At 34.5% G+C, this 68,027-nt stretch overlaps 11 protein-coding genes across 18 annotated transcripts in view; 4 read left to right on the forward strand and 7 right to left on the reverse strand.

Annotated features, from left to right (window-relative positions):
* Positions 1-8,403: 8,403 nt before the first annotated feature.
* On the forward strand, positions 8,404-12,687 carry LOC121247746 (sulfite exporter TauE/SafE family protein 3-like). Its single transcript, XM_041146174.1, has 12 exons — positions 8,404-8,984; positions 9,397-9,556; positions 10,109-10,309; positions 10,384-10,448; positions 10,537-10,564; positions 10,638-10,729; positions 10,796-10,882; positions 11,003-11,053; positions 11,264-11,485; positions 11,842-11,935; positions 12,054-12,194; positions 12,351-12,687. Exons 1-12 carry the CDS (start codon positions 8,766-8,768, stop codon positions 12,434-12,436), a joined length of 1,446 nt encoding a protein of 481 aa, XP_041002108.1. The 5' UTR covers positions 8,404-8,765; the 3' UTR covers positions 12,437-12,687.
* A 922-nt stretch (positions 12,688-13,609) lies between these two features.
* Positions 13,610-18,001, reverse strand: LOC121247747 (sulfite exporter TauE/SafE family protein 3-like). Of its 4 annotated transcripts, XM_041146175.1 has the most exons (13): positions 17,855-18,001; positions 17,236-17,740; positions 16,717-16,876; positions 16,045-16,245; positions 15,875-15,939; positions 15,756-15,783; positions 15,555-15,649; positions 15,400-15,486; positions 15,238-15,288; positions 14,805-15,026; positions 14,325-14,418; positions 14,077-14,217; positions 13,610-13,952 (listed from the first exon to the last, which is right to left on the reverse strand). In XM_041146175.1, the coding sequence occupies exons 2-13, from the start codon at positions 17,440-17,442 to the stop codon at positions 13,873-13,875; spliced, it is 1,431 nt and encodes a 476-aa protein (XP_041002109.1). In that variant the 5' UTR covers positions 17,443-17,740; positions 17,855-18,001; the 3' UTR covers positions 13,610-13,872. The 4 variants fall into 4 exon arrangements, 3 of the variants coding, with proteins under 3 accessions (XP_041002109.1, XP_041002110.1, XP_041002111.1); XM_041146176.1 differs by having other exon boundaries at positions 17,236-17,987; XR_005937278.1 differs by lacking the exon at positions 14,325-14,418 and having other exon boundaries at positions 17,236-17,988.
* A 4,077-nt stretch (positions 18,002-22,078) lies between these two features.
* Positions 22,079-23,138, reverse strand: LOC121247749. Its single transcript, XM_041146179.1, has one exon. The coding sequence runs from the start codon at positions 22,775-22,777 to the stop codon at positions 22,382-22,384; it is 396 nt and encodes a 131-aa protein (XP_041002113.1). The 5' UTR covers positions 22,778-23,138; the 3' UTR covers positions 22,079-22,381.
* Positions 23,139-23,333: 195 nt separating this feature from the next.
* LOC121247748 (ras-related protein Rab7) lies at positions 23,334-27,125 on the reverse strand. Its single transcript, XM_041146178.1, has 7 exons — positions 26,865-27,125; positions 26,538-26,564; positions 26,319-26,418; positions 25,092-25,238; positions 24,924-25,004; positions 24,616-24,761; positions 23,334-23,687 (listed from the first exon to the last, which is right to left on the reverse strand). Exons 1-7 carry the CDS (start codon positions 26,915-26,917, stop codon positions 23,618-23,620), a joined length of 624 nt encoding a protein of 207 aa, XP_041002112.1. The 5' UTR covers positions 26,918-27,125; the 3' UTR covers positions 23,334-23,617.
* Positions 27,126-27,905: 780 nt separating this feature from the next.
* Positions 27,906-31,823, reverse strand: LOC121247459 (proline-rich receptor-like protein kinase PERK1). The gene is made up of 7 exons (XM_041145804.1): positions 31,505-31,823; positions 29,727-29,816; positions 29,555-29,625; positions 29,091-29,167; positions 28,644-28,929; positions 28,391-28,555; positions 27,906-28,327 (listed from the first exon to the last, which is right to left on the reverse strand). Exons 1-7 carry the CDS (start codon positions 31,782-31,784, stop codon positions 28,205-28,207), a joined length of 1,092 nt encoding a protein of 363 aa, XP_041001738.1. The 5' UTR covers positions 31,785-31,823; the 3' UTR covers positions 27,906-28,204.
* Positions 31,824-31,868: 45 nt separating this feature from the next.
* LOC121247751 (proline-rich receptor-like protein kinase PERK2) lies at positions 31,869-35,237 on the reverse strand. Its single transcript, XM_041146180.1, has 3 exons — positions 34,704-35,237; positions 34,458-34,664; positions 31,869-31,956 (listed from the first exon to the last, which is right to left on the reverse strand). The coding sequence occupies exons 1-3, from the start codon at positions 34,744-34,746 to the stop codon at positions 31,886-31,888; spliced, it is 321 nt and encodes a 106-aa protein (XP_041002114.1). The 5' UTR covers positions 34,747-35,237; the 3' UTR covers positions 31,869-31,885.
* Positions 35,238-38,819: 3,582 nt separating this feature from the next.
* Positions 38,820-46,203, forward strand: LOC121247752. Of its 3 annotated transcripts, XR_005937279.1 has the most exons (17): positions 38,820-39,303; positions 39,921-40,314; positions 40,422-40,599; positions 40,751-40,890; positions 40,975-41,975; positions 42,071-42,188; positions 42,338-42,482; positions 43,040-43,108; positions 43,226-43,271; positions 43,377-43,529; positions 43,602-43,726; positions 43,864-43,943; positions 44,046-44,181; positions 44,372-44,555; positions 44,685-44,767; positions 45,668-45,853; positions 45,900-46,203. XR_005937279.1 is itself a non-coding variant. In XM_041146181.1 (16 exons), exons 1-16 carry the CDS (start codon positions 39,195-39,197, stop codon positions 45,800-45,802), a joined length of 3,096 nt encoding a protein of 1,031 aa, XP_041002115.1. In that variant the 5' UTR covers positions 38,820-39,194; the 3' UTR covers positions 45,803-46,203. The 3 variants fall into 3 exon arrangements, 2 of the variants coding, with proteins under 2 accessions (XP_041002115.1, XP_041002116.1); XM_041146181.1 differs by having other exon boundaries at positions 45,668-46,203; XM_041146182.1 differs by having other exon boundaries at positions 38,821-39,303; positions 40,975-41,980; positions 42,088-42,188; positions 45,668-46,203.
* A 1,266-nt stretch (positions 46,204-47,469) lies between these two features.
* On the reverse strand, positions 47,470-48,694 carry LOC121247754 (60S ribosomal protein L37-3). The gene is made up of 4 exons (XM_041146185.1): positions 48,521-48,694; positions 48,290-48,425; positions 47,777-47,878; positions 47,470-47,675 (listed from the first exon to the last, which is right to left on the reverse strand). The coding sequence occupies exons 1-4, from the start codon at positions 48,521-48,523 to the stop codon at positions 47,629-47,631; spliced, it is 288 nt and encodes a 95-aa protein (XP_041002119.1). The 5' UTR covers positions 48,524-48,694; the 3' UTR covers positions 47,470-47,628.
* A 1,121-nt stretch (positions 48,695-49,815) lies between these two features.
* LOC121247753 lies at positions 49,816-50,985 on the forward strand. Its single transcript, XM_041146184.1, has one exon. It carries the CDS (start codon positions 50,200-50,202, stop codon positions 50,818-50,820), a length of 621 nt encoding a protein of 206 aa, XP_041002118.1. The 5' UTR covers positions 49,816-50,199; the 3' UTR covers positions 50,821-50,985.
* Positions 50,986-51,408: 423 nt separating this feature from the next.
* On the reverse strand, positions 51,409-58,037 carry LOC121247755 (kinesin-like protein KIN-13B). Of its 3 annotated transcripts, none has more exons than XM_041146186.1 (12): positions 57,432-58,034; positions 57,077-57,295; positions 56,244-56,438; positions 55,480-55,581; positions 55,118-55,195; positions 54,899-54,980; positions 54,210-54,369; positions 53,828-54,130; positions 52,823-53,041; positions 52,348-52,699; positions 52,199-52,264; positions 51,409-51,890 (listed from the first exon to the last, which is right to left on the reverse strand). In XM_041146186.1, exons 1-12 carry the CDS (start codon positions 57,594-57,596, stop codon positions 51,711-51,713), a joined length of 2,121 nt encoding a protein of 706 aa, XP_041002120.1. In that variant the 5' UTR covers positions 57,597-58,034; the 3' UTR covers positions 51,409-51,710. The 3 variants fall into 3 exon arrangements, with proteins under 3 accessions (XP_041002120.1, XP_041002121.1, XP_041002122.1); XM_041146187.1 differs by having other exon boundaries at positions 57,077-57,292; positions 57,432-58,033; XM_041146188.1 differs by lacking the exon at positions 51,409-51,890 and adding an exon at positions 51,914-52,038 and having other exon boundaries at positions 52,102-52,264; positions 57,432-58,037.
* A 9,528-nt stretch (positions 58,038-67,565) lies between these two features.
* Positions 67,566-68,027, forward strand: part of LOC121247756 (pyridoxal 5'-phosphate synthase-like subunit PDX1.2) — a 1,181-nt gene continuing 719 nt past the window's right edge. The window contains exon 1 of the mRNA XM_041146189.1: positions 67,566-68,027. This exon is cut by the window's right edge and continues 719 nt beyond it. Within this exon, the coding sequence (XP_041002123.1) occupies positions 67,786-68,027 (242 nt within the window). The 5' untranslated portion in view covers positions 67,566-67,785.

The following is a 68,027-nucleotide window of genomic DNA, read 5'->3' on the forward strand; positions in this document are numbered from 1 at the left end:
ACAACTGGTTTGTATGATTCCTTTGTTATGGAAAAAATCTCTCATCTGAAATTCACCCCGTTATCACTTCTTAGAAATTTTATTTTAAAGTCAAATTGAGTTTCAATCATATTAGAAAAGGATTCTATGCTTTTTCTGGTTTCTGATTTAGTTTGAAAGAGGTATAGCCATGTGCTTTGAGTGAAGTCATCAACTATAGTGAGGAAATATTTGGAACCATCATAGTTGGGGACTGAGTAAGGTCCCCAGAGGTCACAGTGCACTATTTCAAAAGGACTTGAAGTTTTATGGTTACTATGAGAAAAATGAAGTCGATGAAGTTTAGCCAACGGACAAATGCAACAAGGCTTGCTATTAGTAGAAGAAATATTGTTCTTTACAATAAGATCTCTAATTAAATTTAAAATTGGAAATGATAGATGACCTAGGCGACAATTCCAAAGGTCAGTGACGCCAACAATATGTAAAATAGAAGCTGAGGCTGAATGCTTGGCATTTGAAATTGTGAAAGGGTGGTGACTAGAGTTGAAGGAGAGACAACAGTTCTGAGCAAGTAGTAGAGGTCATTCCTCACATCACCATTCACAATCGTTGTCAAAAAGAAAAGGTCCTGAATGAAACAAAGATCAGAAAAGAAAACTAGGCTACAGTTGAGATTGGTAGCCAATTTCTTGACTGAAATCATATTAAAATTAAATGAAAGGACACATAAAACCTCTTTGAGGCAAATTGAAGATATGAGATGGACAGTGCCAGTGTGTGTGACAGGAACATTAGTCCCATTTGACAATTTAATAGAATGAGATGCATGTGTAGTAATGGTAGTGAGCAAGGAGGTGCAGCAGACCATATGGTCTATTGCACCTGAATCTATGATCCAAGGGATATCTTTGGATGGAAGAGTGTTGTGTATGAAGGTGGATAAACAACAAGAGATACCACAGAGATGGGAACTCGAAGTAAGGGGAAGATTGGACTGAATTCGATTTGCAAAAGGCTGAACAACAGTGGACGACTCTCTTGGCTAAAGTAAAGCCATCAATTGCTGGTATTGAAACTTAGTTAAACCCACTCGACCATCATTGAGCTCCTCAAGGTCAGAAGCATGAGGCAAAGTGGATTGAGTAGCAAAGACTGCAGAACCTTGAGATTTATTGAAGAGTTTGTGTCCTAGTGGATAGCCATTCAACTTGTAACATTTCTCCATTGTGTGACCAGTCAAATGGCAATGTGAGCATACAGGGGCCTCATCATTATCAACCTTAAAACAAGTTTCAAAAGAATGTCATGTTATTTTGCAATGGATGCAGTAGGCTCTTTCTTTTTTGGGGTTGGTTCTGGATTGAGATGGGTATTTGGCAGTGGGTGGAAATGGTCTTTTAATGGCCAATGCCATGGAGTTAGGGGATAGGGTATTAGAGAGGAGTTGATGGTGGCGTTCTTATTGTTGGATAAGGGAAAAAAATTTGGTAATAGAAGGTAATGGATCTAAAAGCATGAATTGTTGGAGTGAGTTGAGGAAGAATCATCGTCCAGTACTGGTTCCTCCATGAATTGTTGCTCTCAGGCTCTCGATACCATGTAAGATTATAGAAAAGAAGAAAGGAGGGAAGAGAGCATGATGCACAACGGACTGGAGAATGTACTGTGTATTCCTCATGTAATGGAAGCACGACACAGAGACCCCTATGTATACACACTGTCTAACAAACTAATTGAAATGCTATACTAAAAATAGAAGCCAGCTAATAAATGAAAATATATCTACCAAAGAAGGAAAAAATAATAATTAAAATATAAGGAAATAGAAATCATCCTTTTTCAACTAAACGACTTGCAGCTGCTTTAGGAGGGAGACGACTTGCAGCTTGATTATTCTCAGTGTGTAATGGGCCATGCATGCATTCTCTGTTTTATTTTTAACTCTTTCCAATATCGTAGCCTTTTAAAAAATGAAGTGCAACTAATGGAGGAATTTTAAATAAGTCACGTCCGATCATATTGATTGATAATAACGTATTTTAAAAATTAAAATATTTTTTTTATATATCGGTTTAAATTAGAAAGCAGTACTTGAACTATATATATATATATATATAACACGATGAGATCGATCGATGGATCGATGTGACTGAATATGAATTAAGTATTGAGTACAATTAATATTATCTCAATAAAAAGGGTTTTGGGTCTCTCTTTTCTCGACGAAGGACAAAGCTAGATTAAATTCGAATTTAAAGTAGTCTCAATCATGCACATGAGTTGTATTAATCTTATAATCGAATTAATTGTAAGTTTCTTATACAAAATATAGTCGTTTTCGTCGTAAATATTTAATTACGAAGGAAGGGTACCTTTTCTTCTAATAAGTTTTTCGTTCACATGACGGGAATCAGCTCCCTCACTTACTTTTGTTTCAATCAGATCAGATCGAGATTCCAAGTATGCAGTATTTTGCACGTGTTGTTATTATTATTAAAGACTAAAGTAGGCTACTCTTGGCTTGTATGCATGCACGATCCAGTAATATTTATTAGGATATACCACCATGAGCAGATCCCCATCAATCCTTTCAATTCAATTGTTCTTATATATAAAGTACTTGAGAATTATCCATTAATAATTAATTTATAACCTCGCAAACCCAGAATGAATTAATTAAACAGAATATATATTTTCTTTGAATCTGAATCATGTCTCATGTGAATCAGAATATTTCATTTTCCTTCAAATTTCAGGAAAAAAAAAAAAAAAAAACATGCAGTCTGAGGCTTTCCAAATTATACTTGATCATCTGATGATCTGGCCTCCCAAGAAAACCTTTATTTAATTATTAGTCACCTTTCACTAACATAGAAAACCCAAAAAAAGAAAACATGCACGAACATTTCACAAATTTTATGCTCTTTTAAGTGGTCCCATGCAGCCACTTCCAAACCATAAAAAACACATCGTCCCAACCATATTTATTTCACGAACACAAATGCAAAACATTCCTAGAAAATAAAATAATTCCCCAGATTCTCAAGATGTTGTTGATGATATGTGTGTATATATATATATATATAAATGCTCTCCATACTTCTCATGATTTATAGTCCGATCATCATGTAATCACTTGGCTGACTTCCAAAGGGTTGACCAGTTTGGAAGTTTCTGATCTATATACTCCGCTATTCTGGGCTTTTGCTTGAAGCCAGAGGGGCTGATGATCTAGAAGCTAGGGCAAAACATTATGAAAGCAAACTGCAAGAACACATGACCTAGGAATAACTGAATATATAATTTATAATCACGAGTCACGAAGAAACCGAATCTGGTATTTCTTTATTTTCTTGATCTCTTGCATGCGGCCTGCCTTAAAATGTATGTTTAAGGAATCCTATGTGCATGGTTCTAATTTGAATATCATTACAAAATAAAAAATTACATTTTATATAGAATTGTAGTCTGTATTTCTTTGAGAATTAAATGTTTTTTTTTTTTTTTAAAAAGACAAGATCGATAGAGTCATATACATGATCATATTAACAATTATATATTTGGATGAAAAAAAAAATAATAGAAGTTTCAACGATAATTTTTACTTGTAAATCTGCATGAAAGGCATATTCTTCGTACAGTGGATATAATAATTTAATAAAAGTTATTTTTTTAAAATATTACTTAATACTGTTCCAGCAGCTTAGAGGTCATATGTCACGTCGACGTGCCTTGCAACCTATTCAACCTTTCAATTCATCAAGTAGGTATGGTGGGTGGGCACCGATCAAGGAGATCTCAAATAGGAGCATTCTCCTCGAAGTCAAAACACTCTACGTGTTTGTTATCCAGCAATAGAGCTAGGCTACGTAGCTCCACCCACCCTCACCAAATTTTATTTTCTTATAATACGAGATAAACGTTCAAAAATATTTTAAATATAAAATGATTACATAAATATATATACTTTGATATAATATATAAAATTATAAAATAAATAACAAATCTAATATCGTAAAAAATAATTGTGACAACAATTCAAATTGCTACAACCAAAACTAATTTATACCAATTGGTCACGACATTATATGAAAAATAATTATTTATAATGAATTATTCGTGACAAAAATAATAATTTATTATTATAAAAATATTCTTATTTTAATAAAAAAATCATTTTTATCCCAATTAACTGAATATATATAAGATTTTTTTTATATATAATACGAAGAAGATGCATTAATTGACTCCGTTGAAAACTGAGAACTTCGACACGTGACAAATCCATAATATATAACTATATACATGTTGGCTTGGATCCCGATGCACGAAGCCAGTGGTGTACTGTCACTATTAAAATTGCAAGTGATAGGAAGCGATCAAGTGTACTGTGAAATTCTTGATGGTAGGTCAAACAAAATATAAGCTTTATCATTATTTATTTTTATATAGTTTTATTTAATATAATATGTGATACCAATCCCGAGAATGCAGGATAAGGATAAATTATGTAATATAATAAAGAGAAAATCTCAGAAACATCCGTCAGGTATATTTTTCTTATAATGAAGCATACCTTATTGCGGAAAATCTTGAGACTTTCCCCTCTCTCGTTTTCTCCCTCCTCTTACGATTCTCTCTTTTGACTTCTCTGAATTTTCTGTGTAGATGTTAAAGTGAGTTGAGTTGAATTGTAATAATAAAATATTATTAAAATATTATTTTTTAATATTATTATTATTTTAAAATTTAAAAAAGTTGAATTATTTATTATATTTTATATTGAAATTTGAAAAAATTATAATGATAAATTAAGATAAGTTGAGATAAATTTAATAACCAAACGCACCCTATTCTCCCACCCGATTCTTCCCCTCTTCTGCTATTCCTCTCCCTGATTTCAACTCTCTTTTTTCGTTCTACTCTTCCGTTCCTACCAATCTCATATTGTGGCTAGCTGGAATGCATTTATGCTCTTGGGAGACTTTCTGATAATAAATTTCTGACGGTACGGAGTGATCTTTGTTTTCCTCCTCCCTTAGTTCATTGCTTCTTTCACTTCTTTTATGCTTCTTTTTAATTTCTTTAAGGTGTGTTACATTAACCTGGTATTGGTATGAATTTTTCGTGTTTGGTCTCTCTCAGTGGTAAAAGGGTTTCTTTGGAAACAGAAATTAGAATTTTTTTGTCTTTCTTTGCACGGAGGTTTCGAAATCAGAATCTTTCTTTGCAATGGGTGGTTTCGAAATCAAAAATTTCTCATTTACCAAATAAAATTTATCTAACGAGAGAGAGAGAGCTACAAACTAACCTCAAATTCTTTGGAAGCTACAAATCTCAAAGGCCAACTAGGGGGTTTCGAAGGGACGGTGGGAGATAGGAGAGGAGGTCGACAGGACAATTTTTTCCAGAAAGAGGCAAGGGAGGACGCCGGCGGGGGTAGGGGGATGAGTATAGAGAAGATAAAACTGGAGAAGAGAGGAGTTGTGGTCTCGCGCACATTTTGAAAAGTTTTGATCTGCTATATGCTGCTTTATTCACGATATTACTGAAATTCATGCGTGGCATGTTGTTATTCGCTGGTGTAAAAAACCACTTGACACCCGACCAGCTCCAAGTGCTTCTCTATAATAAATCATGTCCATTTCAATGTTTTTGGTTTTTATCACAACTTGCTGTACCCTACATATTTTCCGAGTGATTTGTGCTGAATGTAATTTATAAGCGATAGTGAGTATACTTCTATGAACTTCTCAATTATTTTAATATTAAATATTATGGATGATAATATATGACATGATCTGTTCATCCAATACGAACGAACACGACAAGATAAAAGTAGCTTAAAATTTAGACTTAACAAATTCAGGTCAAAACGGATTGACCCGTTAAGACACGATTGCTTAACGAGTTAATCCGTTTTGACCCGTTAAGAAAATCAAAATTACAATTATACCCTTATACCTACAAATAAAATTGTTGAGATTTTAATTTTGATATTTTTATTGTTTGGATTGTAATTTTAGACTTATAGTTAGTTATATTTTTTTTATATAGATATTGTGATTTTAACATTTATATAAAATTATACTAAACTTAAATAGGTTAAACGAGTTAATTTCATATATGTTTAACTCATTTACATAAACGAGTCAAAATGGGTTGACACGACACGACCCTTTATGTTAATGGGTCGTGTTAGAGTTTGAGATTGTAACACGATAAACTTAACGAGTTGGATTAGAGTTGACTCATATAATATAATATGCATGTCTTGACACGACACGAATACCATCCGTTAACACAATTTGACACCTATAATATTAATTGAGTTGATTTTATATAGTTACATAAGATATAATGTGAGTGAATTAAGGACTAATTATTAATGCGTTCAGAGAATATGATAGGGACACAATCATAAATGGGTTAATACTTCCTCAGGAATGCAAAGTCACGATATGGGTATAATCCTACGGTAAAAAAGTGATAGATTTGTTCTAAAACTTTATTTTCAACAAAAATAAAAAAATCTAATATATTATATCAAAACATTGAAGTTTATAATTTTTTTTATGAGATTTTTTTTATAAATTCGAACTCAATATTTTTTTTTATTAAATGTTGAGTTCCGATGCATCATCTTTATCTTTTTCCGATTGACTCATTTCTCTCTTATCATCTTTTTTTTTTTTTAAAAAAAAAAAGAGATTTGTCTTGTTTTACAATTTTTTTCTTTGGATGTGGGGTGGAAAGTTGAAACTCAAATTTGTTGATGTCCACCAAACCCAGCGTTGACATCAACATGCATGACCCTCCCATGCTCGATCGGCCACCTACATGCATGACACCAAAACCACGAGCCACATGCATGGTGTTTAGCATGTTCCCGGATCTCAGATTTATCCCATCAGTTGCGGTCCTCGCACAAAAAAATAAAAAATAAATAAATATTAATCCTCCAGGTCTTATGATTTTGTCACGAGCTACTTCCTCTCGGTGCTAATTCTTATACCAAGATCATGGGAGTGAAGAGCAGAGCTCTTTCAAGAATTTTAACTCACATTTTCATTATGCGTTCTAAATATTCATGTGATCTTATCAGATATTTTGTGATACTTTTATTAAATTGAAAAATACTTTAATCATAAAGAAATTTTGTAGAAGTAAATTCATATGATTTGATATGCATGATATATTAATTTATAAAGTTATTTTTATTGTACAGTACATTTAATGTATCATATGAAGTCAATTTATTGATTTATTTTTATTGAATCTTTTAGTGACAAAGAACTATATATATATGATATTATTTATTAAAAAAATAAGTAATGCTAAGTTTAGAGAGGTTTTATAAAATAAATTATAATTATGGTGACCATACATATATACGTGCAACCTATTGAAGAATCTTTACGGGGGCCTTTGAAACGTTATGGGAGTCTATATATCAAGTACGAGCTATAGAGGGTAGGTTTGGATGATAAACTCATTTCAACTTATTATTACAATTTTTTCAAATTTTAATACAAAATATAATAAATAATTTAATTTTTTCAAATTTTAAAATAATAATAATATTAAAAATAATATTCTAACAATATTTTATCATTTCAAATCAATTCAATTTAACTCAATTCAATATTTAAATGCAGACTAAAGCTATCTCAAGACGACTAGACTTGCTTACATCTCTTGTTTCAAGTCCCCGGTGAATCCTTTTCCATTCTCGCGTTTCAATATTTTTTTTCTTGGTGTGTTTTTAACTTTTTTTACACCGTATTTTCACAATATAAGCTATGATTGTAGGCCCCATCTCACCATTTGAAGGAAAAAATTTTATTACAGCCTATTATGTACTGCAGCCGCGCACATCATGTGTTGAGTTTTAAAATAAAAAAAAAAAAAAAAAAAAAATCTCACATGAAGTATGCAGAAAGAGTATAACTGATGAACAGAATATCTCTCATTTGAATCATGAACTGGATTTCCAATTTATTTTTATTCATAGATGTTCATGGAAAAAATTAAAAAAACAAAGGTATTCATGGATCGAGAGAGAGAGAGAGAGACAGCAAAGACGAAACAGCGTTTATGTATCTGGATTCTGAACTCAGGAAAATTATTTTAAAAAAAAAAAAGCGAGACAGTAAGCGATAGCGTGTAGGTCGCCACGAGGGTTCCTTCCAACTCTCACAGGCTCACACCTCAGTTACAGTGAAGTCTGGATCATCAATTTATCTCAACTTATTATTATAATTTTTTTAAATTTTAATATAAAATATAATAAATAATTTAATTTTTTTCAAATTTTAAAATAATAATAATATTAAAAAATAATATTCTAATAATATTTTATCAACTCAACTCAATTCAACTCAACTCACTCACTTCAACGTAAAAAAAAAAAAAAAAAAACTCATCTCGTGATGGACTCGTGCACCCATGTGCAGCAGTAGCACTTTGGTTCTCACTAAACGGCACAGCGAGCAGAGCAATACTATATAAGAAGCGGCACCCACATTCGGGCTCAACATCTCATCTTCCCCTTCGCACCTCGCCGGGGCCTTCAAACCACACCATTGGAGAAGGAAAAACAAAACCATTACCACCCCCCGAGAAACAGTTCTCAAAGTGAAGTAGAACTTCATACAGGAACTGGGTTGCGTTTAAATTAGAGTTCTGACTGACATTTTCTAGATATTTTTTGTTTTGAGTTCCGGCATTGTTTTTTAAAGTTGATACTCTGAAGGAGAGAGAGCCAGGAATTGTGATCTCTGATGGCCGAGATCGGATTAGAATGGTGGGGTTCGAGGTTGATTAAAGTAGTTTTGATTAGTTTTCTCCTTATGGCTTCGTTGTTTGTTTCGGCAAAAGGAAGCTTGGAGCAAGAAGCTTCAAGTTACGGTGAGAAAGAAAAGGTCGAGTCTGATTACATTACGAAAGTATTGAGCTTTTTATGGCAACCGAGCCGATTGGGTTATACGCATGTTTGGCCGGTGAGTCCAACTTAATTCTATTGTCTTACAATGTCTATACTGTTGTGTAGGATTACATGTGCTTCTTTATTGACGACAGGTTTTTTCATGATTCTTGAATAGCATGTGTTTCTCGATTGAATGATTGTACAAGTCGAGTTGACTTCGTTTCCTCTACCCTCTTTCTCATTTTTGGAAAACCAAACTGACTATAGATTTCAAAAGTTAAATCTTTCTTTCAGTATGTTTTCTCCCAACATGGTGAACAACGAATATTGTTTTTGTAAGTTCTGTTTGGGTGTAACACAATGCTGTACTACTAATTACCCTTTTCTTCTCTAAAAATGTTTTTTCCCCTTGCAATTTGTTGATAGTATGCCAATTAAACGGTGAAAACATTGGAAGTATTAATTACGAGAGATTGGGTTCTCAGGAACTGGAATTTGGCTGGAAAATTGTTGTTGGTACCATAATAGGATTCTTTGGGGCAGCTTTTGGAACCGTGGGAGGAGTTGGTGGGGGTGGCATTTTTGTTCCTATGCTCACCCTTATTATTGGGTTTGATCAGAAATCATCCACAGCAATATCAAAATGTAAGTACTATCCCTCGTAGGTGTTTCTTCTCCTTTTCGATTATTGCTGTCACTGAAAAGCTGTTAAGAAGCCTTACGTTACGCCAATGCAAAGTTGGGAGATAGTTGGATATTGAACTAAAACTGTCTAGAAATTGAACTTGTATCAATTATCCCTGCAGCCATCTATCAGAGTTTTTACAAAATTCTATCTTGGAATGTTTAAGTCGCATCAATTTCCAAGTTGTCTACTGCTTGAATATCAACGCACTGGAATTTTTTGGGCCCGTTTTGACTAATTCTCCACATAAGCTTTCTGATCCAAGGAATCAGTTTGTTCTTTATACTTTCTAATTTTGTTTCTCCCAGTTTGTTTTTGAATAATACTGATTCTTTGAATTTTGAAATGGGGCATTGGACTGTCAGAGCCATGTGCGTTTGATATAGTTTTTCCTCTCCTTCATTTGTGTATTCGGCACTTCTTATTTGGATAAGTAAATCTGGACAGCTTTTTGTCTAATTTACTTTTCACCACCTGAGGGCAATTTTCTATGTATTGGTTTGTTTGGTCAGGTATGATCATGGGTGGAGCTGCCGCAACTGTTTTCTACAATTTAAAGCAAAGACACCCTACGCTTGATCTTCCTGTCATTGACTATGACCTTGCACTTCTGTTTCAACCAATGTTGGTGTTAGGGATCAGTATTGGAGTTGCTTTCAATGTGATTTTTGCTGACTGGATGATCACAGTCTTGCTAATTCTAACCTTCCTAGGTATCTATTTTCTGAATTACTCTCTGAATGTTTTTCTTGGATAACTTCCCTTATCCGTTCATGATTATCTGCAGTCACTTCAATTAAGGCATACCTAAGGGGTATTGAAACGTGGAAAAAGGAAACCATACTCAAAAAGGTAGCTCAAGCTCTGCTCATAATATAGGTTGAATTGAACTTCTTTATGCTTCAACAGTCAACTTATTACTTGTTCCTCGTTTTTCCAGGAGGCTGCTAGATTCTCGCAATCAAATGGTGAGTTGATCTCGCATTTTCTCTTTGGCATGAAAAAGGTATATCTTGGGTTTCTCAAAGAATTCTTGATCAGGTAACGGTGTTGAAGAGGGTGAATACAAACCTCTACCTGAAGGCCCAGGCAATGGAACTCATTCAGAGGCTAAAGAATCTGAAAAGTCAAAGGTAAGAATAAATGGTTAACGCTTCCTTGACTCATAGTTTCATGACTGATCTCTGTAACCTTCCCAGGTCTCCATTATTGAGAACATTTACTGGAAGGAAGTTGGAATTCTTTCAGCTGTATGGATTATTATCCTTGTACTGGAAATTGCTAAGGTTTTTCTTTTTTCCCAGCTATATCCGTACTTTCTTTTCCGAGCCTATACTTGGTTAGTTTTTCTTTGGTTTGAGCATCAAAGAGCTAGATTGATGTGTTTTTTCATGTGTTGGAAACAGAACTACACGACAACTTGCTCAGTGTCATACTGGGTGCTAAACCTATTGCAGGTACCTTCCACCACTTAATAAGGATATAATCAAATGTATAGATCCTTTTCTCTTTTTTGTTTATACTATTTTCAGCATTGGGAATGAATATAGCCTCGTGGTTGGGAGTTGGAACCAAGCATTCATAATAGAGCTATGAGCTTGATGCTAAGATTCTTGAAATCTGTCACCTGAAGCATCTTAGTGGTTTTGTCATTTCTTGTCATTCAGATTCCAGTGGCCGTTGGAGCATCTTCATATGAAGCTGTTAAGCTATACAAAGGGCAGAGAGTGATTGCATCAAACGGAGAAGCAGGCACAAATTGGAAGGTGCACCAGCTGGTTCTTTGTTGTGCAGGTGGCCTTCTAGCTGGTATAGTTGGTGGGTTGCTTGGTCTTGGTGGAGGATTCATTTTGGGTCCACTTTTTCTGGAGCTGGGAATCCCTCCTCAGGTGCACATGGTGCTTTCATTCAAGTATAAAAAATATTTATATTTTTTTTAAAATCTATAACATTTATGTTAGGCAGTACTTTGTATTTCTTTGTACAGTTAAATTTTAATAGCCTCAAGAAAACGGGTAATGAAGGAAGCACTGCATCTTATTTCAGAAGAAACTTCATAGGAGTTATTCAGTGATTTGATGATAACATTTAATCCAGCAGCCACCTTTCTGGTTCCACATTTGAGAAAGGGCATTCAAAATAACTGAAATTTATTTTCTAAGCCATTGATAAAATATTCTCACTTAAATTCGATTTCCCCTTGATGATTTCACAGCTTGAGTTTACTGAACTTAATATCTTTCAGGTGTCAAGTGCCACAGCTACCTTTGCCATGACATTTTCCTCGTCCATGTCTGTCGTAGAATATTACCTTCTGAAACGTTTCCCTGTTCCTTACGGTAAGTAAAGTTGAGTACAACAACACAAAAAATATAATTAGATCACCAAAGGAGGTTAATTCCTTTTTTCTTATTATTTTCAGACACAAGTGATCATTTTGTCTGATATTTCTTGCAGCTCTGTACTTTATTGCTGTTTCAACAATTGCTGCTGTTATAGGGCAGTATGTGGTAAGAAGGGTGATCACTATACTCGGGAGAGCATCTTTGATCATCTTCATTCTGGCTACCACAATTTTTGTCAGTGCTATATCACTGGGTATGTGTCATTTTGGAACATATGTGCATATACTTATTGCAGCTTTCTTAAAATAGTGAAATCATGAATAATATTGATCTAAGTATGGTTCAGCCGGCATATGGGTTTGAACTTCTTCTTCACAAGTAGTGAGCACTTTTGTTTCTTTCTAAACAGGTGGGGTGGGCATAGCAAACGTGATTGAAGATATTAAGGACAAAGCGTATATGGGATTTGAAAACATCTGCACATATGATGCATAATCTTGGAAGTTTTTCCCCTGACTTTCCGAGTCTCCGAGTTTTAGGCAACACTTGATTCTCTCTGAGCTTCGAAATTCTTCGTGGTTAGGAACAGATATGAGTAATAAATGGAGCTAAAGTGAAGCTCCATTTTTCTGCATTGTTTTTTATGACTGTTTCAGGATTGTTGGACAGATGGTGCTTACCATTTTTGCACCTGCTGATCAGGTTTTAAAATTAGTCCAAAGATACATTAATATTTTCCATATAAAGGTTCATTCTTCTCTCGACACAATTACTATAATCTTATTCTCATAGTTAGAATTGCTCTGGATCTGACCTAGTAGTGAATGCCATCTTTTGAGAGGAAGACTTGACTGCTAACATTTCTCTTACAGCATTCATGATTCAATTCTGTTTGATTCAATTGCATGCAGAACTGCTTCTACATGTACACGATTTGTGCAAATCTCATTCTTGTGTTTGACATGTTCCGGTGCTTAGCCTGTTTATCTTAAGTTCCAACGTATAGTAGGTGGGTGTTGCAAGCATAAAGTAGGCTGATTTTTAAACTGAGGTCCTCTCCAATTCTCTTTCTGAATTAGATGGTTCAATTTACAGAGAAATAGACATATCATGTTAATAGTACAAAATCTAATATAACCCATGTGCATTCCCAAAAGAGTGCGTCTTTGTAAGGCAAGATATTGTGTTTCTATCTTCAAGTTGGATTATCCAATCTTGCAATGAATCGGAGAATAATGCAGTCCAGGTGTGTGCTCGTATGCCAAATGAACCAATAGAAATAAGAATACAAAAATGACGATGTGATTGAAAATCCATCTCTCTTAGAAAACAAAACCCAAGCAAAATGCTTTATACAATCATTACGTATTTAATGCATCATCTTTTTTAATAAGTTCTCTGCTTTCGAGAAGTTATGTGTAGTAGCCTAAAGTACTGGTCAGTGTGTAACCAAGTGGTCAAAGGATTAGCTTAGAATGAGTTGTAAACACAAACATTTCTAGATTTGATACCGCACTAGAAGTTTCCCTACAGCATACGACAACACTCATCCAGCATATTCTCGAGAGATTATACTATAGATGATCATGCCACTTTCCTTATTTAATCAAAGAAATCAAAGATTCAGGACACTGAAAGCACTTTTTGAGGTTTTCAGACAACTTATCATGAGGGGGGCTGGTGCCTAAACACTTGAAAAAAGTTCAATTGTCTGTCTTACAGAACAATTTCAGCACCAGTTTAGTGGGTGCAGAAAGGGGCACCATTTAGCACAAGAATGAAGCCTATATTTTGTTATGTTCTGATGATCTATTTGTCACCTCAGGGACCAAAGAATTTGGTTTCTAAGTATGAGAAGTTAGAAGCTAAGTAGCTATCTCCAGAAAGATCGAGATTGAAAAGGCCAATGGAAAAACTTTGAAGACTTAAGTTTAATATATACATAGGCTTTCAAATCCCAAGTACTCCTTGTGTTCAATCTTTTCAACCATGCGTGCAATGCCAACCCCACCTGTTTGGAAGGTACAGATGCGCTCATTAATGATATTTACAAGAAAAATAATGAAATAAAGCGATCTTATTGAAATCGATAAACAGAAGTGCAAGCAGGACATGCATATTTGCCCCTGGCATACCTAGTGATATTGCACTCACAAAAATTGTAGCAGCCAGAATGAAGATGATTAACGACGCTCTACCTAATACGGCAATCACCTTTGTTACCACGTGTTGTCCAACAAGAGCAGCAATGATCGCCACGACACAAAAGTAGATAGCTGCAAGGTATAAATACAAAAGTTAAAAGTCAAATTATGTTGATCTTTGAAAATATTTCTTTTAAGCTAAGATCTATATTGTACTCAAGGTGCTCAACATGGCTTACCATAAGGAACTGGGAAGCGTTTTAGAAGGTAGTATTCAACGACAGACAGGGATGAGGAAAATGCCATGGCGAATGTGGCTGTGGCACTTGACACCTTGATAAAAAGTCTAAACAAGTCAGTCCATGATTCATGAATGACAAACTATCTCCACTTAAAGTTTTGCTACTTACAAGCATGTGTGTAAACACACACCACTTGCCACCATAGTTATAAAGAAAATCAAAACACTAATATATATATATATATTTTTTATATTAGAGGATGTGAAAGGGTCCACATCAATGATATGTTGGCTGCATCAATAAATATAATTCCCTATAGATTTTTTCAGTTGTAAAATAGTATGGGGCTACATAGAAAAGTTATCTAAATGTCTTGTTAAGAGTGGTGAAACAGGCCAACCCATGTTATTAGGACAAGTAAACAAACTTATGGCATCACCTATGTCACTATAGGTTTAGGAGAAGCACAAAATGCACCTGAGGAGGGATTCCCATCTCCAGAAAAAGTGGACCCAAAACGAATCCTCCACCAAGACCTAGCAACCCACCAACTATACCAGCTACAATGCCACCTGCACAATAAAAAACCAGCTGGTGCACCCTCCAATTTGTGCTTGCTTCTCCCTTGGATGCAATCACTCTTCGCCCTCTGTACAGGCTAACAGACTCATATAAAGACACTCCAGCAGCCACAGGGATCTTAAAGACAAGCAGGGAAAATAATCAGCCTGTTGCTTAAGAACCAGATTTCAAGAATTTTAGGGTCAAGCCCATGGTTAATCTGTCATTGCTTTGCCTCGAATCTAAACTAGGGTCTAGGAGGCTGGGATTTTATACCCAAGATAGCAACCTAAAGAGGGAAAATGATGTAACAAGACATTTGTTCTCTTATCCAAGTCACAGAAGGTACCTGCAACAGGTTTAATACCCAATATGCTGCTGAACAAGTTTCTGTGTAATTCTGTCTCCAACGAATAGGTATCCATTAGTCGGATGGTAAAGGCTTAAAGCAGAAGAAAACTCCAACATATAGCCTTTTTATGATGAAAAGTAACACATAGCAGCTGAAAACCTTGGCAATCTGCAATGCAAGGATTATGGCCCAGACTGCAACAAGAATTCCTAGTTCCCTCCAGTAAACATTCTCAAGGACAGAGACCTAGGAAGGTTACAGAAGTGAGTCCCGAAAAATCACAAGTCTTGGAAGTAATTGCTTCGTATTCTTACCCTTGATCTTTTAGAGTCCTTCGTTTCTTCTGCACGAGAGCCATCAGTTGGCCTTTCGGGTAGTGGTCTGGGTTCGACCTCTTCATTAGCAATACCTGATCAAAGGGGATATCAGCCGGGCAATAGATTTTTATGATGGCCAAGATAGATTTCAAGCACCAAAGAGGAAAAGGAAAAAAAAAAAAATTCAGATCAACTCACCATTTGATTGCAAGCGTTGAGCGGCCTCCTGTAAAACAAAAAACTATTAATAATTGAGGACGAACTAAATAAATATAGAAAAACTACATAATCTTAAGTATGCACAAAATTTAGACCACCTTTTTAGCTACTGTTTCCTTTTTCCACGTTTCAACACCTTTGAGGAATGCCTTAGTTGACATAACTGCAGGTCACCAGGATCAAATCAGCGAAGTTGTCCATGAAGAGAGAGAGAGAGAGAGAGGAAAAAAAAAGTGGAGAAAAGACTGCTATTCAAAACAACTGTTACCTAGGAAGATAATAATTAACAAGACCGTGATCATCCACTCAGCAAAAATCACATTGAAAGTAACTCCAATACTGATTCCCAGTACCAGCATTGGTTGAAATAGAAGTGCCAGGTCATAGTCAATGACTGGCAGCTCAAGGGTAGGATGCCTTTGCCTTAAATTGTAGAAAACAGTTGCACATGCTCCACCCATGATCATACCTGACCAAATAAACAAGAGCGCAAGGAAATTGTTGCAGGTTCTTCAATAGAACAGGGAATGGTAAGTTAGAGAAACAACCTTTTGTTCATGAACTACCCAGTGATTAAGAAAGAATATAACATTTACCAAATGGAAGCAACTCTCAGATTAGCAGCCCCTACTTTAAGAATGAAATGGATATGATACAAAACTTAAGCGGGGATAAACAAATCCAAAAAGTATAAGCTGCTGCATTATGTCAGAAACGCTTATGTAGACCATTACTGTCTTGAATGAACTCGTGTAGCTTTGGCCTTGAGGGGATTCCTAACTCAGATATCATTTCTTACTTCTAACATTCGTTCTTGTGTTCCAAATGCTAACTATAAATTAGAACTCAATAAAAGGAGTAGAGCTTCTTATTTCTAAATAGCTTTTCAGGACCGCAATAAATGCACAAGGCATGAAAAACTAGCGATGAGAACACTTACATTTTGACATAGCCGTCGATGATTTCTGATCAAACCCAATAATCAGGGTCAACATTGGAACAAAAATTCCACCCCCACCAACTCCTCCCACGCTCCCAAAAGCTGCCCCTAAGAACCCAATTATTGTACCCACCGCAATTTTCCAGCCAAATTTCATTTCCTGTCCCAATTTCTAAAGCTGTAAGCACAATTTTCCAACATGTTCAAGAAACAATGTCCATGTTTAATATCGCCAGAAAAGAGCATTTTAGCAAACAACGGTCTATAGAGTTAAATTTTCGTAGGAGATTTTGATGCAAAATGTGAAAAAAGAAGAAGAAAAGAGACCTTATAATCTTTGATTCTGGTGGATATTTTTTTCAACTTCGTAAATTAGTTTGCAGACGAGATAACAATAATTATCAGAAAAAAATACGTTCAGCTTCCCTTGCAAATAAGCAGAGCAGGGTAAAAACTAAAAGCATCAAATACCCTATAATCCAGTGCACAAATACTAAATTATGAAATAGATAGACTAACCGGCCAAACATGCTCATGACCAAATCGACCAGTCTGCGCTTGGGAGTTTGATATTCTCGTTAAATAACGAGATTCAACCACTTCATTCACTTTCTGATCTAATATTTCTTTTCCCCAAAAATGAACCGAGACCATGACAAGAAAAGCAATCGCAACCACTCCAATCAGTCTTGATCCCCATCTTTCTGAGTCAGTCCCAGCCATCATATATATCAGTTCCTTCTTACTCTCCCTCAAAACATTAAACTTTTTATATACAGCTTTTCTCCACTTGCAGCACAGTTAAAGCACAAGACCGAGAAAGTGAAAGCACGCCAAGTAGCTAGTCTGTCTGACTCAACTAGTTAAAACAGAGTGACCATATTCACCATGAATTTCCATTGAAAACTGAAGAGTTTACACTGCTGATACAATTAGTAACGCAGCAAGTTCCTTGAAACAGTAGGAGCGAATTTCCTCATTCAGTCGCTTATCTCTCCTGTATCCATCATGTACTTCAACGTCGCTGGAAGTTTTCTAGGCTCAGTAGTCGAAGAAAAGCCCTTCAAGAATCAAGATTGAGGAAAGCAGCTACTGCTACTTTCGCAGTTTTTCTAAAAGCAGGCTCACATGACTTTACCTGTTTGGCCGTTTACATGGATTTCCGGAGACGACACGCGAACCTGGTGTAGTAAGTCAAACGACACAAACCCCTCCGTGAGAGAATGAAGGGTCTCTGTTTTATTGTTGCAGCCATTTTCTTTACGATTATGGATTTGCTTTTAGAGGTGACGGTGATTTTGATTCGACGTGTTTGCCTCAGAAATGATAGAGCAAACGTGAAAAAGTAAATAAATAAGAGATTTATATAAAATAAATTATTTTTTTAATAATAAATTTTATTTTTTTAATAAAAAAAGTGCATAATATTTATTTGGAGAGTCGGAAGAGTTTGTAACATTCGTGCCTTTTCTTAAAAAAATAAAAAAAATTAGGCAAATTTAATATCTACGTAGACAAAATCACATTTTAATAATAAATTTTATTATTTTTCAAATAAAACGTGCCAGTTGAAATATCATAATATCCAAAAGGAGCATGCTAAAATAATATTTATATTTATTTTTTAAATACTTTTAAATCTCTTCGAATATTTAATAAAAAAATTATAAATTTATTAAAAAAATATTTTCTTAAACATTAAGTAAAAAAAAATACAATGGATAACCTTTCTTGATGGGTTTTTTTAGGTAAGAGTAGCATTTTCCTATCTAAAATAGTACTGTATATACGAATATTTTTACCTTGTTATTATTACATTCTGACATGTAATACTGATAATGAAAGTACTGATATAACCCTACTGTATGAGTAAGAAAAACTGAACACGTAAAATGCAATGTAATATTATTCAACATCTATCATTATTCTTTGAAAAATGCTATTCCCACGTAAAGTTTCGTTTCTACCGAATTGCATTTTATTTATTTTTTAACTTAATGATTAAAAAATACTTTTAAATAAATTTGTGATTTTTTTTATAAATAATTCTACATACAACTGTGAGATATATAAACGTCGAGTAATTGTTTTGAGAAAAAGTGAAAGTTATTATTAAAAAATTAATTCTTTTCATATAAGTCTCATATTTTATTATTTTTTTAAAACGATTACAATTGTAAATATATTTTTTTATTTTTAAAAAATATTTAAATACTTTATAAAAATGTTTGAAAAAAAGTATTAAAAAAATAAATAAAAATCCTGATCGATGAGATCCGCTGCGGACATAGCGTCCTTATTCTTTTTACTTATCATGCACTATTCAAGTGTTTTTATTTTGTGCAATTTTTTCGTGTACGTAGCACGGTTCAAGCCATGAATATGGAACAATTTCAATCTAGTTTTTTTTTTTAAATATAAAAAATAAAAATAAAAAACTCTTCTTAGTAGTCGGTCGGTATGCAAAACACACATTTATTTAATTAACATGATAATACTTGATTTAATCTAAAAATTTAAAATTAAAATCTCTTATAAATCAAATCTTATTATATTAATAAAATCGAATATGTACTTTTACGTTAACTTATAAATAGAAGAACTCAAAGATCTAGGAGAGATATCAGTCTCCATCCTAAAGATTTTATTTAATGCGTACCAAATTAGACCTCTTTCTAATTCCAATGATTCCACGAACAAGTATCGAGTAATTTAACTGCGAACAAACTTAAAATTAATGTACGTTTGTCGGAATTACAAAAAGCGATCTAATCAAATTTGAGATCAGCTAGCTGGCTTTCTTTGTTCATTTTTGGAACCCTATCTAGTTGAAGTTCTACTCGATCCACATGAACCACAGAGTATACTGTGTTGGGTGGTTTGTGACGTTAATACTATCTATCTTTATGATTGATAGAGAGCATCGGAAAACGAAGTTTCTGGACTCCAATCACATATTCATCCACCAAGCATTCATTGATTACTGTCGCACTTTGTGTTGGCGACCAAAAGAGAGATGGGGTCGAAATTCATCATGCATTTTGGATCACATCTCTTTTTAATATCTTGATGATCCCTTAAAGTTTTGGAAAAAGTCACGCAGGAGCTCACGTCATGGTGTAAACATGAGTAATGCTATATACAATTGTAAAGTGCATAAGCATCATGCAATCGTTTTGAAAAAAAGTAAGATTTATTATTAAAAAATTAATTTTTTTTATATAGATCTCATATTTATTTACTTTTTTTTCAAAGTGATTATGCGACACATACACACTAAGCAACTATCATTTTTCTTATTTCTCTTACGCCTTACAATATTCCAGACTCTTAACCTTTACCATGTGTTGATATATATGGGGTTCATTTCTTTTCTCGGAAGTACTGGCATTTAAAATGTGGGCATTCCGAACTACAACATTTGTGTGCATTATAATCTCCTCGGAATATTCGAATCCAGTTGCACAAAAGTCATACAAGGAGATAAAATGTTTTGAAAATTTCTATATATAAGCTGGCCAGGATAACACGTGTTGAAATATTTACATAATATAATTTGATTTTAAAAAAAATTAATCTTACTTATCAAATCTTACCATTTCAATAATACACGTGTGCTCTACATTCTAGTTTAAGAATATAATAACTCTTTAAGAATATAATAACTCTTAAATTTTTAATGCATGCTTGTCATTTTGCTGAACTTTTGATCGCTTTTTGTGAGTTGATCATTATTAGTAGACTCAACAAAATAGGCTAGAAAATTCACTTTTATAAATTTAGCTAGCTACTTTTCAACAACACCAAATAACAGTCTCTCTAAATCTATTATTATTTTATTAAAATATTAATTTTGACATTTTCATTTATTCTAATTCTATTTGTAATTTGAATTCTAATTGTAATTTGAATATTGATTTTGACATTTTCATTTATTTTGACACATTTTTTCGTCTGAAGCTGTTGTTCCTTCATTTCTCTTCTTGCGCAAGAGTAAGATGAATTTTTCATTATCTTTTCTTCTTGCACTGGAGGAACAGCAGATAACGGGAAGATAATTATTTATGGTGAAGATGAAATTTAGCAAGCTTAAGGGGCTGGCCAGATTTGGCCAGTGAATGAATTTTGAGCTAAAATTATTATTCATTTATTGAGACCATTATAGTAAATTTTTGTATAACTTAGCTAAATTTGGCTAAGTTGATTCCACTACTAGTGCTCTTAGGAGATGGAAAACTCAACAAGGTGGCATGTGAGTGGTTGGTATCTGCATAGTAGTAGATCCGATGATTTTGTTTTTTTGGTATAAAATAGGAGGAAAAAAGAGGGGAAAGGAGACAAGGATGAAAGATTGTGGGCGAGTAATTGAGAGGATGGAAAATAGGGTATGTAGAAGCTTGGAGAGAGACAAACATGTAAACCTGTATCATTAAAGACTATTTTTGGACAGTGGGTGTTTGTGGGTTAAACTTCATTTTCCAGATACTGAAATGCATAGTCTGAGGTTAAGTCCAATTGATGGAGTATAGAATGGCTGGTTTGACCACAACTGGAGTGATTGTTTTATCCTAGATCACTTGGTAATTGTTTGGGTGTAGTTGAACGTTTAACCCATCCCAATTAATCGAATTCCAAAAACTCCTGTCATTGAAATTGACCATCACCATTGAATGTGACAGACAATGGGGATTCGAACTACAGACAAACAAACCTATAGGGCCACCCATCAACTAAGCAAGAAATAGCGATGTACTGCACTGGTTTCTCCTTTACACTGGCATCATTCCTACTTGCTTTGTAAATAGAATAGGCCGATTGACAGTAACAAGGGCTTTGTCTTGTTTTGTGGTAAACCAATAAAGAGCAGTGTTCCCTGCAGACAGAATGCATCTAAGTTTCACTTCGATCAAATCCTCTTTTCTTATTTTATGACTTTTGGGCCTACTCAAAAGCCCAAAACTTAATGAGTCAACTCATCTAGTCCACTGGAAAAGCTTCCTATAAGTCATAAGTCTCATGTGACCTGAGTTGGGATTCGGCCAATGAACAAATATAAAAACCCAAAAGATGTTCATTCCTGGGTTATATATTGTATGTGATAGACACAAACCCACACATTCTCGTGAAAGAATGGTTCTGGAGTTTGGAATCTTGGATGTAAATGGAAATCCAAGTAAAAGCAAGAGCAACTCGAGCTCTCCATAAAATCAACAGCTTTCATTCCAAAAAATAATAATAACTCCGAAGGTTTAGACCCACAAAATTCTCAACTTCGCTCGAACCAAATAACATTAGCCACAAAACATCAAAATAATCTCCATCAAAATAATCTCCACAAAATAAAAAAATAGATGATTATGAGTTGAGCCCTTACCATGTTTATTCCCATTGCTTTTAAAAGCAACTAAACTTACAGATTCAACATATACACAACAATCAACAACAACCGGACATTCCACAGGGGAATCAATTTTGGCTCCGAGATTCCAAAACACAGTACTTGCTAATCTATTTCAAGCAAAACCCTCAGTTAAAGTTGGCTTTTTTTCATCTCCTCTCTCATCATCACCCTCACCATTCTTCGCCTTGTCTCCAATCTCCAAACCCTCCAATCCTTCCACACACGCTTTTCCTTCCCTACCCGCAATTTCCTCCACCCCGACCACTACCTTATCCCCCTCTCCTCCACCTCCGACTCGCCACCCACAACCACATCATCATCACCTCCAACTCCGGGCACTCCACTTCCCTTCTCAGTGGCGCATGGCCCCGGAGCTTCGTGCTCCGGCGATGCTGCGACCACCGTGTCCTGCGTTCCTTTTGCAGCGCTGGGCCATGGGTCCTTGACGCAGTCTCCTTCGGAGAAGGAGGTCACCGTTTCTTCGTCATCGGATGTCGTGAATATCGACGCGGCGCGTGACTTCACGGCCGTGGCGGCTTTCAGGAAAGCTTCTTTGATGGAATCCGGCGGGAGGGCACAGTCTTCTAGCCCTGCATCTTCGATTCGCGGAGGGAGGATCTGGTGAAGTAGTCCGGCTTCTCGTTCCTTCGCGGCTTCCATGAATGATGATGCTTCACATTCGAAGCCCTAAATTTTCGTATAAAATGGATCCGAGGACTTGAAGGCGAAAAATGCTTCGATTGGTGTTATTTCCCATTTTAGCCCTGATATCACATTAATGTTTCGATTGAAATTCAACTTGGGCTGGTTTACCAGGGACAGGACTGTCGAAACGGTTAAGGAGTCCTGGCAACGTGTCCCTCACTCGACACGTATTATGTGGATTCTATAGGCACGTGTCAGTATCCCAAAAGGCTGGGAAATCCGTAGGTGAATCATACTCGCAAAACAAAATGATCCAACACTGTAGCATAGTGCTAAATGGGAGGAGAGTTTTCCTGAAACCAATTGCGACCACCGTTAAAAGATACAGTTTAGGTAGTGAGTTAGAGTTACGATGAAAGTTAAATAAAATATTATTTTTTTAATATTATTATTATTTTAAAATTTTAAAAAATTTAAAAATTTATTATATTTTATATAAAAATTTAAAAAAATTATAATGATAAGATGAGATAAAATATCTTCACTATCCAAGTGGGCAAAAGCTTAGCTTAAAAATTATCCATTATAAATGCTCGCAAACTTGGCAGTCAGGTACAATTTACATTTCCAGTTGAACAGAGATAAAAGGTGGACAGACGTGTAACATGAAAAGAAACAATACAAAGACGATCAATATGCCTTTTCTGACCCACTTATGACACAACACAACAAATTTACAACCTTCTTCCCAAGATTAATGATTGTTAAAATGAGTCACTTAAAAAATCATCAAGTATCAGTGACAGCTCTTATCTTGCAATCAGAGGAACCAACAGGGCTGCTCCAACAATTCTTTTAACACTCACAACCTGTTGATCTTTGCTGCCGCCCTCCACCCGCAACATCAATGGTGTCAGGCAGGTATCTTTCATTATCACCAAACAAAAAAACCAAAGGAATCAATTAGTACAGTGATAAAAAAACTTGGGTATCTAACATGACTTGATACTTGTAAGAAGAGAGAAACAAAATTACGAGGAGACAGATTCACGTGCATTCAACATCAAATCCATGATTATCATAATTCACTCGACATTTACCAAATGAGATGGGAGTTCTACAACTGAGCTGCTATCAAATGCTATGCCATCCTCTCATGGCGCTCATGCAGGCCATAAAGTTATTTATTTTTAATTTAAGGTATACTGGCTACTAAACTCTATGAATACTTGGATCAAACCCTGCTGTTTCAAACTTTCAAGTCAAGCATGTCCCATGATCTACCGATTGTTTTATTAAGGATAGAGGACGTGACGCTAGGAATTCACTTTCAAATTGCCTAATTATAAGCTCCACAAACTGAATGAATCCAAAAATTTACAGAAATTTAGATATGACGAAACAGATGTACAAGCAGCAGTTTTGGAAGGAAGAAATGAAAGCACAAATCAGATTTCTGTTTCAATTTACTCGTTATACATATTTCAGGGTCAGTTTTTCTACTGAAAACAAGAAAATCAAAATACAACAAACTGCAAAACACGTTTAAACCACATTTCCAACCGCAAAACTCCAGTCAATCAAGCAGATGCTGCACAACTCCACCAAAAAAGGCCAAGGCATTTAGCACCAGTTTCTTTTCAAATTTATTTCTTTGCTCCTAGTTCATTTTCACTTGTGAGATTTATCTGGTATCCTGAACCCCCAAAAACCCCATTCTGATTTCTAGAATTAAGATGGCTGAGAGAAAACTTAAATTCCCAGTACCTCTTAATTAACAGGAGATATAAGTCTCTATAAATTAGCCTCAGAAACCAGAGTATGTTATCAAACTGGTTGAGTAAAAGACTCACATTTCTTCTTCAGGCTCATTCTTCAGTGCATTTTTGGCAATACACTCGAAAGCAGCTTCGACATTGAATCCTTCTTTTGCAGAAGTCTCAAAGTAAGGTATGTTTCCTTTGGAAGCACACCATGCTTTGGCTTTCTTCTCAGAAACCTGCAACCAAAGAAAAATATGCATGTGCTTTTGGTAAGAACAGCAGCAAATAAATATCCCAAAGCATCCAAAGAGAACCCACTGTTCAAGATTGATAAATTTTGAGAATGTTAGAATCACCGAAGTCAAGAAAAAAGCATGTCAACAGTGAAAACAACTCACCACCCGACTATTCCCACCATCAACATCTATCTTGTTCCCCAGCACAACAAATGGGAAATTTTCAGGGTCAGAGGGACTGGCCTGACATCAAATAAACCAACCATAACTTTCAGTCACTCTTCCTTTAAATGCAGGAGTTATTATGAGTGGCCAATAGGTTAGTGCTACCTGAATCAGAAACTCTTCCCGCCAGTTGTTAAGATTATCAAATGATTTCATTACATTCACATCATACACAAGAACACAGCAATCTGCACCACGGTAGAAAGCCACACCAAGACTTTGAAACCTTTCTTGCCCAGCAGTGTCCCAAATCTATATACATGAATAAGAGGTGTCAAGCTAAAAAATAATAATTGAGACAATTTCCACATCTTCTTGCCAAGTGGAGAATAAAAGCTCCACATGACATCTACACAAGATAAATCTTTTGGTTGACGCACCACCCTTGTGGATATAAGGTACAATTTTACAGTAATTACTGCCTACAATATACACATTAAAAACAACACAGGCGACAACTCAATATCATGCATATTATGACATGCATTAAAAACACAATACGTTCAAGCACATAAGAAATATTCTAGGTCAAAAAAACTCTTCATTATAAACTCAACCACAGAAAGTCATATCGCAACTACCAAAATTTGGTTTCAAGTAAACTCAAAACAAGCTTTAAAAAAAGGCTTTCACAGATCATTTTTCACTTATCCTTCCAATTCTACAGATTTGTGGGCTTTGAATTGACAAAATTTCAGTGCTAACTCTACAAGAAAACCTTCCAATCCCCAACCTTGGTATAAGAAGTAGCATAAAAGATATGAAACCAAATATGACATTGGCAAAACTTTATGCTTCTGTTGTACGATAATATCAACACATATCTATTCACCTAAAAAATCCCTATTTTACTCTTAATAACTCAAAGGCGTCCAAACTTGCAAATTCAAAGGATATTTTACCATTCTTCCCTGACATTTACGCCCTTCAAACCCCCCTCCCCCCCCCCCCCCCCCCCCCCCCCCAAAAAAAAAAAAAAAAAAAAATACATATTGAAGCCTTGAGACCAAATGAGTGGAACCTCAATCTAACTGTAACCACTTTCATGAGCATTTTAAAAAATATATATATAAGTATTATCTTCTGTATGGAAAATCAAAGGGTATTCGAACCATCTTCATTTTACTAATCCCGAATTCACTGAAGCATGGTACTTGAACCATCTTCATGTTACTATTCCTGAATTCCATGAAGCACGGAAATAAATTTTAACTGATGACTATTTTCTTCGGATACAGTTATTGCATAATACACACTACGAAAGCTCGTACATGGAAATATTTATTCAATAGAAATCCAAGAAAAAAAAAAGTGTGTGCTTATCGCTCTAACCTGTAATGTGAACAACCTATCTTCAAACTGAACTTCCTTGGTCAGAAAATCCGCTCCTATGGTTGCCTTGTATTGATTACTAAACTTACGATTCACATACCTAATCGAAAAAAAGTCAACAAAAATCAAATAGAAAACCAGCCATCACACAAACCAAAACTGAATAAAAAACTAAATCTAAGAAAACAAAAAATTCAAGATCTAGGTTTGAGACGGTACTGATTCATCAGCGACGTCTTCCCGACCCTGCCAAACGATCCAGAAAATCGAATATTAATCCAAATTTTATAAAAAGTAAAAAATGTTAAACAAAAGTTAAAAATTACAAGATGTTAAATAAAAGAAATTCAATTTTGTTCCCCAAAACGATATTACTTCATTTTCTACAAAACAGCCAGTCAACTAAACCTAGTAAAAACAATTAACTGAGCTGCGTCTTTCCTTTTATATAACAAAAAAACCAACATAAAACACTAGTTTATCCATTATCTCAGCAACCAATTTAAATTTAAGAAAACGCGAATAAAAAAATGTAATAATAATTACCCGCTGTCGCCGAGGATAATGACCTTTAAAAGCATGCGCCGACGAGAAGCCATGGATCAGAGCTGCGAATCTTGAATTTAACGTTTCAGGGAGAGGAAAAAAAATTGGGGAAAATTAAGAAGGAAATCTTTGGGTACCTGCTTCGAGTTAAATTTGAGAGTTCCCGTTTTTCGTGGGTTACTATTTTGAAGGGGAAGGCCAATGATAGAACGCCAGCGAGGTCACAGTTTCGGTCCTCCGGACATTCCGAGATCTCGAATATACCCTTGGTTTTGAGTATCATTCACGAGTTTGATCATCTCATCTCATCAGAATAGAAAATTTGTACGAAGGTTGTATTATAAATAAGAATAAATCTTCACAACCTCCTCACATTATATTCTATATTTTTTGTAATTTTTATTATTTTTTTATTTTATCAAATATTTATTATATAAATAATGAATAAAAAATTTGAAATAATTTTAAAAAATAAACTCAAAACAAATTTTAAAAAAATATTAAAAAATTTAAAATTTAAAAAAATATGAAGTGTGGAATGTGATGGAGGTTGTGTAGCAAAACTCAAAATCAATGCAATGTTTTATTTTTTATAAAAAAAAAAAACTAAAATCATTTATTTATTTAAATTTCAAATTTTAGAAAATTACCCTTTATTTAAAATAAAATTATAAAGAAAAATTAGATGTATTATTAGTTAGAAAAATTATATTATCGAGAACAGTAAATCTAATAAAGTGCATAGATAACAGAATTAATCCCTCATCCCAACTCCAATCTTTTATGCTCAACAAGTCACAGCACAAGCAATTGGGTTGACAGAGGATCAAGCATGAAATATTTTTTTTCTCATTGCAAGGTTTCACAAAATTAGACAATAATATTGGGGACAAGAAGGAAAAGATAAACTTTACAAGAAAGGTGGAATCATCAAGCAAGATAGTGTAACACACCCGAAATTACTAGATAAAAAGTGTTTTGAGAATTGCTCTTCGAGAGTAGCACCTCCAAAGAACAGAAAATGGGGGAAGAAGATGAGGATACAAAAGGAAATAAGTATTTGATTGAGTTTTTGTCTGCCTTCACAACAACAAATATGGACACTCCTCTCACGAAATAATGGGCCAGAGGCCCAATTAATAAGACTGTAAAAATAAGTACAGTTCAAACAAAGCTAACAAACAGTAAATGGACCATAACCCAACTTGAAAATAAAAGAAATGTAAAAGAGATAGTTAACCAATAGAACTGAGCCAACCAAAGCCCACAATGACTTCAGTCCACCACCGTTCAAGCACTGGACTGTGACAGATAGTTAACCCAAGTATTGGAAATCATTCTTAAACTTTTCCTAAATCCATCTCTTGGGTAGTTTGTTGGCTTTCGCTAGATCGGAGAGGAGCAGAGCCGTTGATAGGCCCGCTGCTCTCACTGGTGCATTGCTCTCGGCTTTCTAGCGCCATCTCCCTGAATTTGATAGGCCCGCTGCTCTCGCTGGTGCATTGCTCTTGGCATTCTAGCGCCATCTCCCTGAATTTGTTCAAGTCAGCTTGATCGTATTGACTCCTGCCATGATCCGAACCAGAAGCCATGCTGTGCTCAGTTTTGATTCCCTCATGTAGATCATCCAGAGAATGTCCTTCCAAAGCTCTAACTATCTGCTTTTTATCAAGAATGGTAAATTGGTAATAGGGTTATACCATCATATAGAAAAACGTTTTTGTACTGGTTCCATAAATGTACAGGCTATTTTGAACATAAGAAAGGTCAATAACCAACCAAAACTTCGCACAAAGGAAAAAAATAATAATAATAACAACAATAAAAAGAGCAAAACTCATCCCAAAATGATCTGATTACACCCGCCAATATGAAGTAATTTAAAGACTCGTGCTTATTAAATAGCATACGCACCCACTCAACCATGCTATCGTCAGTGAAGGGTTGAGTTTTATCGAGAGGTTGGCATCCAGTAATCAAGTACTCCAAAAGCACAACGCCAAAGGAGAAGACATCTGACTTACTAGTGAGCTTTCCGCTAGCAGCATACTCCGGAGCCAAGTAACTGCATTTGGCGCTAGATTCTTACAAGATATTCAGACTAAAAAATAAAAGGTTAAAATAAAGGAGCCAAATCCTCACTGCTTTTTAGCGTTGGAATTGATTCGAAACTACAAAGGCATGCAGCTCCATAGCTTTGTCTACAGAAGACAGAAAGAATCTTACCCAAAAGTTCCCATCACCCGAGTGGAGATATGAGTATCAGTATCTGCTGAAAGCTTAGCAAGCCCAAAATCTGCAACCTGACAAAATATCCACGTAAATTGTCGCATCATAGAAGTTATATTAGATAAGTATTTAGGTACCAGATGAACTGAAGCTTTTCCATATAAGTTGGGGCATGCAAACATAAATTATGCAATTAAATGACATAAAAGTTGATATTAAAGAAGCATTTAGGTACCAGATGAAACTCGAGGTTTTCATATAGCTTAGGCCATGTAAACAGAAACTATGGAATTAAATGGCATGCAAGACCTGTAATTTGTTGTGATTAGAAGAAGAGGCAAAAGGTAATCGATAATTATTTTAGGTCAAATCACACTTTACCCCATTGAGATCAATCTATCCCTCATCAGAAATTCACTTGCAGATACTAATGGTCATATGAAAGCACCAGCAAACCCTACCTTTGCGTCAAAGTTATAATCCAGAAGAATATTAACTGCCTTGATGTCACGATGTATGATCTTCGGCTGACCTGAATGTACATTCAGCTCAGAAGGAAAGTGGACCTAAAATCAGAAAGATTCCTAAGGTTTGCAACGTATAGAATGTAGATTGTACAGAAAGTAAACTCACAGTCCTCGTGCAGATATGCCAGTCCTTTTGCAGAGCCCAGAGCTATTTTCATTCTGGTTGGCCAGTTCATAACCGGTACTCTCTCCTCTCCTTTAATACCATTTTTCTCTATTGAAATGTCGTGTAGAAGTATGGAAGTACGTACAAACTAGTTTAACGTTAGACTCACAAAACAAGTGTTAGAGACCTCGATCTCAAATTTTAAATGAGAAATTATATTCTTAAAAAATTCTTCTCATCAGTCACTTTTCACCGCCTCACATCCTATAAAAAATATCCTCATACCTTATGAAAAAGTTATAGGTGTAGGATGTGAGAATGAATAGTGGCTCATGCATAGTATTCCTTTATATTCTAAGCCTATCTAGCTAGAGTAAATTTTAAAGATAAATTTTAAAATTTGACATTGCATGATAATTGTTTTTTTTTTTTTTTTTCATTTTAGTTCCTCGACAAGATATATTATCTTCTAACTTTGCTTAAATGTTACAGTATTTCTAAAAAGAAAGAGAAAAAGAAAATTGTGTTCATAGGGATTGGTAGATTTTTTAAAAAAAAAAAAAATTGTTATAAATATTTACGTAAAGTACAATAAATCTAAGTACTTCTTTAAGATCCCGTTTAGATATAGAAACGGTTTTATCTCATCTCATCATTACAATTTTTTCAAAATATTCTCACACAAAATATAATAAATAATTCATCTTTTTCAAGTATCAAAAAAATAATATTCGAAATTTTAACTTTTATCTAAAATCATTTCATATTATCTCACTATCCAAACATGACCTAACTTTCGGCCAGGAACTAGAAATTTCAGAAAACATGCACTCAGTTTTCTTAGAAAAAAAAAAAAAAAAAAAAAAACTAATTGCCTTGAATCCAAATGTCTCATCACCACCAAAAAATTTTCTCATCTCTCAAAAAATAGTTTTCATCTAATCATTTAAATCGTTTTTCGTAATCTGAAAAACACAAACCCAAACAATTTTCATAAAACCAAAAAACCTCTCACTAAAATTTTTCACTCCAAACATTATTTGAATGGACTCACCACCTTTCCAACCTCTAATAAAATATCTTTAAAAAACTTTCTCTATCCAAACATATGTTTTACAGGCTCTTGCCACCCAAAAAACCCATTTGTAAAAATTGTCTCTAAAAATCCCATAAATTTCCAAAAAAGATCTTCAATACAAAATACAAACAAGCCATGCAATCATCTGATACAAGTAATAAATCCACATGTTTAAGAAGTTTTACTATGCATTATTGATATTCTTAGTCGCATTGATTTTGTAATGTTATAATTCTTCTCCTTGAATGAATAAAAATCTCATTCCATCATTCCAATAAAAACAATTCATGTGAAGATTAGAAACGGCAAAAGAGAAAAATGGACCTAACCAATCGAAGCACCAAGACTATGCTTATGGACCTGATCCCTTCTTAAATGGATTGTCTAAGGGACAGGATAAGAACGTTTTTGCTCTATTATTTCAGTTACAATAGATTCATAGAACATATTCTGTTAATTGTAAGAAGATATATAAGAGTACTCAGATATGTTCAACACCCAAGAAGTAGTACCATTAATATGAATTGGGTGGGAAGTTGATCATCCCCTTTTTAACTTGTATACACATTTGTTCTAATCATGTAAAGAACATGAACCATAACCTAGATCAAGGAAAGGAAATGTCTAAAATAAAATCCAAGTTATAGATCAAAAGAAATAACAAAATATAAACATCACGAGTACTACTGAAAGGATTTACCATGTAGATGAAAATATAAGGTGAAGTTTGGGATGAACTCGTAAACAAGCATTCTCTGCAGGGCACCAGCAACGCAGTATCCAACCAGTGAAACAAGGTGTTTGTGATGGACACGGCTAATGATCTCAACCTCTGCCCTAAACTCACGTTCCCCCTGTACACTTCCAGATTTCAGATGCTTTATTGCAACCTCTTTCCCATTAGGAAGGACTCCTTTATGTACAAAACCAAAGCCACCTTCGCCAAGAAGGTTGGCATCGGAGAACTGATCTGATGCCATGGATAATTCTTCATAAGAAAATGAAGTAGTTTGTGAAGGACGCCAGGCATAGTCAGGAGATAGTAGTGGGGGGCTTGGTTTTTGGGAGTCCAAATTGCTTTTCACTGAAGGATGTGGTGGAGGAGAGGGGGCTTGAAATGGTTGGGTATTTGATTCAACTCCTCCTGGGGGGCTGGGTAAATTAACAGGGAAACATGGGTAGGATATATTAAAAATATAAGTTTCACAAATAAATAACAAGATAATATCATCTAATTAAAAATTGAAACCATATTAATATAACCTTTTCAATGAGATCGATCCAATATCTTTCCAACCAAAACATGTTGATCATGAAAAGAACATATATAAACCAAAAAGTGCAAATAATTCATGAGGCTGCATTAAATATAAAATATTCTTTCTGCAGGTAGACACATATAGTACTGCTCTTTGCAATAATTAAACCTTCCATCATTAGTCATGATCAGTCTTGTACTGCAAATCAAAAGCTAGCCCATAGATAGTCCGGCCCCTCGATCTAATCATGCCTTCATTTTCATTTGCTTATCAAAAAAGAAATGACACCTTTATTTCACAAATAAGTCAACCAACGCTGCTACAATATATATAAATATATATATATATATATTTATATATATTGTTTGATTTGTAAACCTTACCCTTAGATCAAGCTACCAAATTTACTGCGGCTCATAATTTTACACTCAACTCCTAACAAACCTCATTAGAAAATTTATTGTCTATAATGATCGGTTAGCTGTTAATAGTCATCATAAAGAGATCACTCGTACCCCAAATAAATTATCAACTTCTGGTTAGATCCTGTTGGGTAATTTTGTCATCAGTTGGTTCATAGACTGGAATCTACAATCTTAAAGGATCGATGATAACCACATGAACTTCGTCAGTCATAGTACTATGTGCGAAGTTGATTCATAAATACCAAGTCCAACTCCAGCCTATTCCATTTATATGCTTTCCACAATGTCAAAATGTAATTGTCGCCTTACTGAAAAATATGCAATTTTATAAGAGTTTGGCCAAGTTCTAGCTGAAAATATTTCACTGCAAAGTTGAGGTACATCACCATGCATTACGCCAAACACATAAAGCACAATTTTTCAGAACGCCATTCTAGCATTTTCTGGTTTCCTTGTACACTTAATTATACCCCAATATCTCCATTCTCCACTTAAGCTTTCAGTGACAGCTGCTGTTGGGATGGAGCTGGGAGTTATACTTAAAAAACATATGAGTTCCTTCAGGCTGGCAAAGAAAACTTGGTATAGGATCTTTACCTATTATAATGGATTCAAGAACATCAAGGAGAAAATACCTAAATAACTTATCGATAATAAATGATATTTGTAATCGTGGAAAGCACAAACGTCATGCAATCTCTTTAAAAATAAAAATAAAAAGTAAATGATGGACCCATATGATGAAAAAAAAAAACTAAATTTTTAATAGTAGACTCCACTCTTATTCAAAAGAATTGTGCGACGCTTGCAAACTACATGATTGTATTTAGCATTACTCGAGAAGAAAGAGATTTTATAAAAATAAACTCACAAACTGACATGACTTGATGTGATACATTAGATTGTAACTCTACTTTTATTATAAAGTAGATCTAACATATTATATAAAATCATATCAATTTGTGAGTTTATTTTTATAAAAAAAAATTATACCAATAGCCAACGTATTAAAATATATTAGTCAATCAATCGAACTTTCCCAGAAAACAAACCGAACTTATAGAAATCTAGATTTAACGGCTTCTACGGCAAAACTAAGAATCTCAAATAAGTAGTCGACAATTTAATTTTAAGGTCTCGTCTATAAAATGAGATGAGATGAGATGAGATGAGATGAAAAATTTATAAATAATGGTGAAATAGTTTGTGAATTATATTGAAATGATTTGAGTTAAGATATTTTATTGGATTTTGAGAAATGAGAGAGAAAAAGATGAATAGAATTATTATAAAGTTAAAATATTGAAAGAAAATAATTTTAATTTTAGAATTTAAAAAAGTTGTATTAGTTTTTATATTTTTTTTGGAAGTTTGGAAAAATTATAATGATTAGATAAAAAAGTTAAAATTTTGAAATTAAAAAGTATTTATATTTAAGTGGTGTTTGGGAAGTAAATTAGATGAGTTGACTTGAGTTCCTAAACAAGACCTTAGAATTATAAACAAAAATAAGGTAGGAAAAGCAAACAACAATAAATTGAACTAATACTTTAAAAAAAAAAACAAACAAACAAATAAACAAATAATTGTATAAATAAAAATAGTGTTACATGTACTTATAATTTTACTTATTATTTTACTTATAACACTCATTAGTTTTCGTTTTGAATTTCAAATATCATATTTTTACCATATCAATAACTAACATGTAGAGAATTAAGTTTTTTATAAGTTTTTCTTAAATACATTTAGTATTTTTCAGGTGCTGCTACACCAGCCAAGAGAGCCACGAACATGAATTTTTTTATTTTTAAAATGTTTTTTTAAACCCCTTAAATGTTTTAAAAAAATTATAAATTCATTAAAAATATTGATTTAACCTTAAAAAATAAATAAATAAATAGTACAAAAACTTGGTAGACATCCTCGATGGGAGTAGTGTTTTCCGTAAATAAAATAAGAACCTCACCTTTGGCTCCTCGTGGGAGACCATCAGACTCATTGTTATCACCTCGTCTTCTCTTCTTCCTACGCCAAATAACACAAAAGCCCACCGCCACAAGCACAATCAACACTCCCATCACTATCCCCATTACGAGGCCTATCAAGCCCTTTGGCGGCGGAGGAGGAAGAGGCAGTACCGGCGAAAAACCTTCCGTCAGCGGCGGCGGAGGAGGAGAGTATTCATTGATCTCCGGAGATGGCGGCAGCGGAGGAGAGTATTCATTGATCTCCGGAGATGGTGTCGGAGCCGACATCGCAGCCGATATTCTCGGCGAGGGTCGGAGTTCCGATTTCCTCCAAGTCGTTTGTGCTTTTAAAGCTGATGACTGAGATGAAAGAGAAAGAATAGAGTAATTGCATGGGATCACATGGTTGAGTGAAGAAGAAGAAGAAGAATGTGGGGGTGGGCCCGTTTCTGATTAAGAGAAACACCACAACGTAGTCGCGACAATGGGCTACTCGGTGGTGGATATTCTCAGTGTTGCCTTCTTGATATCAGAAACGATATTTACGGGGAGAAACAAGAATCAGCGAGAGAATGAAGGCCGAGGAAGAGAAGCAAGAGTGGAGAGAGGCATATTCAGAGTAAGATGGAGAAGAACTCCGAGAGATCAGCAGTGGCACTCGATTCAGAGGGTCTTGAAGACGGTTCTAAGATACAAAAAGCAAGAACCAGCGAGCGGTTTAGTTGCTCGTAAAGTAAGAGAGAAATTCAAATCATAAATGCGCACCCAACAATGCTCCAAGTTTACAAATGCATAGAACATACGGGTACGATCGATGGTATGTTTGTAGGGTGGTTTTTTTGTTTTTTGTTTTTGTTTGTTTTTTTTTTTTTTTTTTATAATCCCTAATCAATTTTTAGGGTTCCCTAATCAATTTGGAGGTTGGGGAAGTTGCGTAGATTGCTCTATCTACGGGGAAAAAATCTATACAACCTGCCAAGGAGAGTCTTCGATTTTAGAAGAGGTTTGTATTCGCAACCCATCTCAACTCATTTCAACCCATCTAACTACTATTTATTACTATTCATCAACTTTAACACACAAATCTCACTACTATTCACAATTCATATCAAGTCATCTCAACTCTTAGTCTTCGTTTATCAGCTTGTCAATTTTGGTAGGGCTCTCGGCGTTATTATTTTAGCCCCATCAGGGGTTTGGCTTGACTGCACCTGGGACATGTGTCTCGGATGCCACACAAAATTAATAAATTAGGATCGGATTATCTCATCTATGATTCTGTGGATGTGCAGTAGTGTAGATGCATTTTTTTCGGTCGGATGGTAATAGTATAGTCGAATGGCACATATAATGTGATGTTTGGATGTTCATCCGTGGCATAAACAATACCAAGCACAAAAAATATAGAAAAATTTAATTGTAAGCGATTTTGCGCATTAATACACGCACACATTTAATATAATTTGTCAGAAAGTAGATTTTATTGAAAACAGTGCTAATTTGAATTAAGAATATGAATGTAACAACATTAGTATGCAGATTGGTAAACTAACTTGCTTGTACATAGTAAAACTCAAAAAATATAGATACACAAGACAAGACACGATTTGAAACTAGGTATAGTTTGGTTACAGATGATATGAGATATGAAAAAGCTTAAGAACGGTCGGGTGAGTATCTCATTTTCACATCGGCCAATAGGACTTAAACATCTGTGAAGTGTATTCCTCTTACAATAAACCACAATCCATTTAATCAAGTCAATGTTTTCCTCTCTCCGATTCTCCCTTCTCCCTCTCTTCTTTCTCTCTTGAGATATAAATTACAAAACAAGTATAAATTACCAACGAAAGGTGCTCCAACCAACATAAACTTATTAGAAGATTATTATATAATTTTCTAGTTCTTCAAGCAGGTTGGGATGCGAGGATCTACAAGGGATCTAATTTGCAGCAAGTAGGAACACTCCAATTCTGTGACATTCCTGTGAGAGCTACCAATATCAACAGCACTATCAATGCAAACTTCAACTCAAACCTCTCAATCGGAGTTTCCATTCTGACTCAATTTTTTAAAAAATGTTTAGCTTCTCTCAAATGGCAACCAACGAATAAGCAAAAGGTGCTCTTTAATCATTTTATCACCAAAGTTTTTGAGTTTTTGAATTTACTTCTCTCACATTTTCTAAAAATCACCAAACAAAAATTAGCAAATCATAAATTAACAAATCATAAACTATTTGTATATCTAACCTCAGAGATATAAATGCCCACCAAGCGAAGGAATTTTTGCATACAGAAGTGCTCTTTATAGGCAGTATTTTTGCACACAGAAGTGAGAGAGAGATACTGTTTCGACGGGGAGGTTTCGACAAGGGTGGGGGCAGCATTTGGACAGGGGTGGGGGCACAGGAAATGTTTCGGGTGAAGCACAGGATAGATCTGGCAAGGAGAAATTGTGATATGCTACATCCGAGTGTTTTCTTAATTTTATTGAAAATCAAACGTGACAACTGTTTATTTGCTGATGTAAAATCTCGTTGGACACCGGACCGGCCCAAAGAGTCTCTCTATGAGATAAGATGAAAGTTGTAAAAAATTTTCATTTATTATATTTTGTTTAAAAATTTAAAAAAATTATAATAATGAGATAAAAAACTTTGTGTAACCAAATCGGTTCTAAAATCTACCTTCATGGATGTTGAGAATATAAACTTTATTATAAATAATCATTGGTACAAGTTTTCATAGCACGAAGTTCTCTACTGCATTATGCATGGTGATAGTAGAAATATGTAAAGGAAAGAATAAGAGAGGATATTGCTGCGCGCCCCTTAATACTCGGCGTATCTCCTCCTATCCTCTTTTTCTGCTCTTTCTTCTTTACTGTGCGAGTCTCTAGTCATTTCATTTCTTACATCTTGAACTTGAAGGATTTGGTCTTGTCCAATCAACTAATCTCAACTTTTTGACCTATTTTTCTTTTACGTTTTACAGCTACCCACTCCTCTTATTTTATTCCCAACAATATATATATATATGTAAGAAATGATATATACTATTTTATAGTGTACGTAAGTTTTGCATATTTAAAAATATATATACATATATAAATCCGAAATTTATATAAAAAATTTTATTTTCAAAATAAAACTTAGCCATCTTAAAACTGTATTGAACGTTTCTCAGTCACTGGTCATTTGACAGCCCTGCTTGGGTGAAGATCGAAGCTGAATATGGGGGCCCGTTCATTAACGCAGAAGAAAAATGATAAACCATAGCATTTTAATTTTAAATATAGAGATGTGAGGAAGATATTATTATTTTTTTAAACAATTCTTTCATTTTTAAGTGACTTTATAAATATAGTTATTTTATTCAGCAGTCTTACACCACACACCTGTTGAGTAGAATAGCTATTTTATTTTTTCTTTCCCTAAGTAAGTATGTGATGTAGAGCTTTGAGGAGAATTTTTCTTACAAATAAATCAGTTAAATAATAAAATTCATGTAAAAATATGATAAATTTTTTTTCTATTTGATAATTATTTAAAATATAATGATGAGATATTCCCTATTTAGAATTTGAGATCTAAATACTTGAAAATCTCAAATTTAAAATTCACTTGTTCCGTTAATAAAAATCATCAAAGAGTGCAGTCAACTTTATTAAGAACAATAAGCGTAGAAACTTAGCATCTTTGTGATTAGATTAATTGAAGTCGAAACGTGTTACGGTCTTGACATCTTAAAACAAAATGAAACGGAAAACAAGATCCATTTTTTAAAGGAAAATACTTTAGTCATAAGCTAATTATACAAAAACAATCTCACAAACTGATGTGGTTCGTCAGATTGTAAATTTACTTTATTGTAAAATAAATTTAACAGATCAGATGAAATCACGTCAATTTGTAGAATTATTTTATATAATTATTTTATAGATATAGCAGTATTCAAGAAAGTGCATTGAATTTATTATATAAATTAGGAGTAATATTAGTCTATTAGATACACTTATATGCTATGCAAATATTGCGTATCCTCTTTAAAAAATAAAGACATATCATTTAAAAAATAAAATTTAACAGATCATCACTTAATACAATCGAGTTAATATTACTTAATGATCAATGGAACTTATAAAAGAAAATGATTAATGGAAAAAGCTATTGGAGCTACCGCTGTAAATTTTTTTTTTTAAATTTAGTAATTAAGAAAATATTTTTTAATAATATTATGATTTTTTTATTTTTTAAAAAAATATTTAAAAATGTTAAAAAAATACATGAGAAAAAAAAAAAACACTAATATAACTAACGGTAGCGCTGGAAGAGGTGGTTGTAGAGCCGCCCATGATTAATATGCTACGCAAGAAATAAGAATGGATCAACGGACAGTGACCGAAACTGAGGGATAAATTACGCGCAAGCATATACCAAAAGTTCGAAACTGCAAAACCTAACGGTCCTCGCGTTGAAACGCCCCCCCGGGCTTCGATTCCATTTCCCACTTTCCTTCTCTACCCTTTTGTTGGATCTCGTCCTCTTTAAGTGATTGATTGGCAATATTATCATGGAAATCGGTATCGGGGAACCGGGCGAAACTCATATCGCATTCGTTGAATGATTGATTTATCGGTTTAAGTTTTAATTTTAGATTTTGGTTGATAACAAAGTTCTGATGAACCTTTCTGAGCTTTCAATTTTATGTGAATGAGACTGGAGGTTCGTCGAAATGAGCTCGCAGAGGCATCACGTGACGGTTTGGGAACTCGTCGAGGAGGGCAAGAAGCGGTTTGTGGTCCTGATCATATGCGTCGCCGGATTGTCATACCTCATGTCCTGTACGTTTTTTTGCCCCACTTTCATTCCGCTGAAAAATATTTTTTTTATAAGTAATTTCGCTGAAAAATATGATCATGTTTTGTACTTTCTCAGTTGATATGTTTTGAGTCGGTTATAGGAGCATTATGTTTTCTTTTTTTTCATAGTTTTAGGTTAAGTTTGTTATTTGATTCTATGTGTCCGTTGCAATCGGTTACTTCGGAGGCTTGCTTTCTGATTCTCTGCTGTGTTTCGATGAGTTTGGTAATGAACATTGGAATAAGGAATGGACAACGATTCCTCTTCTTCTGTCAGAATCTTTGTTAGTGGCTCGTAAGTCGTGTTTCCTTACAATTCTGAGCATCATGTGTATTATGCATGCTCAAGTACCCAAAAAAGTATATTGAGGTTATGAAGAACTCAATGCGAGTTTCAGCATGTGCTTGGTGCATTGGAAGTGATAAATATTTTGGATGAAGGCTCCATGTTACTTGATAGATGTTTCACCATGTGCTTAAGATGCCTCCCAAGTTTCTCCCTCATTTGGGAGATTAATCTTTCATGCGTCATTTGTTGAGTATGAGCTTCATGTTTTCTCTTGCATTGGTATGAATTGTTGTTATTGTTCTTATACCAGTGACAAGCTCCTCAGTTTGGGTCAACTTGCCTGCTGCTGCCTCCTTAATTATTGTCTTGCGTTATATATCTTTGGATTTTGACATGCGGAGAAAAGCTGCAGCATACAACAGCAATCCATCCTCAGCAAATACTCTTCCTCCAAAGATTCCTCTTGAATTACCTAAAAATGTTGAAAAGTCTGAATGGAGAAGCAAAGTGAATTCTCCTGTTGTTGAGGATGCAATAGATCACTTCACAAGACATCTGGTTTCTGAGTGGGTTACAGATTTCTGGTACTCTCGCTTGACACCTGATAAAGAGGGTCCGGAGGAACTGTTGAACGTCGTGAATGGGGTTCTTGGGGAAATTTCTGCGCGCGTGAGGAATATAAATTTAATTGATCTACTGACAAGGTTTTAGTTCCCAAGATGGCCCCGCGCCATTTCTCCCTGATTTTTTATGGTTTCCTTTTATTTAGAAGTTGATTAACTGGGGAACTAATTTTTAAAGAATGGTGCAGGGACCTTATTAATCTTGTTTGCATTCACTTGGAGCTTTTTCGTGCAACTCAAGTGAAGATTGAAAAGCAACATTCAGGATCGCTAACAATCGAACACCGAGAAATATTGCTAAGACACATCCTGGCTAACGAGAACAAATTGCACCCTGCTCTGTTTTCGCCTGAAGCTGAGCACAAGGTTGTTTACTTTCTTCTTTGCTCTGGGAAGTATGCTGAACTCCGTGAATTTGTAGGTTGTACCTGGAAATATAAATAATATGGTTTCTTGACCTTTTGTTCTTTCAAACTCCAATTGTGGTTACTGTGCTTTCTCTACCCTTTGTTCCCAGGTTTTGCAGCATCTGATGGATGGTCTTATTTCTTCTACATTCAAGCCTGAAGATCTGGAGTGCCTTCTCTTCCGTTATATAGCCAGAGAGCTTCTAGCTAGTGCAGTAATGCGACCTGTCCTAAACCTAGCAAGTCCAAGGTATGTGTTGCTTCCCAATTTGCTTTTTTATATTGTTACATTAACTTTCTTTTTTTCATCGATTTATTTATTTATTTTTTGCAGGTTTATGAATGAAAGAATTGAATCCTTAGTCCTTAATATGAGCAAAGCAAAAAAGGGGGCTTTGACAGTAGAAGGGGCATCTCAGACTAGATCAGATGAGCGTTCAAGGATTTCATCTGACTATTTTTCTAGATTCTTGGATCCTACTGTTACTGGTGTTGAACTTGTGCCGTTAAAAAATAATCAGTCTAGATCCACTGCTAATGCATCATCAACAGATCAAGACTATAGAAAGAAGGAAGGTGAAAATCGGGTAATTGAGCAAGTATCACAAGCAGGGAAGTCCGTTAAAGTGGATCGTTCAAAGGCAATATCCAAATCGAAAGAGAACAACACTGTAACCAAGGTTAATCACTCTGATAGTACCGCTGTTCACTTTGGATGTACTGATCAGCTTTCTGTAGAAAGCTTATCATGCCCTACAAATCGGAACATATCGAGTCACTCTTCATTTATTTCATTTAAAGAAGATGAAAAGCACAGCATCAAGCATTTGGAGGAGGTTGAATCAGGGAGCAGTACTTCTTATACATCAGAAGATGAAGAAACTAGCAATGTAACAGGCCTTGATTCTCCGGGAACTAAAGTATGGGATGGTAGAGGTAACAGAAATCTGGCTCTTTCTCACATTCATCACCCACTTGAGAATTCTGAAGGCCTTATAGCAAAGAAGACTGGTAAAGGGCATATTCACTATCAAAGATTAGTTAGAACCCCATCTGGTCGTAAAAGGTCTAGACTAAGCAGTCATAAAACACACATTTGGCAGGAGGTTGAGAGAACAAGCTTCTTGTCTGGTGATGGACAGGATTTACTTAGTTCTGCCAAAGGATATGCAAATGCTGAGGACTCTAGCGATGACTGTGAGAATGAAAATTTGGGTAGAGTTCAAAGCGGAGCAGCTGCTTCTTCATCTGTGCTTCCTATACCAGAAAGTCGTAGTTTTACTGTCAGTTCTCTGCAAGATACGCTGGCGGTGGCTTCATTTTTTAAGTTGAGATGTGAGGTACTTACCATAAAGCTCTGTAGTTTCCTTTATTTCAGCATGTTTAATTTTTAATTTTCTAATAATGCTGATATGCGTAAAGAATGGTAGTTCATTTGCTGTTGCAGGTATTGGGTGCAAACATTGTGAAGAGTTGCTCAAAAACATTTGCTGTTTATTCAATATCTGTTGCAGATGTAGATAATAACAGTTGGTCAATCAAAAGAAGGTGCTAGGATTTTGCAATAAACATTCTGGTTTTATCCTTCATTGATGTATTCTGTGATTTTCTGACAAGTCAACCATGTATCGTGTTATATAAATTATGGCTTCTGTAAGTTGACTTTGATTTTTTTTTTCCTTCTAAAAACATTACAGGTTTCGTCACTTTGAGGAGCTACATCGGCGTTTGAAAGAGTTTCCAGAGTATAATCTTCATTTGCCACCAAAGCGTTTTCTATCAACAGGTTTAGACGTACCTATCATTCAAGAAAGGTGTAAATTGCTTGACAAGTATTTAAAGGTCAAGCATTGAATCTCACTTTTCTTATCTTTTAGAGTATGAAAGTTAACTCTTAGAAGAACTATCTATGCTTGAGATGTATTGGAATATCAACCTTTTTTCTGGTCTGTCTTTTCTTCTTGTGGTGTATAAGTTTGTGCCTCATCTCTTACTGCTAGTTCTTCCAGAATATAGTTGAAACTCTGTTTACTCATTCTTTGTTTTTTTTTGTTTTTTGGGTGGGGGGAGGGGGGAATGATTATCATCCGCTCAACATATAATAATGTCCCACCCACTAGCGATGGAACACCCAAGGCCAACTTTTCCTTTCATCGTGGTTATACTCATACCTTCAGCAATAACAACTAGACTTGGAATTTGAGTTCAGCTTACCTATGAGAAAAAAACTCTGGTTTATGCTTTACTAGCTATTTTTATCTCCCTATGCTGGCTAATAATATTGTTGTCTGTTGTTTCTATCATTCGTCTTGTTGTTCTTACTAGCTATTTTTATCTCCCTGTGCTGGCTAATAATATTGTTGTCTGTTGTTTCTATCATTCGTCTTGTTGTTCTTCAGAATCTTATGCAGCTTCCAAGAATTTCAGGATCAATTGAAGTTTGGGATTTTCTCAGTGTTGACTCCCAGGTTCTGTATATTCTTCTCCTCTTTGACTTAATTTTTTTTCCTTTGGTTGGAAGAGGGGTGAGTTTTGGATCTCTGCTTCTTTGAGGAGAAGTTTTATTGATAATTTTTAAATTGCAGACTTATCTATTCTCGAATTCCTTTTCTATAATTGAAACTTTGTCAGGTATATCATTTTTTAATACAACATGCTGAATTTAGGTCATATCTTTTGATTCCTTTCCTTCTCATGACTCATCCTATCTCTTCATATCTGTTGGGAGCTTTCTAGTTGACCTAGAGGATAAGCCATCTGAAAAGAGTAAAAAGCTTCCAAAGTTTCTTGGACCTACGATTGTGAGAGAAGATTTAGGCACTGAAAATAAGGAGTCCATGTTCCTGATGAAGAATAATGTTGTGACAGATGGGAGATTAAATGCAAAAGGCATGTCTCATTCTCCTGTGAAAATTTTTTGTAAAGAATTTCATGTCATTTGTTAATTCCGATGTGATTCAGATACTAGGCCACAAAACTATGCATCTTCTCCCTCAAGCTTGGAGAACACTGTAAAAGGAAGAGATGATAATGGTTCATCTGAGTCGCTTCATGATGCTGCTGCTGACCCATTCCTTCCTACAGAGGTTAGCTCTAATTGTTGCCTTTGGAACCATTAAATAAACCAATTTCTTGTTCTGTGCTGGGTGATGCTTTCTTTAACAAAAATTTATCATTTCTGAGATAATATATTATGTTTGTAATACCCATTTATTCTCCACAGTGGGTGCCGACAAATTTAAGTGTCCCCATATTAGATTTGGTAGATGTCATCTTCCAACTTCAAGATGGTGGATGGATCAGGTATTAAATATGTTTTTGCTTGTTAAGGTTAACAAAATCGCATCTTGTTCTGATCAGTTGAATAACTTCTGCTGAACACTTATTATATTGTGTTAATAACAGGCGAAAGGCATTTTGGGTGGCCAAACAGATACTACAACTAGGAATGGGTGATGCCTTTGATGATTGGTTAATAGAGAAAATCCAGCTTCTGCGTAAGGGATCTGTTCTTGCTTCAGGGATCAGGCAGGTTGAGAAGGTAACCTTTGCTGCCGTTAAAGTATCTAGTTTGGATTCTAGGCTTAAGCTGGTGTGAAGTGTATTTTTGCAATTTGTAATTTGATCTGTTGGTGATGGACGATTAGATACAAGTTTGAATTTAAGTATCTGCATTGATTAAGATTAGTAGAAGGTCTATGACTGATGTGGGCTTCCATAATATCAAATAGATTCTCTGGCCCGATGGAATATTCATAACCAAGCATCCAAAGCGTCGACCACCACCACCTGTTAACCCATCCCAGAATACACCTCTTGACCGACAACGTTCAGGGGTATCTCCACCTATACACACTTATGAGCAACAACAGGAGGCAGTTCGGCATGCAAAGTTTGTTTATGAGCTAATGATTGGTAAGATCATCCGTATGGCATGTTCCCTGTTATTTTGTATTTTAACACCACATACAAATACCCGTCACTTATCCTGGAAATTCGATAGCTTTATCTTCTTCTTCTTTTTTTTTTTTTTTTGGAATCTAGACAATGCTCCGGCTGCCATCATAGGTCTTGTTGGTCGTAAAGAGTATGAACAGTGTGCAAAGGATCTCTATTTTTTTATTCAGGTAATTTTGATCTCAGAAGGTTGACAATTCTCTCTCGAACCTTTTAATAAGCTAATTTTTGTTCACTGACCAACGTCTATGGATTGTTTTCGTCTGGCTTTGTCACTTACTTTTGGTTTTGTATCAATCAAATTTGTACATCTTCAGTTAGAAAAATTGTGCCGAGCAAATAGATGATGGACAAGCATTTAGGTTGCCTCTACTTTGGATCCTTTGTGTAGGGTGGCTCCTATTCTGCAATTAATTGGAATTACCATGCTGTTATATTCCCAGGGCATAAAGGATGCATGGGATTTTACTGGAAAAACTGTCAGAAAATGTGAGATATGTGTTGTAAATATGCACAATTTTGTCAATGTCCTTTTCACATTACCGTTTCTCTGTAATCAATACATCTCCATTCAGATAATTTGATCAGCAGATAGTCTCGCCGAAGCATCAGTTTTCTTAGGACCTTGAGAATTAGGTCGGTGGAGATGGGTGTGTCTCAAAGTATAAACTACTTGGGGCATTAGGAATGGTACAAAAATAGAATCGCCATCCTTTTGGATCGGAGGGCAACATTTGAATCTTCTTGCAAATCCCGTGTTTCCCTAGTAATTGCGTTTAGGGCAATAATGAAGTTAAACAAAAAATTAGTATGCCAAGAGTCTTTATTCTTAGGATGGTGGATGGTAACTGGTAAGCGGCTTCCTGGACTTAGCTGACCCCCTGTCCCCCACCTTTTTCAAGAAGTCTTTATTGTTTTAGAAAAGTTAGATTGGAACATATTTGTTTTGGTTTGGCATAAGATAGATTGTAGCAATGTTGTATGCCGTAACGTTTCCACAAATATTGATTCTGGATTAAGGTATTATTTTAGTTGTGTTGTAATGACTTTTTTTTTCCTCTCTTGTGCAGTCACCGGTTTGTTTGAAGCAACTCGCTTTTGACCTTCTCGAGCTGCTGCTTTTGTCCGCATTTCCGGAGTTAGATTATGTTTTCAAGCAGTTGCAAGAAGAAAGACATAAATTTGTTGAACCCAAGGGAAATTAATGGAAATTTCAGATCTCTCTCCCCCCCACCCCCATGTAGCCATGATATTAGTACAAACATATCTTTTAGAAAGCTATCCTTATATCACAAAATTTCAGGAAGATTCGGTAGTCTCGGTGTGGGACTTAGTACGGTCCATCTATCAGGGGAGCCCACACGGATAGTGGGAGGAGTCTCACCGGACTTCACGAGTCACACCCCTCTTTCCAATCAGCAATGGCAATTGGCAGGGGTTCCAAATCCGTAAGTGAGGCTGCAATATTCTTCATCAACAAGCAGAGTGATATCTCCTCAAGACCTTGTTTCAGATAAAACTTAACTTATTCAAATAAACGGAGACTGTTGTGATATAGCACTGAGAAATTGAGGTTGTTTAATGGGCTCAGGTCTTTTTCCAGAAAGACAAAAACAAAAGAGAGGAGAGAAATATTAAAAAGCATATATACTTTTCGAGAAACCACGTCAGTTTAATGGGCTCAGGTCTTATAAAATTACTTTTATTGTGAGATAGATCTAGCGATCAGATGAAACCGAGATTATTTTTATGTATTTCTTTTGTGGATATAGCAGTACTCTTTTCACAAGTCAGAGGGGAGGAGTACATTTGAGACGAATCACAGATTCACCAGAGGTCAAGGACGAAAGAGGAAAATTATGTTTCACATGCAAACTGGCAGCAGCTTGCTGAGGTGGGTGGCAAGTATGATTTTATAGGTCAGGTTATTGTTAATGTTGTCATATTATATGTATACCATAACGGCTGTTCTTTTTGCATTGACTTGCTTAACAAATTCATCATGTTAATAAGTTGAATCGACCATGACTTATTTTAACTCATTTTAACGTCTTTAGTATAAATGGATTGAATTAACTCAGCTGGATTCACGTCAATTTGACAAACAACAAATATTCATAAACATTTAACTAAAAAATAGACATCAACATTATAAGTTAATAAAACTAGTTATTTGCATGGACACAGGGCTTTGTTTTTCTCAATGACATGCAACTTGATTATACTGGATATATGCAGATTAGTTGCGAGTTAAACAAGTTGAAAAACAACTGACACTGATCTGCAGTCAGAAATGATCCTACGAACACATTTACTTTTGGCAACCCTGAGCTTGAAAAACACAACTCCTCGCCATTCGCCAAACTATGACGGGCAGCAAATCTTTCATTTTTACTAAAAGAAATGCCTTGTAATTTCAGGCACCAGGTGAATTCCAAACATGACCAAACCCTCTAGAACTCTGAAAAAGAAGAAACCCAACACCCAAAGCTTGAATTAAGAAACTACTTCGGCAGCAGCTAACATGGTATCTTATCAGTCCATGTAATCCCCGCCAACAGTAGCTTCCGCCATTCTAGTCATTTCCTCTAAGAAATTAGACTGGATATTTCACCATCAAATTGATTAATAATTGCAGCAGCTATAATAGAACTATACGATAGCATCGAAATGCATTCCATAACTTTATCAGAACAGAAAGAAAAGCATTCCATAACACATCTAATTTGCAAGACAAAATGATAGATACCTCTCTTAATCCTCCTAGACATGTCAACCAAAACAAAATTCATACTTCACTGAAATAGGATGTAATCAAAGATGAAACATCTATAGGATTTTCTTGTCCAAAATTAAAGGAGACTTCGTACTTAACAAAATCAAAACAACTCGTTCATTAAAAAGATTATAACACCTACCCATCAAATATTGCTTTTATCACGATAATCAGTCACAACGCACAAAACTCCATCTAAAGAAAATGTAACTTGGTGTGCCCAAATTACAATCAAGAACACTCTCCAATAATGCCTTAAGCAGTAGGAGCTGATCCCTTCTTCCTTGGTGCCGCTTGAGTACCTAAAAAATACCCAAACAAAAGATCAACACACGAAAAATCATAACCTACTAAAGGGGCATATAAAACCAAATGACTCAAGATAAAGGGAAAAAAGGCATACCCTCTCTGAAGCCGCTCTTGAATCTGCGGGGCACATGGCGGAGGTACCTCATTCTTCCAGTTCCAGTAGTCTTCCTTCGGATTGCCTTCACACTCCAGTTATCTAAATCCAACGAGAAAACCAAAAAAACATCATTATTGCCCAAAAACCAACAAAAAATACCCTCAACGAAAAAAAAAACATTATTTTCAGTGAAACTGAAGAAGAAACAACACAATCCACAATTCCTCCTCGACTTCGCACACACGAAAAACCTAAAATCTCATTTCAGTCAGCGAACATTCACAAATTAATCAATTGATCAATTACATAATGATAAAAGAAAAGAATTTCATTTAACTCAAGCTACAGCCAACAGCAGTTGAAAAACAAAAACAACGGCAACCCAATACCTTAAATTCACCGTAGACACAAACCCACAAGAACAGATGAATCAAATTCTAAACAATCCATATAAAACAAAAATCCAAACAGATACAAATATATACTTATGTCTAAGAGAGAGGGGCATACATGTCCTCTTGCGGGCGGCAGGGTAGGCACAGGCGGAGCAGCGACTCTTCTGAAGATGGAAGCTGCGGCGGCCACACCTCACGCACAGGGTGTGGGTCTTGTTCCTCCTCTTTCCAAAGCTCCCCGTTCCCTTTCCCTATATACATATATATTCATACACGGATCATAACATATACAGATTCCTTTGTGTGTATAGGCCAACACTTAATTAGATCCAGGGAGATGGCTTACCATTGGAGCCGATGCAGATGCAGATGCAGATGCAGATGCAGAACCCTAGCAGAGTGAGAGGAGGTCTGTTCAGGCTAAAGGACCATGGGACTACGAAGAGGAGAGTATTTATATGAGTTCTTTAGGGTTTCTTAGGGCAATTGGGTTGGTGGTGAAACTGAGCGGCATGTTGTGGCCAGATTTGGGTTTGTGTTTGGGCCCAAGATGGGCCTTATGTATTGATAGGCTGGGCCTGAACGTCCCGAGAGTTTGTTTGTGGAGACCAAAGTGAATTCATATAAACGACGTGTCGTTTGAAGTGGGAAATTAGGAGTGGGCGTGGTGAGAATAGGCATGAACTTCAACCCATTCTGTCCATAGAATTAATTCTTCCAAGGCATTTTCCTTCTTTTGCTGCTATATCAAAGATTCCAATTTGTTCCAAAGACAACACTAGTCATTTTCTCATTGAATAACTCCAATGACATTTCCTTGGCTGTTAGAACATTCTCGTTACAAAACAAACAAAAGTATAAAATCTGATATTGGTTCACCAAGATGGCAAGATTAATTGCAGAACCAACGTACTGATTATGCAGCTGAGACTGTTAACCCCTTTTACCAGTTTGAGTTTTGCTTGCAGCCCTGGAAGACAGGCTAGGCTATACACGAGCTTAGCTAACTTTGCGGGTTGAGTTTCTAAGATCAGGTGGAAATTACAGGCTATATATGATCGAATGAGACCATTTAGATCTTTCAGTGAAATCATGCATGTATGAGGTTGGTGGGAGGTATTTAACATTGCAACTGTGAGAAAGTGACTTGACTATATATAGGGGAAATGGATTGCACCTTATCGCCTTATCCTTTGTATCAAACAGCTCTTGTACCAGCCTCATTAGCTTCGGGACCATCAAACTCTTTTCTTCAATGCAATGAGTAATTTTCACCTACCTACAACCCTTATAGAAGAGATCATGATCAATTAAAGGTCTTGATCATCCCTTGAAAAGTGTGTTAATCTTGGAATATTAATTTTGCTAATTGAAAAGGATGATTTTTAATTTGCTAGCTCCAAGAGGAGGTTCTAGTCCATTGGACCGTTTGGTTTTTGGTCCCATGGTCTAAAGATCAATGTTGTATAATGATAATTACGTAGGGGTTGGAGGGTTGAAAGCGAGGATTTATGCTTTTGCCGACCAACTACCTTTTACCTCTGCATCTTAATGAATGCCACAGCACTTTAGACAACTACATTCAAACAAAACAACTCATAATTTAGTTTTATAATGTCTTTTGGACGCATAGAATCCACTTCGTGTGTTCTCATTTAAGCACTGTTTGAAGGACAGACTCCCTGTGCCGGCTGAAGGCTTGTAATGCTCTGGCCCTGTGATTTGTGATTAAATAGTCAAAAAGCTCATGAGGGTTTAGAGAGAGAGACAAAGAGAATATAAAGGGCACGGTCAAAAAGATAGAAGAAGCCAAAAACAGAAGACAATGTTCTCTCTGGACACCATTGCCTTTTTCTCTTGGGTACCCGAAGAAACATGAACTGTGTATCTTCCTGATGTTGATGCTGGAAGAAAAATCAGGAGAAGAAAGCAAGCACCCAAACAGATCGGAGTTGCATCTTTTCTTGCAGACTCTGAGCAATAAATTAAGAAGCCTACGTACAAATAACACTTCAGTGCGAGAAAATGCTGCTTAGAGAAACCATTCGCAAAACCAAGATCCTCTTTTGCAAAACTCTCCAAAAATTCAAGTCTTTATTCTTTGACAGATATCAAAAGCTTCCCAAGCTCCCTTCCTTCAATCCCTTGACTCGTGGCAGCCGCAACCGAAAAGATCATCAGAAAGATCAATTCTACATGAGTTTCTTTGATGAATTGGAGGCCAATCTAGACAGGGTGAAGGAGAGTTGCAGCAGTAGTATAATGGCTTCAAAAGAACCCAGGAAGGGTACTGAAGATGCACGTAGTGGAAACTTCGTGAAGTTGGCAAAGCAAAGTCCAGCTGCCAAGAGCAAACAGCAGGAAAAAGAGAAGAAAACCAATAAAGAACGTTTCCAAATAGGCAAGAGGGAAGAGTCATGCTCGAAGAAAACGAATGGAGGAGAAGGCCATGGATTAACAGCACAAAAGATGAAAGATTTGGAGATGATGGAGGCAGGAGATGTAGAACAAGTGCTGGACGTAGAAGAGGTGCTCCACTACTATTCTCGCCTCACAAGTCCTGTTTATCTAGACCTTGTCGACAAGTTCTTCATGGACATTTACTCTCAGCAATTCGAAGAGGAGAGCTTCAATATTAGGTTCTAGATGACTATACGATCGAGTCATGACTCTTTCACTGTGCACTCGGATCTGTTTTTGTGTTTTTCTTTTTAATATCGTTTTATTTTCTTTCATTTCCTTCTGCATGTATCGTGTTCTTGGGTTTCCAGCTCTGTTGACAATATTTCTTAATAAACCAAACTTTATTGCAATTTGCTTGAGTTTGTCTTGTTGCCGGCGCTGGACAAAATAAATATTTCATGAATTGATGTGAGAGTTATTCCACTTGTCATTTAAATGAAATATAATCTCGTGTATTTTCACGATTGTTAAATGAATCGAACTCGAATCAAGTTCAGACACACAAGCTGCTCTGTCGCCTGCTTTCATATTTCCATAACTCATGAACATAACATACTATTACATCATCGTCTTTTTAGCATAGTTATGTTCCCTGCAAACGACGAAGACGTCCTCATGTCTTTGGTAAAGCCTGCGCTGCAGAATACCCCCGGCAGAGGCATGCCCGACAGCTTGTAATCCCATTAATTATATATAACTTTGCAAAACACAGAAAGGAAACATCACAGTAGTTCATTCAATGGAACCCTTCACTGGAAAACAAGCAGTAGGTAGTCCAACAAGAACTATTCAATTAATTTTCAAATTACAATGCCGCGAATTTTTACATATGAATCCAATAGTTTTGTCTATAGCTTGATTATGGGTAGAAAAGAATTATGTCAATAATGTACTATCGAATCAAAAGAAAACTCCAACCCTCAAATCCAGCAAACATTACCAAAGATACGGATGGAGTAATGAATAATCCACCATACTGCAACATGAGAAGTCACATAAAATAATGCTCCAATTAAAATAAAATAAAGGCATAACCCAGTAGGATTTACTAGCATTTCCCCTTCCGAATGGAATTAGTATCCACAAGTAGATACTAAAACATTATGCTCCTTCAAACGCTTCTGAAAATGAGCCAAACGGTTTTGTAATTGCAGGATGCCTGCAGCCTTTTGAGTTAGAATGGAATTCAATCTAGAAATATAATCATCCAGTTGATTCCCAGGTTGGTCAGCCTCAACCAGCAGGTTCATCTCCTGTAAATGTAGATGAAACACATACAAAAATTGAATTGATATAGCATTTCTCACAAGGAACAAATACAGCAGATGCAAACTTGTGAAAAGATCTAAGTCTTTGCGTCAGTTATCCATAACAAATTGAAGCATGACATATCTTGTGGTGTGGGCTCTGATATGCTAAATATGGACGGGTGTCAATTTTATTTTCCACTGGGCTAGGCCATACATATGATCACATTGCGGAGATTCTAAAGCTATGGCTTTATGGTCGATCATGATACTAAAATAAGAATCTTGAAGGATGAGTTGACCAAATCACATACCTCTCTAACAATATTCATAGTATCCTCCACTTGTTTTCGGTGAGCATTTACAAGATCTTCCTCCTCCTGAAAACATGCAGCACAAGCTTTAGCTGTCCAAAAGGTTGGCTTATCCAAATATTCAATTAAAAAATATTTACTGTTTTTACCCGTAAGAGGGCATTCAGATCATCATCTGAATGTGCGTTCTTGGATTCAAATTTTGGCAGGTCCTTCCATTTAGTCTGACCATTGGGTTTCCTTAGTTTGTCCTCTGAAGTAGAGAGAATGTATGGATCTAGCTTCCCATTCTTCTTCCATAAAGGTTTTCCTTGCTGATAGCACCCTTCAGGTTCATCAAAATCATCCCTTTCAGTTTGTTCAGGCGATGAGTCAGATACATCATCCTCAAAGTTGGATGCAGGAACTGAAGACAAGGGTACAGCAGTTGATTCCTTAAGATTGAAGGTTGATGATGATATATCCTTCTTAGGATTGTTTCCCTTCGAAAGACTCTTCACTCTGGAGTACGATTTTTATAGGTAGATAAATATTAGCATATTTTATGTTAAGGGGGTGGGGGTTGCTTAAACAAGTAATAATCAATACTGGGAAATTTACTTCGACTGAAATAGGTAATTTCACCTGTCAGCATATCTTAATGTGTTCAGAGTATGTTCACATGACCCTGAGCTTGGTGATATGCATGATATCATCACAGTGCGCGAGTCCCCAACAAATGAATCCCTCAACACTTCTGTTAATTTACTACCTCTGAAAGGAATATGATTCTGGTCATTGTCAAGAGCTCTAATGCATTCCTTCAGTGCAAGTAAGCTCTTATTGATCTCAGCACCTTCTATTCTGCAACATATATTTTGAAACGGCTAATTAACAAGCAAATCAAGAAATGGCATATATAGCATAATATGACAAATGGCCGCATCCAATAACATTACAGAACGCATTCTCACCTCAGATCTTCCATCCGGGTTACTGTTTCAATCCCCCCTGAATTTGTTTTTCCTTTGAGATTTGTACTATTTCCTTTTCCTTTGCTCATAAATATATGTACATACACACACACACACACAAATAGAAACACACACACAAAACAAATGCTAGAGAAAACCCTGGATTGGACGTGAGCTTTAGTTGCTACAAATATAAGCATTGAAACCTCCTTTGGTACTCATATCTCCCCATGTCGATACAGACAATCTGGTGCACCAAATAATGGCCAATGATAAAATAATATAAATCCTTGACACTGAATTAAACTAGTGTCGTCAGATTTTATTTCCCCATTGAATTATTTCATTTCAATGCAAATTCTTTTACACGTTCATTTTTAAATGCCCGTATGTATAGTCATTCAATGAGTGTGGATAATGAAGTAGCCGGATCTCCTACATGTCACATACGGAATAGTACTCTATACACATCATAATAAGAAATATTATCAAACAATGCAACAGATATCTTAGGTTTCTTCTAGGATTGAAAATGAACCATACCTACAGAGTTGTGCATTAAGCAAACTATTCTTTTGCCTTTTACTAACAAATAAGGTGTGCTCGCCATAAACAGTGGCATAAACCTATTCTTTTCAGGGTTCCTTCCAATGGGGAAGCCCCAAAAGATCCATACCTTGTCTGTTTGTCATTTTCTGTAGTGTCTGCACCACGTTCACTTCCAGCAAGATCTATAAACGAGAGCTTTCCTACAACACGAGGTGGTTTTGATTCACTGCCATCAACAGACCTCTTTATAGAAAGCTGAAGTATGGCATGTGAACGGGAGGATTCTTCATTTGCACCAGTTGTTCCGGTACTTCTTGTGGCACTTCCTTTCTCAATGAGCTCCTTAATTGTTTCCACATCTGATACGCTGTACTCTTGCAAACCGACAATGCAAACTTGCTGCCTCCCATCCTCTCTTATGCAAAGTTTTCTACAATATGAAAGCTTTAAATTCGAAGCGACCTTTGAAATTGCAAAAGTTAACTAAATGAAAGGCTAATATAACTTACTTCCGATCATTGAGAAGATCAAAAAGTTTCCCTCCATATATCTCAAAGAAGCTTACAAGCAACTGAAATCCTTGATTACGGTAAGTATGATGCATCAACCTCAAGATGTCACGTGATGCTTTAAGGGGTAATGGCTTCATTGTATAAGTTTTTCCACTCCCTGGAAAAAGCATAGAAACAATCACAAGCTTTTCTAGAGGAGCTTTTATTATAAGAGACCATCAAGATGATTTTATCGTTCAAGCCAGCACAAGCGCACGATATAAACATTTTATTGCCCTAAAGAAAAGACAAACATGCAAAAGCCATTCTACTTTGTCATGAAGCAAGCTGACGGCAACTCACCAATCACCACATACTGAAATCAAAACACATTCAGAAAATATATATAATATGACAAAGCAAAGTGGTCTATGTTTTCATTCATGTTGATCATCGCCAGGCTACAAAGATGATATTGTTTTAATAGTCGTTGAATTATGAAAGATACAAGGTAAAAAGCATGTAAATCTTCGTAGAACGCTTAAAAGATAAAGTGAAAATGATTCCAAAACAACTCAGAATAGAGAACTTATATTACTCGGGAGCAAGTCTAATAATCAAACAAGCATGGAATAATTATGAAATGGATGGAGTAATCCAAAAGATCTGTAACTCCATCTAGTGAGGTTTGGAAGACAGTTATTCACCTGTTTGCCCATATGCGAAGCAAGTTGCTTTTGTGCGTTGAAAAATTATTGGAACTATGGGTTCCACTGTCTCACGATACACCTAGAAAGGAAAATGAAAAGTTCAAATTGAATAATCTGAAGCCATGCTCGCATGTCTTTCTTCTGCCAACTCAATTGGTTAATTTGTTCATGTTCTATACTTATTTTTCATTCTAGTACTTTTATTGTAATACTAACCTCATCGTTTGAGACCTCTTCATTCAGCACAGCATCAAAACAAAATTCATGCTTCTCCACATATTCTGTGAGGTCAACCTACAGAACATTCAGGATGATTCTAAGAACAAACAACATCAAAATTATTATGAGAAACATGGAATTCTATCTGCTAACTGTATCTACAGCTTAGTATCTTTCACTTAGAAATCGGATCATATTCTTTTACTTTGAATCTAATTTGCTATGTATGTTTTGAACACATCATCATAATAAGGCCTGCATATGATGGGAACCATTTTTTTAATTATTTTGCATAGTGTAGTCTTTCTAACAAAAAAGAGTATTAAAAATGCTAATAGATTTTATCAGTAGTGACTTACCTTAAGTTTAGTCTCATAAACTGTTAGAGAATTAGAATGTGTCTCTATAATGTCTTCCTCATTCTTTGCTAATTCCTTCTTATTAAGCGGTCTCTTGCGCACCTGCAGTCAGAGCATGGAAGCAAATCTTAGAATAAGAGGAAGACAATGAACCCATGTTAGTTAAACAGGTCCGAAAAGAAAGGACAGTTCCTTTTGCAAAGCAAGTTGTTTCAATAATGAGATACAGTCAAAAGCATAAGGCATGTTCGTTAAGTGTGAGTTTCTCTGCTTTTCCACAATTCTTGAAAAAAAAAAATTGAAATGCGTTTTGTACTAGATTTTGTGAAAGAGGGTAGGAAGAATGAAAAGCTGATTGAATGAAAATTGTTGAAATGTGTTTTGTATTGGTTTTTATGAAAGTGAATAGGTAGAATGAGAAGTTAATTTGGTTTTTGTGCTTTTCCAACAAAAGCCAAAGAGAATGATTAGATTAAAATAAAATGAGGGATGATTTTTAAAAATAAAAAATAAAAACAGATCCTAAAAACAACAATGCTTTTGAATAAGAACGAGTAATCAAATGAAATAAAGCAGCTCGATAAGATTTGGATTGCAAGGGGAAAATATTTTTAAAGATTTTTAAATTCTCTGAAACCAAACAGAGCCATAGAGTCTGAGTATTTCAAACATTGCATTTCTTTAGGATAAACAACTCTATTCACCCGTATTAATTAAAAAAGACAATATTAGAGTTAAAAGTGAAAGGAATAGAAAGAACACACCACAACTTTTATCTTTGCTACAGAACTGGATTTCTCTTTATCCGCAGAAAAGGTTTTCATGACATTGTTTTCTGGCAAAACGCGAGTTCTGCCGGTTTGTTTGTTGTTTGAGATGTAGGGAACAGAGTCATCAAAGCTCCTGCCACGAACAGGATGATACATAGAAGTACCATCATAGAGACCAGAGATTGGCACCTACCCACAAAATAGATTACAACATCAGCAGAGCTAAGCATACTGAGGCATTTCTATTATTAATAGAAAAATAATAACAAGGAAAAAAGCTACCCTTCTTATCCCATAATGACTTCCCATTCCAAATTGCATACATAATCAACTTCATATAGAATAGTTTAGCACGTACTAAGGTGTACAAACTTTTCCGCATCCATTATTATCCATATGCATTATATATTGTCATTATTCTGCAGATCCCAATCAACAAAAAGTGCCTTACAAAAAAAACGATAGACGGGGAAAAAAGCCCATCACAGCCATAGAATGGTAAAAAGTTTGAACTATAATTTGAATAATCCAAGTAAGAATGAAACCATTTCTTCTTCTTCATGAATGAAAACCATGGAAAGTATTGCGTTGACATTTGACAGGAGCCCAGGCATGTGAATTTTAAATAAAAAACTTCAAGGTTAACACAAGTTAAGATATTGAAAATTGAATTATCACGTAAGTTCGTCCTAGTAACCTGCCATAGAAAGAACCAGAATATGAGTTCATCAAAAGCACGGTGCCGCTTAATGGGCATGCCAACTACACATCACCACTTTTAACTGCATAAAAAATCAAGTCATTGTCGAAATTGACAGGAGACCCACCTCTGGAAGAAGCTCGGTATCGAAAGAATGCAGATCCAAGAGTCCAGGACTGAACTCACTTGGCGAGTTTTCGCCAGTCTTCCTCGACCGAGAATTACCCGTAGGCGTTGAAGGCTCCAAGTAAAACTCATTTGCACCGGCGAATCCACTCTGCCCATTCCTATACATCCTCGACTCCTGCCCGCCTCCACCGGTACCACCATATGGCCCATAGTCCTGCTTTAATTCAATAGCACAAATTGAACACAATCAAAGGGACGAGATCTAGAATTGCAGATTGAGGAATATTTGTATAGCTGTGCTAGTGTTTTTGGTAGATTTCCATTGGGAACGAAACAGAAAGATGGGGGAGAACCTGAAGAGGAGGAACAGAAGGGCTGGAGGAATTGAGGTGCTGAAGACCAGCAGATTGGAGCCAGCTGCCATTGGAGGAAGTCTCCAGAAAGTTGTCCGAGTACTGACGTTGGTGGTGCACCCCAGCCGCACCAGATCTCTGCCCCTGCCTCCCCACCCCGTTCATCTCTCTAAAACTCGATACAACCTCCGATCGAAATGCCGGGTCAGAGCCCCTCTCTTCCTCTCTCGGAATCACTTTCTCTGTCTAAAACCCGATTCGAGCAGCGATCGGACTTTCCGACCGTAAAATCCGATTGAATAACCGAATTGGGCTTACACTTTCTCTATCAGCTCTCCGTCTATCTGAATAATCAACCTTCAGCAGAGATTAATGTCCGAGAGTAAGGACCACGAAAATGCAAGGAAATCTCGGAGACAAAGTGAGCAGAAGAAGAAGAAGAAGGAGCAGCAGCAGCTTCTCTGAGCTTTGTTTTTTTCAAAGAAAAACAAAATGTTAATAAAATTAACAGAAAATAGAGGATGGTGTGGTGTACGAGTATGAGAGAGAGTTATAAGCGTAAAGCCAAGGATATAGGATAGCCGAGAGAGAGAGAGAGAGCGCCTTTGAATTTTTTTGAGTTTGGAAGGCGACGACGGACGAGCTACGTAGCTCGTGCAAGGAGAGTTACACACGTGTACACATTCAAGTAGGGGTGTTGCTAGATGGATAGAAAAACGACGTGTAGGTTTTTGTTAGGACCCTTTCCATTCGAAACTTTTTTATTCTCTTTTCTTTTACCGGGCATACGCAAGTAATATATTCTCTCCGGGTTTTCAATTTTGAAAAAATATATTTATTATCGTAATTTTTATCATCCTTTCATCATTCTATAATGTAATATTAAATGATTAAAAATTATTTATTATATTACACTTATAAATCTATCATTTAATATCACATAATGAGATAATAAAAAAATAATGATAATTGAGACGATGAGTAACATTCCTTTTCAATTTTAATAGCACTTCCGGGCTCGCCATTTACGGTACTGTTTGGTGAACTTCTTGGCCCATTGGCGTCTATGGACTTGGAGTTCCTATGATTGTCATTCCCCAATGCTTTTATATCACGATTTGATTAGAAGTCGGCCTGGTTTGCTGGTTTACTTTTAAGACTAATATCTTAAACTTTCGAAACTTTTCATTTTATTATTATAATTTTATTAAATTTTTACACAAAATAAAATAAATAATTTAATTTTTTCAAATCTCAAACTAAAAAATATTAAAAAAAATATTATAAGAATATTTTATTCAACTTTTTAACTTTAATCTCAACTCATCACATCTCATCTCTGAAAACAAACGAGATCTAAATGTTATTTACAGTGTATAAATTTTAAAAAAATAAAAATAAATAAATAAATTTGATACCTACATAAAAGAAATTAAATTTCAATAATAGACCTCACTTTTTTTTAAATAAAGTGCACGAAGCTTATACACCCTAAGACTAAATCTAACGCTACTTAAAAGAAAAAAAAAAGATTTATCATCATTAAGATTGATGAAAAATAATACATGTGATGCATTAATATCTACAACCATGTCTTGAACTAGTAATTCGAATTATTGACATTTCATAATTTATAGTGCCAATTTTCAGTTTTTGTGGTTTATGATATAAATAGAAAAATGATAGAAATTTGGTGGTACCAAATGTAGTTTTTCTCAAATAATATAGAAATGAAAGAGAGTTTAGTCTCAATAAATTGAACCCTATTGTTACTTAATTCAGAGAGGGCTAAGCTAGCATAGCTAGAGAAAATAGTTTAATTCAATCAAAACTTGAATTGATTTTAGTGCATTTTTTAATCGCTCACATAATATATTTCTTCAATCAATTCTAGCCAATTTCAACCCGTTTGAGCTAATTCCAAATAATTAAAAATGGAAAATGATTTACACATAATATTTTATACAACATATTATACAACAATGTATTAAATGAGGGGTATTTTTATAAAATATCTTATAAAAGTAACATAATTTTACAAAAATATCCCTCTTTTATAATATTGTTATACAATGTGTTATATAATTTGTTGTGTGTATATCATTACTCATTAAAAATTCTGATTCTTTGTTAAACTGTGTTTGAAAAATGAGTTTTTTTTGTTTATTAAATGAAAATATGATAGAATTTGCATATATTAAAGTTTTAATCACTGTGTTCAATATGGACGATTGAAAAATCGGAATATTTTTTATTTAGTTAAATAAAAACATTAAGGTACCGTTTATATAGTGAGTTGAGATAAAAGTTAAAAATTGAATAAAATATTATTTATTAATATTATTATTTTGAGATTTAAAAAAATTACTACAAGAAAACTGTTTATTTGTGGCCAGTTATTTCTCACGAAAATGATTATTTCCTGCTAAAATAAGTCTGTTTTCGTCATAAATAGTCATTCTCGTCGTAAATAATCCGTCACAAATGCTCATTTTTCTTGTAGTGAGTTGAATTGTCTATTATATTTTGCGTAAAAATTTTAAAAAAATTGGAATGATGAGATTGGATGAAATAAAATATTTTTACTATCTAAACGGAACCTAAGAGATAAATGAATATTTTATATTAAATTTATAATTGTGCACGTAATACTATCATGATTATCTTGAGCTTATAATAAAAGAGTAGTTATGTTCTTCGTATAAGAGAATATTTAAAAAAAAATAAGGATAGTTGAAATTAAATACATGAATTACATTCAGATTTATGACATATTTTTATTGTAATTTGTTATTGAACGCATAGTTTAATATTTTTATCCATGATTTAGGGCTGTTAATAAGAATTTGCGGTTCCAGTATAGTTTTCATGAGTTTATAATGAATTTTGTAAACTGCGGGTAAATAATGTGACCATTTCATCATATGATAACTATTAGTTTTAACATTTAACAATAATGCATGTAGAATATTAGTGTCACGTAATGAAAAAGAATAATTAGGACAACAATTAAAATAAACAGAGTCTTAGTATAGACTTGATTCTACTATACCAATTAAGTAATGAATTATGAAACTTATAATGACGTTTATCTCTTAAACAAAGTGATACATGTAAAAGCATTTAGTCCACTAATCTAACGTGTATGAAATAATATTTTTGCTCTATATGCTGTTTAATAACATATTTAGCCAACATTTGTAGTTATTCATAATCGTTGTTTAAGCTAACAATTTTTCTGTAGTTTTAATCGAATAATTAGTAAGAAATAACATTTTTTTTTAAGAGAGTACGTTTCTTGCGTATCTGATTGATTTTGTAGGACACGAGGATTTGTTCAGTCTTGTTAATTTATTTCTATATTTAATATATTATAATGTTGAAAAATAATCTCATATTGTCTATAGATAAGGTATTGGACATGTTTATAAAGAATGAACAATTATCTCTTATAGAACCGGTTTTATGAGATGAGTTGGGCTTGTGAATTTTTTTATAATATCAGAGCCTGTCACAGGACAAATGGGAGCCCACACTACTTACTCCGTGACAAAGACCAGAAAAAATATTGACCTACACGTGAGGGAAGTTGTTAAGTAATAATCTCACATTGCCTGTTGAAAATGTATTAGACACGTTTATAAGTAATAATCAATTATCTTTTGTTGAACCAGTTTTATGATATAAGTTAGGTTCATGAATTTCTTTATGATATCAGAGCCCGCTATAGGACGAATGAGGGTCCACACTATTTACCACTTGACAAGGACCAGGAAAAATACTGACTTGTGAGGGTGTTGAGGAATAATCTCACATTATATTTGAACAATATATTGGCCATATTTATAAGAAATGAACAATCTTTTATTGTAGAATCGGTTTTATGAGATGTGTTAGGCTTATAAATGTCTTCATATAATCTTCTTGATTAATAGAATCTGGTTTTATAGGTATACTACTTATAGAGGACCTAGATGAATCTGGTTTAAATAATGAATTCATTGATACATATAATTAAGCAAAGATATTTACTTTAAGAGAAATGATAGTCACAGTCGTAAGTGTCAAAGCGTCGCGCAATCACTTTAAAAAAAGTGAATAAATACAAGACTCACATGAAAATAAAATTAATTTTTTAATAGTAGACTCTACTCTTTTTTAAAGTGATTACACAGTACTTGCACACTCCACAATTATATATAGTATTATTTATATATTTAATATATTATATTAACACCAAAGGACCTCCTAGATTCCTACTCAAACATGTAATTTTTTAGAAGCGGGCAAGCCAGGGTACGTGCTTACAAACATGTAAGATGCCTTCATTTTATTATTTTAAGAGCATTAATTAGTATCAGGCTTTTCCATTCCATTAGTTAAAATTTGTCTAACATCACACTTTTAATATTTTATCTCTCCCACTCAAAACTTAATTCTATATTAGATTAACCATCTAAATTATATATAATAATAAATTTTTATTTATTATAAATTATTTTTTATTTATTATCTAATTTATTTTCATCAAATGCTTATGATCTAACGGTTATATTTTAATTTTTAATCAAATAAAATATTTGTTGTGTTAATTCTCATAATTTATAACATGCACTTTTTCGATAGTTTTAGATTTAATAACATAAGGTTTGTTTCATTTATTTTAATTAAATTATTGGTCAAATGAAATAATCATATTTTCAATTGTTTAGTTGGATGAAATAATTAATATTTTACTTAAATTATTTTGAATGGATAAAGAAAAAAATAGGATTAGATTGGATGAAATAATTCTAAGGAAATTAAATGATGTTGCTACAGTATTAAGAGAAAATCTCTAGTTGTTTGGTGAAAAAAAATAATCCTGAAAAAGTAATAAAATCTCTAGTTGTTTGGTTACAAAATAATAATAAATTATTAATTTAATTGATAAAATTTTGATAAATACTATAGCTGACATTTTGACTACTTTCATCTCATTAACCATTTTTGTTGTAAGAGCTGTGCTAGGACGAGACGGGTCCGATAAGAGAAAAAAATCTTTTTTTCATTTTATTTTGTTATTCATTTTTTTTTTATATTCGTAAACATATTTTTTTAAAAAAAATCATAATATTATTAAAAAAAACACTTTCTTAATTATTAAAATATATATATATTTGTATATATCTTATATATAATAAGTGCTAATAAGCAGGTGTCGTCCACTTTTTGTTCCTATTTTATCCTATCTTACAATTCATTTTCCAATGTTTGATGTCTTGCGTTCGTTTTTTTTCCAATTTTTACCCTCCATTTTCCATTTGTTTTCCGTTTGTATCTTTGGCTTCTGCACCAAATGGTTTTATGCATCAAATCAATTTTTTTTTTTACAAAAATACCCCTACAATGTGGCGCCGGTTCTAGAATGTATTTTATCCTTCTTTTCACATTTCTTTTCCATTTTGCCCTCCATTTTCTATTTATTTTTCTGCAATGTCCTTGATTTGTCTTAGGTTCTGGATTCTGCATCGACTGGTTTTAAATTTAAAATTAAGCTATTTGGCTAGAATGCCCTAACATGTTGCGTGTTTATTCTAGATTACATTTCCTACCGTCTGGTTTTAATTTTTTTTTTCCAGTTATTTTTTCTCTCACCGCTTGCACTGACTGGTTTGAAGTAAATATAATTTTTTTGAGATGGTAAGATGCCTAAGATGTTGCATGTTTATTCTAGATTAAAATTCCACCGCATACCGCTCGGTATAAGATCAGTAATTTTTATGTTCTTTACGCTTTTGCCCTTGCTTTTATTAGGGTCTTTCCGAATTTCAGTCTTTTGTTGTTATCTTTTATGATTATTTTATTTTTTATACAACCGCTTCCACCGCTTGTCGCTTTCTATAAAACTCAGTCCTCTCCTTATTACATTCACAAATTTAGTTCTAAATTTGCCTTCGAGCTCTTGACTTTTACACGTACTTTTTTATGTTTTTCTTTTGGATTGAATATTTCTAACCATTTATTCAGTTTTTTTATTTATATGCAATAATTAATTGTTATAAATGAATAAATAAAAGTCTTACTATAAGAAATAAAATAAAAAGACAAACGATAATATACATATAAGGATATCAAGCGACAACAAAATTATTTAGAAAAATAAAAAATAAAGTACAATGAAAAAAAATAAAAGAAAAACACAATTGTTCAGATCTAGAGAATACCTGCTGAGATCTATGAAGATCTATTAAATTCTCTAGGAAAACAGATAAATGAATAACTATACGTCCAAATAACATGATTTTTTTTTTTTTAGTTAAACGTGAAATTTTCTATGCTTTGATAAAATATAATCAACTTCATACACTTCCGTTTACTTTTGTTCTCAGTTAAATATGAATTTCTCCATGCCTTCATAAAATAGTTCATACACATGCATGTTAAAAAATTTTAGCTTGGATAGTCAGATCCAATACTTTACAATCTAAAAAATAATAACGTAAATTAATAACAGAATAAACATATACGTGACAAAGAAAGTAGAAATTGCAATTAAAAAAATTAAAAGTAGAAATAATAACGTAAAAAATAAAAATTACAGCTAAAAAAAATATATTATCTAAACAGAGTTGCCATATATTTTGAACTTTAATATTTTCAAACTCAATAATTACATCTAAAAATATTTAGGTGATTCATAACAAAACAAACATGCATGACGAAGGAATAAAATTGAAATGAGTAGGTATAGAACAAATTGTTAAACTGAATAAAATTCAGGTACCGAAATATGCAATATATATGTAAAATTGGCAATATTGTAAAAATATATGTGTGCAGAAACGGGATCAATAAGTATCGAAAGAAACTTTTTCAAACCCAGAAGTTCCACAGAACGTCCTGATCACAGCCAAACAGATATGCTCGATAGATGAACAAAAATGATAGAAGAAAATGTATAACGAAGCAAAGAAGGTACTAACCAGAAATTTACATAGGCAAAAATAAGAATAAAAAAATCACAGATCTGAAAAAAAAAAGTTCTGTAAAGTTATAAAAAAAAACTGCAATGGAAAAACCAGAACAAAAAAAAAATAGAAATCAACCAAGAAGGGAAAAAAATAACAAGATTAATATATGAACACGATCTCTTCAAATATGTGAAAATCTGTTGAAATCTATAAGGGAAAAAAAAGGCACCAACAGAAACGGACAACATCCATTCATTTACCTACAGATCCACAATAGAAGAAAAAACAAACCAATCAAAGGACAAATAAAAATAAAAAATAAAGATCAAACTAGAGGGAAAAAAAATAAGAACATTGAAATATGAACACGTTATCTTCAAATATATGAAGATCTGTTGAGATCTTAGGGAAAAAAAAAAAGCAATAGAAACATACAACATGCGTTCATTTACCTGTAGATCCACGATAGAAGAAACAACAAACAAAAGAGAGATAACAAAGAAGACCAGAGTGAAAGAAAAAGAAAAAATAAACATTAATTGAAAAAAATAAAATAAAACACTCAGATCTAAACACGATAGCTTGAAATATATAAAGATCTGTTCAAATCTGTGAGGGAAAAAAAAACAGAAATAAAATGAGTTAAAAATTATGCATCATCTTGGATCTATGGAAAATGAACAACATGCGTTTGTTTCCCTACAGATCAGCAATAGAAGAAAACAGACAAATAATAGAGAAAATGAGATGCTTACAGCCAGATTTTTACGTTTGCTAAAAACAGAGACCCTCTTGGGTTCTTCGTGCAGGTGTTGGCTCTCGGTAGTTGGCTTTTGGAGGCACTAGCAGAGGAGAGAAAACAAGAAAGAGAGAGGACGGGGAGGAAGATTCTAGAAGATAGATGTTTGAAGATTCTAAAAACAAGAAAGAATGGAAGAGAGAAAGAGAAAGAGAGAGAGAAGTCGAGTGGTTGTGAGAATGATATTAGGGTATGAATGCAGAAAGGGGGGGGGGGGGGGGGGGGGGGGGGGGGGAAGAAGAATCTAGAAGGAGGCGGAATGGGCTGCTGGTTTCGTAAGGATGGATTTATAGTGCTCGTCGTAGAGTTAAGGTTTCTTTTTCTGAAAACGTCGTCGCTTTTCTTTTTACTTATGAACACGGGCTGGGAGCTACCGTTGGCTCGCACGTGTTTTTTTATGCGTTTTTTTTTTAGTTCTTTTTTTATATAGATTTTTTTAACAATTTTAAATATTTTAAAAAAATAAAAAAAAGTCACAATACTATTAAAAAATACTTTCTTAATGACGAAAATAAAATAAGAAATAATTTCTTATTTTATTTTGTCATTAATGAATTATTTTTTAATGATTTTTTTTTTACTTTATGACTAAGGAAGTGTTTTTCAATAATGTTATAAATTTATTTTATTTTTTTAAAATATTTAAAAGTATGAAAAAAGTCTCTGTAAAAAATAATTGAAAAAAACGTATAAAAAAACACATGCTAGAGCCAGCGAGAGCTACTAGCGGTGGCTCTAGCAGTACTTGAGTTGAAAAATATAAGAAAAGAAAAAGTAGTTTAAAGATTTAAAAAAAAAATTGAATGTTACTTATTACAAAGAATTTTGACTATGATACAATGATTTACAAGAACCAAATCACAACTTTGACATGTATACAGTCAACTTTTATAATCACCGAACATCCTAACGTAGGTATCAGAGCAGCTAAATGAGTTTTGCTCCTAGTCTTCGTGCCTATTCACACCAGAGTTTGAGAGGTTGACTGAATTAATGGCTATGTAGCCATATCATACACTTCAAAATACACTTTACATCTAAAATAAAAAATGTATGTGTCTATCCATTCAACCAACCTGTCAAACTCTGGTGTGAATAGGCACGGTGAAAACCAAGAACAAAGCCCATTCAACTATTTTGATACCTACGCTAGAATGCTCGATGATTATAAAAATCGACCGCATACATCTCAAAGTTATGACTTGATTCTTATAAGCCGTTATATTATAATTATAAACGTTATGCAAATCATGTATATAATATATATTGTAAACAATAAAAAAAATTCTAAAACTATAGACATAAATCTGTCCATTTATAGATGCAAAAAAGAAAAAAAAGTGGTTTAAAAATAAGATGAGAAATATTATTTTTATAAGAAAAGTCCATGATGCGTACTCAAAGCTTTATGTCATGCATACATGTCTATATTTATTTGTATTTACTTTTATATACCTAAAATATCGGTGGTACGTTAGTTGTTTACTTGTTAAGATTTTTCGAAATCTCACTGTGATAATTTTTGCTACCATTTCTCATCCGGAATAGTAAAAGATATAACAGGATTATAAAATCCTGATGGAAAAATACAAAATGACAGCAACTCCTCCGAAAAAGATCGTGCCTAAGATGATTATAAGCTCACCCAATACCTCCATCTTGGAACACCTTAAGACAATTGACTAAGTTATCATATAGATACTGGATGATATAGAGAATTTTAAATATCATCATAATCAAGATGAATATTAGAATTTAGATAAAAGAGTGAAACAAAAAATTTAAGATATTTTGTCGTGCTTACTTTTTGAAGAATAATATTTTGATAAATCTCGTGTTTGTGTTTTAGATTTTAGATTGTGCATATACTTAAATTTTATTATATCAACTATTTTATTACATGTCATGTAAAAATTGGGATAAAACAACTGAATATGAAAAAAATTAGAACGTTTTATGTTATAGTAGAAAAAAATAGAGACTTCATAATCAAGATATAAGTTTATTTAGAAATGTATAGTGATAACAGATCAACTTCAATAGTTGCTTTTGGATTTGCAATAGAAAAATATGTAGCTGTAATTGTGTTTGTGAAAATTTTTATGTTATAGTGATAGATATTCTGCAGATAATATATGTGATATTTTTTATGATCAATAAGAAAGTCTTAAAACATAGACAAAACTACTACATTTCATAATGATATATATATTAATCTATTTTTTATTATTACATATTTTTACAAAAAATTTTTATTCTTAAAAATACTTTTCATATTTTTGTAATTGGGCACACGTGCAATGCACGTGTTTATCCTTTACTAGTATATATATATAAACCAATCGGACCCAACTGTCGGTGATAGTACATTTTTGTTTTTTTCTAATGTTGGGAAGGAATCCAGAAGTTTCTGCGCTTTTGGTAAGCGACCGACTCATCTCACCGTAACTTCTCGAAATCACTCGAAGACCAACATTCCATCCCCCATTCCAATATAGATTCTCCTCCGAGCAATTCAGCTGCAGCGAGTGTTTTGCATCATATCGGTTAACGTCCTCTTTGGTTTCTGCTTCGTCCAGACAAATTCACAAGCAATAGTGCAATGGCTGAAGACGGCGCCGTCACGGTCTACAACAGCAGCGCCATCACTGACTCCAAGAAGAACCCATTTTCGCTCAAAGCTGGACTAACTCAGATGCTGCGCGGCGGGGCCATTCTCGAAGTCACAAACGCCGATCAAGCCAAGATCGCCGAAGAAGCCGGCGCTTGCTGTCTTATTGTATCGGAGCCTCTCCACCGAGGTATTTCCCGCATGCCCGACCCGTCCCTGATCAAGGAAATCAA

This window comes from Juglans microcarpa x Juglans regia, chromosome 1S (assembly GCF_004785595.1).
Source record: "Juglans microcarpa x Juglans regia isolate MS1-56 chromosome 1S, Jm3101_v1.0, whole genome shotgun sequence".
Lineage (NCBI taxonomy): Eukaryota > Viridiplantae > Streptophyta > Magnoliopsida > Fagales > Juglandaceae > Juglans > Juglans microcarpa x Juglans regia.

Bases quoted from the DNA above. Each gene is read 5' to 3' on its own strand.
- LOC121247459 (XM_041145804.1), bottom strand. From the start codon at position 31,784: ATGGCATCAGATCAGTTCTCCGATGCCAACCTTCTTGGCGAAGGTGGC. The intron at 29,817-31,504 runs GTAAATCCTTTC...ATGGTATTAAAG, and splicing joins CTTATATTTTCATCTACATG to GAGAGGAGAGAGTACCGGTT. The intron at 28,328-28,390 runs ATGGCGCTAGAA...AAATTCAGGGAG, and splicing joins ACTTGAACAAATTCAGGGAG to ATGGCGCTAGAAAGCCGAGA.
- LOC121247751 (XM_041146180.1), bottom strand. From the start codon at position 34,746: ATGTCGGCTCCGACACCATCTCCGGAGATCAATGAATACTCTC. The intron at 34,665-34,703 runs CTCCGCTGCCGC...ATGAATACTCTC, and splicing joins GGAGATCAATGAATACTCTC to CTCCTCCGCCGCCGCTGACG. The intron at 31,957-34,457 runs GTGAGGTTCTTA...TAATTTACCCAG, and splicing joins TCTCCCACGAGGAGCCAAAG to CCCCCCAGGAGGAGTTGAAT.
- LOC121247755 (XM_041146186.1), bottom strand. From the start codon at position 57,596: ATGAACGGGGTGGGGAGGCAGGGGCAGAGATCTGGTGCGGCTGGGGTG. The intron at 55,196-55,479 runs GTAAGTCACTAC...AATGTTCTGTAG, and splicing joins TTTATGAGACTAAACTTAAG to GTTGACCTCACAGAATATGT. The intron at 54,370-54,898 runs GTGAATAACTGT...TGCTTTTTCCAG, and splicing joins CTTCGCATATGGGCAAACAG to GGAGTGGAAAAACTTATACA.
- LOC121247749 (XM_041146179.1), bottom strand. From the start codon at position 22,777: ATGGAAGCCGCGAAGGAACGAGAAGCCGGACTACTTCACCAGATCCTC.
- LOC121247753 (XM_041146184.1), top strand. From the start codon at position 50,200: ATGCTGCTTAGAGAAACCATTCGCAAAACCAAGATCCTCTTTTGCAAA.
- LOC121247746 (XM_041146174.1), top strand. From the start codon at position 8,766: ATGGCCGAGATCGGATTAGAATGGTGGGGTTCGAGGTTGATTAAAGTA. The intron at 10,565-10,637 runs GTGAGTTGATCT...ATTCTTGATCAG, and splicing joins TAGATTCTCGCAATCAAATG to GTAACGGTGTTGAAGAGGGT. The intron at 12,195-12,350 runs GTATGTGTCATT...CTTTCTAAACAG, and splicing joins TGTCAGTGCTATATCACTGG to GTGGGGTGGGCATAGCAAAC.
- LOC121247754 (XM_041146185.1), bottom strand. The intron at 47,879-48,289 runs GTATGCCCCTCT...CGTTGGATTTAG, and splicing joins TGCCGCCCGCAAGAGGACAT to ATAACTGGAGTGTGAAGGCA. The intron at 47,676-47,776 runs GTATGCCTTTTT...GGTATTTTTTAG, and splicing joins CAAGAGCGGCTTCAGAGAGG to GTACTCAAGCGGCACCAAGG.
- LOC121247747 (XM_041146175.1), bottom strand. From the start codon at position 17,442: ATGATGGCTGGGACTGACTCAGAAAGATGGGGATCAAGACTGATTGGA. The intron at 15,784-15,874 runs GTGGTCTAAATT...TTTGTTTTACAG, and splicing joins AGGAAACAGTAGCTAAAAAG to GAGGCCGCTCAACGCTTGCA. The intron at 15,650-15,755 runs GTGAGTTGATCT...CCCTTTGATCAG, and splicing joins TCAACGCTTGCAATCAAATG to GTATTGCTAATGAAGAGGTC.
- LOC121247748 (XM_041146178.1), bottom strand. From the start codon at position 26,917: ATGGCTTCTCGTCGGCGCATGCTTTTAAAGGTCATTATCCTCGGCGAC. The intron at 26,565-26,864 runs GTAATTATTATT...ATCGTTTGGCAG, and splicing joins ATTATCCTCGGCGACAGCGG to GGTCGGGAAGACGTCGCTGA. The intron at 23,688-24,615 runs GTGAGTCTTTTA...TGATAATGAAAG, and splicing joins AATGAGCCTGAAGAAGAAAT to ATACCTGCCTGACACCATTG.
- LOC121247752 (XM_041146181.1), top strand. From the start codon at position 39,195: ATGAGCTCGCAGAGGCATCACGTGACGGTTTGGGAACTCGTCGAGGAG. The intron at 40,315-40,421 runs GTTTTAGTTCCC...AGAATGGTGCAG, and splicing joins TTAATTGATCTACTGACAAG to GGACCTTATTAATCTTGTTT. The intron at 40,600-40,750 runs GTTGTTTACTTT...CTTTGTTCCCAG, and splicing joins CGCCTGAAGCTGAGCACAAG to GTTTTGCAGCATCTGATGGA.